General features: G+C 56.3%; 8 protein-coding genes across 8 annotated transcripts in view; 5 read left to right on the top strand and 3 right to left on the bottom strand.

Moving 5' to 3' along the window:
* The window catches only part of BESB_037290 (Sec1 family protein), a gene marked incomplete at both ends in the record, with an annotated part of 7,718 nt that extends 859 nt beyond the window's left edge, over window positions 1-6,859 (bottom strand). Inside the window, 11 exons of the mRNA XM_029362315.1 lie at window positions 1-27; window positions 781-847; window positions 1,537-1,723; window positions 2,188-2,392; window positions 2,969-3,050; window positions 3,484-3,552; window positions 4,290-4,412; window positions 4,696-4,811; window positions 5,076-5,373; window positions 5,801-6,103; window positions 6,704-6,859. The exon at window positions 1-27 is cut by the window's left edge and continues 74 nt beyond it. Coding sequence (XP_029221280.1) covers window positions 1-27; window positions 781-847; window positions 1,537-1,723; window positions 2,188-2,392; window positions 2,969-3,050; window positions 3,484-3,552; window positions 4,290-4,412; window positions 4,696-4,811; window positions 5,076-5,373; window positions 5,801-6,103; window positions 6,704-6,859 — 1,633 coding nt within the window. The remainder of the gene's footprint in view (window positions 28-780; window positions 848-1,536; window positions 1,724-2,187; window positions 2,393-2,968; window positions 3,051-3,483; window positions 3,553-4,289; window positions 4,413-4,695; window positions 4,812-5,075; window positions 5,374-5,800; window positions 6,104-6,703) is intronic.
* A 9,801-nt stretch (window positions 6,860-16,660) lies between these two features.
* Window positions 16,661-17,356, top strand: BESB_037280 (SAG-related sequence SRS34A; the record flags this gene model as incomplete). The annotated part of the gene is made up of 1 exon (XM_029362314.1): window positions 16,661-17,356. One exon carries the CDS (start codon window positions 16,661-16,663, stop codon window positions 17,354-17,356), a length of 696 nt encoding a protein of 231 aa, XP_029221279.1.
* Window positions 17,357-21,527: 4,171 nt separating this feature from the next.
* On the bottom strand, window positions 21,528-28,946 carry BESB_037270 (ATPase, AAA family protein; the record flags this gene model as incomplete). Its single annotated transcript, XM_029362313.1, has 11 exons — window positions 21,528-21,897; window positions 22,282-22,496; window positions 22,678-22,765; window positions 23,085-23,146; window positions 23,806-24,055; window positions 24,492-24,591; window positions 24,979-25,093; window positions 25,453-25,545; window positions 25,936-26,082; window positions 26,702-27,464; window positions 27,709-28,946. 11 exons carry the CDS (start codon window positions 28,944-28,946, stop codon window positions 21,528-21,530), a joined length of 3,441 nt encoding a protein of 1,146 aa, XP_029221278.1.
* Window positions 28,947-30,388: 1,442 nt separating this feature from the next.
* On the top strand, window positions 30,389-31,705 carry BESB_037260 (deoxyhypusine synthase; the record flags this gene model as incomplete). The annotated part of the gene is made up of 1 exon (XM_029362312.1): window positions 30,389-31,705. The coding sequence occupies one exon, from the start codon at window positions 30,389-30,391 to the stop codon at window positions 31,703-31,705; it is 1,317 nt and encodes a 438-aa protein (XP_029221277.1).
* Window positions 31,706-37,558: 5,853 nt separating this feature from the next.
* On the top strand, window positions 37,559-41,677 carry BESB_037250 (formyl transferase domain-containing protein; the record flags this gene model as incomplete). Its single annotated transcript, XM_029362311.1, has 5 exons — window positions 37,559-38,902; window positions 39,464-39,621; window positions 39,895-40,192; window positions 40,495-40,788; window positions 41,132-41,677. The coding sequence occupies 5 exons, from the start codon at window positions 37,559-37,561 to the stop codon at window positions 41,675-41,677; spliced, it is 2,640 nt and encodes an 879-aa protein (XP_029221276.1).
* Window positions 41,678-44,146: 2,469 nt separating this feature from the next.
* Window positions 44,147-49,855, top strand: BESB_037240 (carrier superfamily protein; the record flags this gene model as incomplete). The annotated part of the gene is made up of 10 exons (XM_029362310.1): window positions 44,147-44,535; window positions 45,063-45,253; window positions 45,859-45,946; window positions 46,182-46,269; window positions 46,424-46,519; window positions 47,126-47,220; window positions 47,873-48,365; window positions 48,730-48,774; window positions 49,095-49,181; window positions 49,622-49,855. The coding sequence occupies 10 exons, from the start codon at window positions 44,147-44,149 to the stop codon at window positions 49,853-49,855; spliced, it is 1,806 nt and encodes a 601-aa protein (XP_029221275.1).
* Window positions 49,856-51,915: 2,060 nt separating this feature from the next.
* On the bottom strand, window positions 51,916-57,747 carry BESB_037230 (uncharacterized protein; the record flags this gene model as incomplete). Its single annotated transcript, XM_029362309.1, has 11 exons — window positions 51,916-51,930; window positions 52,153-52,311; window positions 52,691-52,768; window positions 53,261-53,324; window positions 53,836-53,895; window positions 54,372-54,625; window positions 55,029-55,211; window positions 55,777-55,921; window positions 56,310-56,502; window positions 56,866-56,931; window positions 57,564-57,747. The coding sequence occupies 11 exons, from the start codon at window positions 57,745-57,747 to the stop codon at window positions 51,916-51,918; spliced, it is 1,401 nt and encodes a 466-aa protein (XP_029221274.1).
* Window positions 57,748-62,836: 5,089 nt separating this feature from the next.
* On the top strand, window positions 62,837-65,725 carry BESB_037220 (uncharacterized protein; the record flags this gene model as incomplete). The annotated part of the gene is made up of 3 exons (XM_029362308.1): window positions 62,837-63,258; window positions 63,921-64,262; window positions 64,696-65,725. 3 exons carry the CDS (start codon window positions 62,837-62,839, stop codon window positions 65,723-65,725), a joined length of 1,794 nt encoding a protein of 597 aa, XP_029221273.1.
* Between the last annotated feature and the right edge of the window lie 2,757 nt (window positions 65,726-68,482).

Here is a 68,482-nt window from a genome sequence, read left to right as displayed (position 1 = left end):
CGGGGTAGTGTTCGTTCGACAGCCGCCCTGAAGAAAGACGACAGAGACCGCAAAAGCGTCAAAATTTTCCCTGGATTTCTTCAACACCACACCCGCACCCTCTTCGGACGCGTGCGAATGCGATTGACCACAGAGAAGCGAGCGATGAAATAGCAGAACGAAGCAGGCCCATTCGGCAACAGTTTTCGAACGCGCCCCTTCTCTCAGAATAAATATTCAGACGCCTCTGGAGGTATAAAGACGGGTGGCGCAAGCGCCTCTGTTCCCCTACCTATTTGTCGAAGTACACAGGCACGCCCGGCACGGATAGGGGTGCACAGATATATACAAAGATACATATATACGTATATATATGTATGTTTTATGTATTTATGTATGTATATACTGGTGCAGAAGGACGCATCACAGTACAGACCAGAAAATTTGTGGTGACGCTTCCGTCTATCTGACTATCCACAGCTAATCTGCAACTACGTGCATTCATATATCTATAGACGGAGATCCGCAGCCGCATGGATGCCGCAAACGGGCTCGCGCCTGCAACGCAGCTTGATCAACGAATCACCACGCCCCTCCAAGCCCCCCCGCGCTGCAAAGCAGCTGCCGGCTATTTGCTGCAGACTGCTTCATATCGATGGACACGCAAGACTTGCAAATCGGCCGCTTGCGTCCAGACCGAAAGGAGATCCGTTTTCAGTGCCAGATAATTTTTAAAAAAAGTAGATTGGAAATCCTGGAATTCAATTTACCCGACGTCCCCCCTGGATCACTGCAGCCTACCTTTGATGAGGCTCTCCACAGTGGAAGACAGCAGCGACCTGTGCTGCGTGTAGACGTTCGAGGTGCCCTGCGGAGGAAACGGACGCGCGCGGAGAGCGGCGGAAAGAGACACACACGCGGGCGCGAGTCACCGCCGCGCGTCTACAGGCGAGAGAAGACGTGGGCACCCTCGCAGGCGCTGCTGGAGGGAAGACAGTCAATGCAGGTCAACTCGCAGAGAGCGCACGCTTTGGAGTGACAGGGATACGCTGAGGGCCTGTGTGCATCCCCCTCTCATGCATATTTACGCACATAAATCCACGCACATATACACAAACATACACACTTACGCACATACGTATATATATACATATATATTCATATGCATGGGTCGAGAGGATGACACTCGTGTAGATACATACACTTGTAAGCTGTGGCGCGGCCTCGCCAGGCCAAAGTGCGCCGGATGCCGCGCACGCAGAACGAGCCGCAGCCGAGAGAGGGGCAGCTGGAGTCCCGAGCGTGCGCCCGAAACGCAAAAATGCATGAACCGAAAAAAACCTGAAATCCACTGACGTCTAGCATGAGCAGAGAGAGAGTAAAAGATGGCGGAAAAAACGAGGATACGCTGCGGCGTGCGCCTGCCTCCGCCGGCGCGGCAGTTTCTCCGCCTTCTGAGTCTCTGCGCTGGTGTGCCAGGGCGGGACGCACAGGCCCGCTTGTGCGAGCTGAAAAAGGAATTAGGGTTTATGGTTTTCGCTCGCGTCTGCGCCTTACTTTCAAGCCGCGCTGCAAAGTGTTCCTGGCAACGGCCAAGAAGTTCCGATTCGAGAAGAGGTCGGCGCTGCGGACGTGTCTGCCGGCGTACTGCGTCATGGCGCTGACGAGAAGAATTTCCTCCTCGTCAATTCCAGCGCGTCTGAGCCCGTCAGTCAGCTCTTGGATGCGAGGATCGCCCTCGTATCTGGTTCACCGCGAACACCGCACGCACACAGAGACGCCGAATGAGAGAAAACTCAAAAGGCCCAACACAGCCTTCCCCCAGTGCCCTTGCGCCCAACTTGCGCGTTTGCTGTGCTTTCGTTTCTCAATGCCTGTTCACCGAGATCGAGGCCAGCACCGTCCTCGAGACCCTGCCGAGGCCCGGGCGATGCGGGAAGCGAGCGCCGGTCTTCGTGCGCCCGAGCTTTTTCCAGTGCTCACACATGAGCTGTACGCAGGGGCTGGCGGCAAAGCCAAACGGGGGAGATGCGCCGCGGCAAGTGCACACACGTCGCCGCACTCGATCAGCTGAGGCATCCCGGGCGCCTTCCGCGCAAGCAGGCGCGCCTGCACCCGCCTGACTTGCCCAGAAGTCAGGGAACGACGCGTCAAAAAGTTGTCGCTTCGCTCTGTGGCCCTGGAGTCTCGCGCGTGTTTTCTGTTTACCTGAGTGAGACGAGGAGAACGAGTCGCAGCTTGTCCATGTTGCTGATGCGGTCGTTCTGGACGAACTCGGCGACTTGAGAGAAGTGCTCGCTGCGCGCCTCCTTGCAGGCGATCTCTTGCTCCAGCGAAGACACGTCCAGCAGCTTCCGGTCGTTGACGATCTTGGAGAGCGCGTGGATGACGGTCACGTGCTTCGAGACGTTGCCTGGCTCAGGCGCAGACAGTGAGCCGCAGTGGGATGCGTGTACGCGCGGAGTTTGGATACCTGGTCCACTCGCGTGCTGCGCGAGAGGGACGCGAAGAGAAAACTTCTCTGGAGCGAGAAGACAGCGAGCCAAAGATAACGCGCGGCAAACCCGGCAACGAGCAAAAAGCACGCGATCTGTAAAGGCGAATCGAGAGAAGTAGATTCAGCGACACAGCGTCAGCGAAAGAACGCGAACAAAGGCAGAGCGTCAGCGACAGAACGCGAGCAGAGACAGAAGTGAGGAGAGCTGGCGTTTGCCTTTAAAGAAACACAGTGCCACGCAGAAAACACCGTCCGAATTACTCTAGTAAAGCAAAAGGAGTTCACAACCTTTATAGGCTTCCCTTCTTCACGCAATGGCACTCTGTCGAGCTTGCGCGTATTGCAGAGAACGAGCTGCGAAGCGCGGACAGAAGGGGGGAGGCGACAGGCAAACGGGCACACCTCAGGGACGAAGGACCCAAGTCGCGAGAGTGCGACTGCAGCTTGATTTGCCGCGAGAGTGCGACTGCAGCTTGATTTGCCTCCACACACCTGCGAGCTTCCGGATCTCAGGGTACGCATCGACAAAGCGCTGCATGTCTTCCACAGACTCCAGCTGCCCCGAAGACTCGGTCTGAAGAAACATAAGGCAGAAGTAACACGTAACTATAAATATATACATACACATGTATTTATAAACACAGATGTCTAGTAAGACACAGCGAAAGACCGTGACAGAGGGGCTTGTAGACTGCGAACCCAGACAGAGGGCGGTCGTGTGGTGCCCCAGAGAGAGAGCCAGACCACGACACTGTGGCGCCTGTCGGCGCGACTGACACTTCAAGCTGAACAGATTCTGAGACTCCCGTTCCAAGTCTCAGAATCGGTCTCACAAAACTCTTGCGCGCATTGACGAGGGCACGAGCAGGTAATTCCTTTGCGTACCTGCGGAAAGTCGACTCACAGGTGAGCTGTCACTCGCAATTGGGACAGGAGGCCTGTTTCCTCTCTCTCTCGCCTCGTGCCTTGTCTGTTTTGCTTCCAGTCGCCCGCATCTGTCGGCTTACCTTGGACTGATACTCGCGGACGTACTTCTGCACGTTCAAGCCCAGGTCTCCAAAGTTCGAATCGAGATTCTGAAACGAGAAAAAGACGCACACAGGTGCGCCCTCCCTTCTGACTCAGCCTGTCGTGATCCACCATTTTACCCAGAAACGCGCAGCTCTCTGCACGCGAACCGGCGCCGCGAGTCGCGAAGCATCAGTGGGCGAGGTGAGAAGAACAGAGAAGTGACTGAGGTCGCCGTAAACGACCATGGGGTGATACATTTGCAGCAGGCGCTCGAGGCAGAGGCGTGGGTTCGAAAGGCAGGCGAGTGTAGAAGAAACGCCAACAAAACGGCCGGCTTCAAATCCACTCAACGCCAGCTGAGCCCTGAGGTCTGCGCTGCCGTGTACGTACACCGCCAACCGCCATAGGCTGAAGGAGGCGCGCACATTTCATTTTCTGACTCATCGTGAAAAAACTGTGCCTATCACTGGAAGACGCGCTGGAGTGTGGAGAGGGCGCGTTGAAGGCAGTCGAACATGACACAGATCTCTTTCCCCGCGCGCGACCATCCGTACTCTATCCAGGTAGGTTAGAGATAGACGAAAGAAATCTTGCGCAAGCGCTGCGAATATGAAGCGTGGAGGGCACATTTTTGCGAGTTTAGCAAACCGAGATCCCTACAGAGGGTGACGCGAAACAAAAGCGAAAAAGAACGTTCTGCAGCAGCAGCACATCCGACGAGAGCCTCGTAATTATATAAAAGAACCCAGGCCGCAAGGCAGAGCGTTTCACGGCGTAATCACGAGACGCGTCCAAGACTTACTTCCCTAAAGAATTTGTCCTGCGCTGGATTCATGACAATATCAAGGAGATCTTCGTTTGTGCCTGGGATGCGCCGCATATCCACGCGGTTGTTTTGGATTCCAATCAGCTCGTGAAGCATTGCCTGAGGCACAGAGGACCCCAGGAGGCGAACAAACAATGTTGACTTCTGACCTCTTGGATGAAAAGACAGTATTAAAGCTGCATGCGCCGGCCTCTCCGGTTGGTTTCATACGGTCGCCTTGTCCAGATAAAGCTCGAGAGGCACTGAAGCATCTCCGAGATGGAACAGCTTAACTCAGCCGCGCGCCCAAACGGGAGAAGAGTCAGAAATCATAGTCGTGCATCACAGAAAAAGACGCAGAAATCTCAAATGGGATGCAGCAAGCGCTCGGGGGTGTACGTACTCGGTAAGTCCACTGATTCAGCAGCGGTGTCACCGGGTCCTCGCGCCGATCTACAATCAAAAGAACCAGTTTGCTTCCGCCGTTTGCCGAGCTTCCTCCCGATGCGTCCGCCGAACCTGGACAGAAAACCAAAAAACAGCTCAAACATACATTCGATCGTATGTGAGTCGCGGTGCAGTGTACATACACACTGCAAAGCGGGAGCGAGGACCGCAGGAAAACTGCGCCTCACTCAGTCTTCACACCGTTGAGGCACTTCTAAATTATTGCTCAAGAGGGTTCTCTCAGAAAGCAGGTTATAAATGAAAACGGACGCATACCCAACTCCCGAAGAACGATCCGAACTGAACGACTCCACTTTCTTTTCTCGTTCTCTTTACCTGCCTTTCCGGAGCCCTGCGGCCGCTTGTCAAGGAGATCTGCGTTCTCCGCCATCCGCATCTGAAGTGCTGCGGCGAGGCGCTTGCTGACGACGCTGTTGGACTGGAAGCGGACGAGAGGGAAGGTGCGGAGAAGGGCAACGCAGGAAAAAAGGCCGTCTGTCATGCGCTGGAAAAGCGATTCCTCGTAGGGCGTCCACAGAGAAAGGTCCTGGACATGCAGCGGCGCCACCGCCAAAATGTTCAGCGTGAACACGTCGCGGTCGAGTGCGTACAGGTCGACGTAGAACTCCTCCACCTGCGCATGCAGAGAAACGAAAAAAACTTACTCGGTATGGGCACCAATGAGTGTAATTTCATCCGCCCCATTCATCAGCTCCCGGTAAGAAGCACTGGGAAACAAGATAAGCTGGAGAGCAACGCGACGAGAGAGAAAGCCGCGCGGCGCGCGGCACGAGCTCGCCGCCTGCGCTCCCCTCCCCCTCCCCCCTGCGGAAAGAGACTGAGTGTCGACAGGCAGAAAAAGAGAAGGAATTCAACATCGGGAGAGAGGACGACATAACGCCGGATACGGCGACGAGGCCGCGCCGGCACACGCGGGCGGTTTCGCCGACGCCGCGACCAGCCACCCCTGCAGCCCCGATCTCTTTGACTGGGCAAGTCAGCGGAGAGACGCGCGCAGACAGCGGATGAGAGTGAGGCGCGCGGGGCGTCTCTCGGCGCACCTGCACGATTTTGTCGGCTTCATCCTGTTTCGCGAGACGCCGGAGGAGCTGCGGCTGCTGCTGCACCGAGGAGGTGAAGAACAAGTAAATGTCTTTGAAGCGCGCGACGGGGTCGGGGTGTCGAGAGGGGTCTTCCGTCAGAGGCACGCCGCCCGCGCTCTGGCTGTTTTGTCGGCGGCTCTGCTGGTGCAGGAGCTGCAGCAGCAGAAGGAGATTCTCGTTCGTCGGGCGAAGGAAACAGACGCCGCTGAGGTGCTCAAAGCGGCCGCGCGGGAGCGCGTCGAGTCTGTCCACGAGGAAGACCTGAAGAGCAGTGCAGCCAGGGGTGCGGTGGCAAGTCAAGCAGAACGGACTCGCGGAGGTCGCTGCCCTGCTCACGTGGCGCGCACAAAGGCGCCTCGCCGAGGCAGCGCTAGACCCCTGCGGATAGCCACGCCAAGCTCGGTGCTCTTCTATGCATATATATATATATATATATATACATATACGTGATATATGTATGTATTGGTACTAGGAAGTTAGCACAGCGGTCTGCGTACAAGAAAGCAGGCAGCAGGAACATAAATCAAGCGCTCTGAAGTCGCTCCGCAGGGATTTTTTAAAAACAGCTCGAGGCGCAAAAAGCGGAGGACAGCAGAAAGCGACGCCAGGCGTCTCCCTGCTGCGAACGCCTTCCCGAGGGCGCGGAGGCCTCACGCGGTCGCGGTCGACTCCATTCGCTTTGCCTGGCCCCTCGTGCGTCGCTGCGGAGTACCGGCTAAAAAAAACCGATACGGAGGCAGGCAGCCACCAAGAGGCGGAGGGACGCGAAGGCAGGAAAGAAGGCCGCTTTGGTCGCTCCCTTTCTCTTCTTCGGTCTTTCTACGGAGGCGATTGAGGCCGTGGAACGCCGCCAAGACGCACCTCTTTCTGTAGAATGTCTGACTGAGAGACAGCTGTGGAGACGATGCCTGTTGTCTCTTGATCCAGCAAGAGGACCTTCGCGCCGGGAACGCGCTCGAGAATCGCTCGAATGTGCTGACCAACGAGAACGACCAGATCTGTGCAGGGCCGCGCCATGGCGCCGAAGGATAGAGACAAGAGGAAAGAAAGAAGAGACAGAAGAAAGGAGAGAGGAAGAAGAGATGGAAAGAAGAAGAGGAGGGAGGGGAGAGGAGCGAGAGGGACGAACGCGAGCCGCGGCGGCAGCAGCGAAGAGCCAGAGTCAAGGCTGGTCAGGAAGGCAGGGAGAGCTGCGAGGTAACTCCGGAGGGAGCCAGCGTGAGATGACGGAGCAGGGAAGACACACAGCGAAATGGACACAGAGCAAGGTGGACGAAAAAGGCGGTCGCAATAATTCTCACAAGAACGGAATGAAACAGACAAGAAGCAAACGGCAAACGGCGGATAACGTTTCACACCGGGCTACGGAAGGGGGGGGGGGGGCGGGAGGGCATGTGAGCGCCGGAACAACTCAGCATTAGCAGGTTGAGCAACGAAGCATTCACGGGTCCGCGAGAGCTGAAAGATTCTGAAGACGATGAGGATTCGAAGGCATCCGACGGCCGCGCCAACAGCTCGTTGGACGCAGCCAGTGCATCGGGAGTTGCGAAGTCGGTCAAACGACTGGAAACAAGTAGAGAATGGGCATGAGGGAGATGGAGAAAGAAGCAAGACATTTCACGAACGCCAAGGGCGTCCGCCGCCTTCACTCCATTTCCTGCGTTCGCGTGTGAAATGCGAACGCAGCGTTAGGAGAGGGATATGAAGACACACGCGCCAAAAAACTGTCTTTCTGTCCGCTCGTTTGCCGCAGTACCAAAAAAAACCTCTAGCGCCTCAAGAGCTAGAAGTGGTCAAGAAAAGGAAAGTAAACGAGACATATGGGCCAGAGGGACGTAACCACCGTAGGTGGTGATGCAACAAGGTACGTCCTGTTTTGCGCGACGTGTGACATAGGAACATCTCTGCACCCGAAGAAACGCAAGCGACGATTCTATTCAACGATAAAGAGTCCCCGGAGATGAACTAGAACGGTTGTCATTTACGAGACAAGTCGGTACCTTTTGTTCGGGAGCGAGTAAATGCTTTCCGTAAGAAAGCTTCAGGTCTTCAACAAGACATGGGAGTCTTTTTGGCTTCCTCAGAGCGCGACCCGGCATGCATAGGCCACGATAGTGCGGAAACAAGGCACACCCGTCTGTAGCTTCGAACTGGTCGCGGAGTCCTAAGAACGGCATAGTTCGACACTTTTCGTTGAAGGGACAGGATCATAAAACAAGGCAACTGAGCTTTTTCAAGGCGTCAGCATGATGGGAGAAGGGACACAAGTCCTTCAATGAGGGGAGAGAGGGGGGAGGATCTCAACGTCGATTGTCAGTTGTCGGCTTCAGCTTTACAGGCCTGCAACCCGATTCGACCGAGCAGACACTCGGTGGGTCAACTCAGGAACAACTTTTCTCTACTTGCTTCAATACGTAGAGCAAAATAAAGGACCGCATCCTCTCGATACTTGCCAGACACCATCTAGTTTAGCTGGTAGCGCAGAGAACGGATTTAGCTTATGCTTGAGCTCTATCTCCAGCGGGGCTTGCGCGAAACGTCTGGGGCGCAGGTGCTGTTTCTCAAGGGGCAGGTAGTTTGTAAAGGAAAATGGAGTTGTATGGAGAAGTGGTCGTCTCACAGGCTTCCGTGAACTACCGGAGAGTTGCGGGACAGCCGTCAGCTGGCGTGCGTCACTTTGAGACTCGCACGGGCCAAAGCACAAATCTGATGTCCTGTTTGTACAGAGGCTCATTTTCACAATCGTCGAGATTCCAACTTGAGGGCTCTCTGGAAGTGGCAGTCTTTTTATCGAGATTGCCCGCCGGCTTACGTTACGGCCCGCAGATCTGGAACTCAATTGATTGGCCGCAGAGAGCACATGCGCGTCTGCGGTATCGAAAGGAACTCCTCCTGCGTAGACCATGAAACAGCTAGCCCTCGGAAACTAAAGCAGGAGCATCAGTTGAGTCGTCATGTAAATACGGGAGACGGATATTTCGACTGGTGAGGGTTTATTAGTTGAAGCGGTACGTTGTCGGACTGCCCTGCTATGCCACTCATACAAGTTACCCCGCGATATTCGTTTGTCTTAGTGTTGCGCCTGAATCGCGGCGGTTTCAAGCAGTCCAGCTGGGAAGTGGTGTTCCGCAGTTATGAAGAACTTGCTGGTGTCCACCGAGAACCAAGGTGCTAAATACGGTTTTGGGGAAGGGAGATTTGCAATGGCCCAGAAACTCTTCTGTACCTATGGTACTGCGTTGGCCTTGCACATTGCTCAGTAACTGGATGAACGCATTTTGCGCCTGATATCCATGGATAATTCTTGACTCTTTCTTTAACCTCGCCGGTCACCAACTCATAGGTATGTGGCGTGTTCTCGAAACCATGCTAGCACAAAAAAACTTCTTTAATATCTACAAACTAACATCTACAGTTCAGGTTCCAAGCGAACTGAGTACCCCTCTTTTTGAAATCGAACGATTTCAGCTATCTTACGTAGTATCGCAGACAAACCTGGCTGCATTCAAAGAGGTTCCCGCTCTGGCGGCGTCTTAAAAGGCAGTGTGGCGAAATAGCAAGCGGCGCCAATCGCATCATCTCCAGCGAGATATCTGTTCGACCCAACAGCCCAAAGCATGCTCTTGGATTTGGTGCTGTCTTGCGAGGGAAGCCCGACTGAATCTTTACCGTTAGGAGGAGCGGGGCAGGTGCGTACCCCCACACGCGTGCTTTTCACGCCTCCGAGGGATCTCGTCGTAACTATTTGTCCGGACGCCTGAATTTAAAGCCAACGTCCCGTGTTACCGCTGTCGACCCCGCGCATTACAACCTCCTTTCAAGGCAGTATGTGGGGGGCAGATCGCCGCGGGTCGGACAGGCACGTTACCTCTGTGCATAGAGTGATCTGCAGCAAAACGGAATTGTTGCGAACATTGGTGGCAGAAACAGCGAATCTTTCTTGCAAGCGACTGCGCGTCTGTCTTTGCTCTCTTGCCTCTCCTGCTTCAGACCGGCGGCTCCGCAGGACGGCGCAGACGACACTCGGGAAAAAGCGCCGGTTCGTCGCAATTCGTGGGCCTCTACAAGTTTTCGCCATCTTTCCTTAGAGGGACGTTTGCGCCGCGGTGAAGACTACCAACCCACATCAGAGAGTCTACGAACTTCCCTCTGTTCTTTGTCCCTTCTCGCATATTTCGGTCCGTCACACTGGGCAAGCCGAGTTTGGGGTCGGCCCGCTACTGCTGCCGTTGGCCTCCTGATGGACGTGGCAGTAGATGGAATAGCCCGTGGACTCACGCGCGCGACGGTCTACTGAAGGAGAATATTTCAACGAGAGACACCCGTGGACTTCAGGAGGAAGTAAGTCAGATCGTAGGCCGGCCTTACCGTGGAGAACGCACCTGTCGACGACTGGCAGCCGCAGCCGAATGCGCCCTGCCGCTACTGTGACCCATTTGTGAGCATCTGTAAGCCGTTTAACAGAAAGCAAACAAGCGAGAACTCCGTTTGCCTTCTCTTTTGCCTGCATGGCGTGTTGTTCTCTAAGCGTCCAGGAACCCCAGCCGGAGATGTGGCGCGAGGCCCGCTCCCGACAAAGCGGAGTGGTTCATGTTAGCCGACGATGCCACGAGAAGTCATCGTTTGGGTGCAAGTCGGGCATCATGTCAACACACCGCCGCAAATTCATTTACGAACCCTCTCCTGTCTCGCGGTGTCACTGCCCCACGGGTGACTCGCACTATCAACTTGTTGGGCAGGAGATGTCTTTTGAAAGGGAGCTCTCGGGCGAGATGCACGCAGGGACGAGACATAGGCCGTAACCCGGAAGTTAAGAGGGGGAGCGAGGGACGCACAGCGCCTGGGAAGGCGCGCCCGCGTGCGCCAGCCGTGCGCTGCCGAGGGCGCCGTGCTGGCGTCAGCGGGAAAGGCCGGCAGTTGCATCATGTCTCTCCACACCTCCTCACCCCGTATCGTTCACAGACAGGTGTCCGTCAGGTATTGCAGAGGAGGAGCTGGTGTTTCGCCCTTAAGCACGGTCACGAGTTAGGCTCTCTGCGGTCCGCGCTACCACCAGCCGCGCGTTGCATCGAACACCGTCTGTTGCCCCACCCCCTTCCCCACTTTGCACGCCTCTTTCCCAAAGGTTCCATATGTGGAAATGAAAATGCTGTTCCCAGCCCTTCTCCGACTTTTCCAGCCTTCATTCTCCTCTCCGTCTTGAGTGCTTTTTATTCTGCGTTCCGGAGCACACTTGCCAGTCCGTTGCCCCTGTGGGCTGCGAGTGCGACGTCATATCTTCACTTGTCTCGAGAAGCCAAGATGGGAAAGGGAGCGCGCCGGTCTGTGCGGGCCCTCGTGGCCATCGTACGCGCACTTGCGTTGCTCACCTGCTCTGTCCTCGAGGGCGCCCCCGCAGAAGAGCCCTACAAAGCGCCGCCGGGCAAGTAAAAGAGGTGCACTTGACCGCAGAGGAGACGATCACTTTTCAATGCGTCAACCTGGTACGGGGGCCGGCGAACCCCGAACAGATGTCGTAAGGACCCTCATGCATGGAAAAGAAGGCCCTGAATACTCTCGTGCCTGGTGTGAAATTCAACAAGAAGGCCACGGCGCAACAACAGAAACAGGAAGCCGCCGAAAACGCCGTCTACCCTCTGGCTATAGGCGAAGTCCCCGAGGAGGAGCAGACACTTTGCTACAGGTGCATCCCCAAAACGGCCACCAGCACGCAAACGAGAACGGAAACACAGGGGCTAACTCATAATCTGCGTGGCAGGGCGAGACAGTGCCGTCACGTGAAGCAATGCTCCATCGACGTTTCTCCCCCTCACGCTGATGGTTGGCGTGCTAGCCGCGTCTTGCACTGTGTCAGCCTAGCTGCAGTGAACGCGGGGTGATACCGGCGAACGCGAACGCACGACCGTTTCCCGTCGACACAAGCAGGGCTCATTAACGTACTGAAGAAGATCTACGGCATCTGTGAGATGTTTCCACCCGAGATTAAGCGGGCAGCGCTCGCTATATTGTCGAAGAACAACCTTCTTGAGGTGACTTAAGTTCGGCCTGGAAATGCGTATGAGAAACGACAAAAGCGGCACCGTGCTAATTATTGCGGCGAATCAGTCGTGATGCCTGAAAGCTGATCGAGCGGACAGATAGCATGCGGCTTTTTGCCGCGTGCTGCTTGGTTTACGCGAAGTTCCCCGATGAAGGGAAAACGCTCGTCCAGTCCCGTCCAACTGTTTTCCGATGTCCCTGCACCGCTGCTGAAGCGGCTGCGGGAAGAGCAGTCCCTGGTTTTGTATGAGCAACTCTTTCTTTTACCCTGGTAAAGGAATGCACGATGATATAAGTCTGGAAGGAGGGAGGTGCCGCCGGTCGTTGCTTCGCCTTCTGGATCAAGCAGTGGGCGCTACGCAGTACGTCGCTCGATGCTCCTTGAGGAGAATTTGCCACGCGGAAGCCGCGTAGTTGAACAGACGGTGAACTCCGCAGGTATGATTGCTGCGTCGACGCTGGTAGCCCTCGGACACCCCAGTTACAGTTGACTGAGGCACCAGCGAGACCGGAGAAGTACTTTCGAGACTATGTGCTGTCCGTGGACTTGGAATTTGCCGCTCGTGGAAGCGATTCTGGTAACGGCATTCCTAAGGGAGACATCCGTCTTTGACACTTTACGTGATGTGATGTACAGTGGGCATCAGAGAGAAAGATGGTCAGGAAGGACACACTCGAAGACTGCAGGCCGTATACGGTAACCGCATATATTTGCGCTTGGGATACTTGAATAAAGTCCCCTTTGCTTTAACATCGATCCCGCGGTATGTTTTTCAAAGGGAAACGGACAGCCTTGAAGAAACGTTCGGAGGCGGGCCGCGTGCTGTTGCCTCGATCTTTGTTAAAGCGGTGGAATCCGAGTTTATTCCGCTTAAAGTGCAATTGCTGTACGTGAGTCACAGCGGTATGCAAGGCAGTACAGTGAAAAACTCAGAGACAGTCCGGAATGCGGCTGCGACAGCCAAGAAAATGGAAATCGGCACTCCAGATCCAGAGTGTTCATGTGTGGCCACATCGTGTCAACCTCACGAAGGAATCAGGTGTCGCATTCTGTGGAGAATCGATGCGCCAATTTGTTCATTATGGCACAATGAAAGCGCGCATGTCCTCTAGAGAACAGGAAACATACATCCGTATGGGAGAATAACTACTACCAGCACACCGGGGGCTCAAAGGCTACTGGCTGACAATACGTTGAGGGATTCAGAAAAAGGTGCGTGTCCGTGCATCACTGGTCTGGACAGCACCGCGCGCCACAGAGGAGACGCTCTCCCACGCAGGGCAGCATGGCAATTGATTGAGGGTGGCGCCGTGGCACTAGAGCCTGTCTGCGTGCGAGTCCCCTGTGCATGAGGAATATGCTACCATACTTATGATGGGGGCAGCGCGTTTAATGACTTAGGAGGAACACACCCCAAAATAACCCGACGGGTGGGCCTATCTACACTTCTCGGCACCTCTGGCTCGGCTCACGCCGGAACTTTTGTCGAGATGAGGTACGTGTGGATCTTCTAACACATTCCAAAAACCTTTTATGGTAGATTCGTTGCTTCAGGTATCATCTCTGTCTCCTCCGGCTGTATTACGGCACCCGCGAACGCAGAGCTCGAATACTGCTCCTTGGGACATTCGCGACAATCCGAGCAGTGCGACTATCAGCCAACCAAAGGAGTAACCACGAGGTAATGACGGACACGCTGAGCGATGTGTGGTTTGAGCCCGTTGGCATCATCATCCTGGAGCAGCTGACGCAAACCGCGCAAGCTGTCGATCCTATATTGCAACATAAGTGCTAGTGAGTGATTCTCCTGCACAAAACGGGTGCTCCCGTTGGTCGCACGTTTTGTTCGGGTGCAGCCCCATAACGATCAAACCTCACACGCGCATGCGGTCACTGTTTTTTTTAAACCATGCATGGGGTGGTAGCTTCTACCTGCTACCATCAGCATCAAACAGTCAGTCGCATTGACAATTCTCGTTTGATCTACCCTCTGCCGCCGAAATCTTTTTTTCAAGAAGAGATACCAGCGTGCGGGCGGCGGACCTGGACCTTTTGTCGTGCACTCGGCCTCCCGCTTTGCCTTCCCTCGCCAACTATCGAGATCACCTCCCCATAACCTTCACATGTAGCAGACCCTTCCCAAAATGCGTTTTTGGGGGTATGGTGGAGCGCAGCCCATTAAAGTGGCTGCGACAGCTTTCCTGGTCATATCCTGGTGCTGCTTCACGTTCATTCAAAAAACGGTTTCACAAACAGAGTACGTTCACGTGTGTGACGCGGGCAGCGAGGAAATTCGCGGGGCCGCAAATAGCACGATCAGTTTCCAGTGTGGTCCTGCGCTAACCTTGGCCCCAGAACCTTCATCGAATATGGTGTACAGAGGAGCTAGCTGCACTGAGAAAGCAGAACTTGCCAGGCTGATCCCTGGAGTGCAGCTGTTATCAGACACAGAGTACATCAGGAAGGGCTCACGGAGGGGTAAGCAGTCTCCAGTGCACCACTTGAAGATCGACCAAGGTCCTACAGAAGACACGGAGCTTTGCTACAGGTGTCTGACACCGTCACGCATCGCAAAACGCGAAAAAGCGCAGGACGAGTACCTCAGCGATCGAGGACAAAGAACTGTTGAGATACGCTGCAAAATTGTCATTCGGGTTGCGGCCGCCCCAAAGCCACCGCTCCCTACGCTCGCTGCTAACCTGGGACGATCATTGAGTTTAGGGGTAGCCTTTCTGACAGGCCTCTGCTTTTGATGACTTCATGTCGACAAAATCTCTGTGCGGATGCAAATGCATTTGTTCAGTGTGAAACAATCGTGCTGAACGTAGAGAAGGGATATATGTCATATACCTACGAGGCTCTTGATTGATCCATGGACGCATTTTATCGACCTAAAACTTAGCAGCGATCGTCGTGCTTCATCGGTCGTTTTGAAGACTTTGAGCGACACAGTGCTTCCACTGCCTCGTTGAAGGCGGGCCACGTTCGCTAAGGCCTTCGGTGGGCACGGTATTCGGTGAATGTATATTGATGCATTCCTCGAAGAAAACCTTTATCCGTTGAGCAGAGGAGCCAACACAAAGTGCTGAGGACTGGTACTGCAGGGCTCTTTGCAACAATGCGACCCATTCCGCAGCCGGCTACTATGTCTGAGGCAAGACTTGCGAAGTCGAAGGCAGCTCGTCTAGCTCTTCTTCGGGGTAAGAGGGAGTTTGCTGCGTCAGCCGCGCTGGAGTACAGTGCTCCGCCTGTAGTTCTACGAGTGCCCAGTTAATCGGAAACGGTACGGTTCCACGTATGTATCACTCCTTTTTTAACTTCCTGTTCGAAACAGCGTCTGCCTAAAAAGAAAGGCATGGGTTGCACAGAATCGACAGGGGCGACTCGAGCAGCGGGAAACGAAAACTCCTGATCCCTCACGAGCGGCCATCAAAACCGGGCAAGACGCTTCACCGCGGGCCCACGCTCGCTTGATTCGATGCCGCATGAGTTCCACCACAACTTAATGGCAGCCCGCCTATACAAGGTTGCATTTGTATATATGCACAGGCATACATACATACGTACATACATACATACATACATACATACATACATACATACATACATACATACATACATACATACATACATACATACATACATACATACATACATACATACATACATACATACATACATACATACATACATACATACATACATACATACATACATACATACATACATACATACATACATACATACATACATACATACATACACACATACATACATACATACATACATACATACATACATACATACATACATACATACATACATACATACATACATACATACATACATACATACATACATACATACATATATACAAGCACATGCTTGGCCAATGTATCAGTCACGTGCAGTGTGTGAGTGTCAACTGTGGTTCTGGAAAGACCCAGCGGTTGATTTGAGAGTGTTGTTCTGCCCACAGCAGGCAGAGAGGGGCACCCACTCTCAGGAGAGCGTGCTCACACCATGCTGCATTACTCAAGCTGGAATTATCACTTTTGGCCAAGGAATCTTGGACACAGCACCCGACCTCATGTGCGTGTTGCCGCCACACGAATAAACCTCTTTCGAAGCCGTGAGACACTGTCACACGACTCGTGCTAAGTCGCCTCTAGTGGAGGCGTGACTGTCACTGTAATTTCACCTGAAAATACAGCACCTCCCGGTAGAAGTGTTCCTGTGTCATGATCCAGTTTTGGCAGTGGAAGAACTAAACACAAAGCTGCTTGCTTTGTCCAAAAAGGGTGGTGCAGGAAAATATTCTGCTATTACCTGTGTGATTTTGTCAATATTAGTCCGTACCCAGGCAACTTCAGTGCGACGACAGGTTCGTCTACTACCTCATGGACTTGTCGGAGTGAGGCATCTATTCGTGCCTCACCAGCCGCGATAAAGGGCTGTGCCATGCTGAGCCCAACGATCTATCAAACCTTGTAGTTGCAGAGGTCGGAAAAGCAAATCACGTTACTTGGGATCGTTAACATGACTGCGTAGTCTTTCAAGCGCATGGGGCGGCCGTCCGCCTATTCGTGCGTGCGTGGGGCCCCAATGGTGGTAAGCTGCCCCCTTACCTTGGCACCTCCAGTGGAATCAGAGAGGTGCATCCCTCGGATGACTGTTTCTGAGGGTTGATGTATCCGGCTACAGATATAACTTTGCAGACAATGGTGGGTTGTCGAGTTGTCAAATATTGCAGCATCCATTATTTCATGACGTCAAAGATGAGGCATACAACGTTCACATTCAGGGCTGTCGCCCTGTTTGGAGTCACATTTGCCATTCCATGCCTCAATGCATTTGCTGTCTTGAGCACTGGCAGCCTCGGAACAGGTCCGCTTTTATGTGGCGACGGAGTAAAAACAGGCGAAGCAGCCCCTGGGAAGTCGTTTACTTTCCAGTGCGGCAGCAACTTCGTCCTGGACCCTGAAAACACAGACTATGTTTACGAGGGGAGTGAATGCAGCAATCCGCGATCTCTGAAACAACTTATCGAGACCGCCGAACTCACAGGTCCGACCAGGACAGGACGCACAACTCATAGAGAGGCGCCAGTGGGTGTGTACACACTGGCGATGGAAAGGGCACCCGATGACTTGCGTGTACTCTGCTACAAATGCATTGAGCAGGATATAGAGCCGGTAGCCCTTTCTGCCGCTCTCATGCGCGGGACATCCAGCCTTGCACAAGCAAAGAAGGAGTGCAGAGTTGTTATTACTGTAAAAGGGACTTTGAATACGACGAAAGAACCTCCACCCACAGACTTTACTGCAAGCGGTGCAACGGACTCTACAGCAACGGAATCCGACTCGCAGATCACAACTGAGGCTCCTCCACCAACAACGTCGGGGGCGATCGCATCTCAAGTGGCAATGACAGCTGTCTTTGCTGTCGTCATCGTGCCACCTTTCCCTAGCTGATCCTTCTGGGTTTAAGAAGACGTGCGGCAATCACATGGGGATTCGACTAAATACAGGAGGTGCGAGGACTGCCTCTACGGGATGCGAAAAACGGGCACTTGCCAACATTTTCGCTGCGACGATTGGCCGTCACGACTGTCGTATCACCGCATATTCTTCGTTATTGGGTTTTGCAAATGTAACGCGACTGGTTCCTCGCAGTATATGAGGGGGCGTGTTATATTGATTTCTGAACCTGCCAGAGTATACGCTGCCACTGAAGGAGAACGCCATTACTCCATATACTTCCGCAAGATTAAGGTTCTGCGGGATCGTCGCCTGTGCTATACCGTGTGCACAACTGTAGAACGTAGATCAAAACCGCTAAAAGCATGGCGAACGCATTTGAAACAAATTAAATCCGAACAGGCGGGGGCCGCTATGGTTTGCTAATCGGAGGCCGATTAACGAGAGTTTATTTTCAATTAGACGTGTACATTTCATATACAGCTGAGGAGAAAAAGGATACGGCTGGCCAACACTAGTAGCACTACGTGTTCATCTGAGCGTTCCACGTTCCTCCTTTAAGAGTGAAAATCCAGGTACACTGTTTGAGTAGGAAGAGCTTCCTTTTTCTTGGGGAGCCTCAAGCCATTATGTTGTTTTGTCGCCACCCGTACAACGGAAAAGTGCAGCTGCAATAGGCTGCTCGAGCTGGAAAAGACAAGACTCCTGCGGCGAAGAGCCCTTCCTAGAATGGTCTGCTCGTTCATATTCTCATTCCATTCTTGAGTGCATGGATAGCAGTTATAAAAAAACTACAATTCAGTAGGAGCCCAGCAACTTTAGCATTCGATAAAATACACACGTCTCCAGCGTGGGGACGACGCGCTGGATACGGGGATTCCTCCGGTACGCTTTCGTGTGGCACTCGTATCCTGCGCTTCACGCACATTTTGTCGAAGCAGTACCGATATCGTAATGTATTGGGCCCCACACAGGAGCGTGACTCCCGTGCAACTCTCTACCGGTGGACCTGGTCTCCGTGGTGAAATAAGGCGCTTGAACAGCCGGTGGCGGGCGAAGCGAGTCCTTGTAAACGGCCGTTTTCAGCAGCACACTTGGCTCGTGCTGCGGACCACTGGACTGTAATTACTGGTTCTCCCCTTTCTGGAAACGAAGCAACTGATGGCTTGCATGGTTTACGCGAACAGCACCTTCGTACTCACTTGGTGCTTTTCCAACGCGGTGAACACCCTGACGCTGATCAAGATAACTTTCGCACGATTGGTGCCTGAGCGACGGAAACGAATGCAAAAGCGGCTCTTTCACTTCTTCGGCCCTTCTTTCCCTTACTGAAACAAGAGTACGGTCTTGTAACGGATGCCATTACCAAGAATATATGCTATATTCCCTCCCCTACTTTAAATTCTGTGGCATTGTCTCCAGCTGCACCTCCTTCTAAAGCTTCCAGGGGCATAATGAAAATATTAATAAAGTCACAGATACAAACAGGTAAGGTAGCACTAATAGAGGGATTTAATCCGACATCTCACGACAGGAGCTGCCGACAGCCGTCCACCTCCTGCAATGTTTTATAATTAATATTGGTGTACATTCAATTTAGGTCAGTTCTAGTAAGGTTTATCGCGGGTGAGCTTTGGCACCATTCACCATTATATGAAGCTAAGGCTCTACCGCTCCTCAAACGGCTCTGGAGATAAAGAGGATTCTTGCCCGTCCGTCTGAAGACTACAAGTATCAGGGCCATTATATAAGCTCAACAGCATGCTCTATGTGTGCCGCAGGACTCAGGCACTCTTCGAAGTGTCCAACTGACTGTTCTGTGTGAATGAGCACCTCTCCTATGATCGTGATGCCACGTGAGGACGGGAACGCAAATACATCAATCCTACTGCAGCTCCTATACTCCTGCCTCTACACGCGAGATGTGCACGCATGCACGCGAATAGCATCAGAGGACATGGTGCCCGGGACTTAATTATTCTGGGTCGGCTGACAAAAGCCCCTGAAGGCGCCGCAAATGAGGTTCTCCGCAACTCAGTCAATACCACTATGCAGATCTCTTCCCAGTCACAGTCATTGAATGCGCGTCCCGCCAGCTTCGCGCTGCACCCCATACGATCTCCCCTTCATAAGCGTGTGACTGCCTCACGACCACAGCCCTCTCCGTCCTCTACATCCTTTGGCGCACACTGCTGGCGAACCGGCTGCCGTTATATTTGGGATTCTTGTGCTGGAACTCGGTACAATCTTATTCAGGGTAGGTACCGCCTTATCAAGAATCCCGTCCCAGGCCTGATAAGATTCGAAACCCATCACACAAACATGCGGATAATGGCGCGTTCGTGCTCTGTTCCTATCAGCAAGCGCCATGGTCTGTCACTGCCTCAAGCCTCACGGTTACGCAAGAACTGGAAGCCTCTCCAACAGAATGTATATCCGAAGACCAAAGAGTTCCAGCGGTTCCTGAAACACCGCTAAAGTTCAGATGCGGTGAACAGCTCGTTTTAGCTCCAAATGACTCCAACCGAGTTTACAATGCGGAATCGTGCACAGCTGATACTGCACTAATACAACCCAATCCCGGCGCAAAACTGCACGGGCCATCCGATACCGGTGTGAAAGTGAGTAGCGCAGCGGGTGGAGTTTACTCGCTGGAGTTTGATAAAGCGCCTGACGAGCCTCAGATGCTCTGCTACAAATGCGTCACACAATCACCAGGCCAGGAATTACTGCACGTTCGTTGGGGGAATCGCAGACAGGTCAGGGGCACAGAGGGGTGCAAGATTATCATCAGCGTGGAAGGAATTGTAACAGCTGCAACCACTACTCCAACCTCTACGCGTACGACAACGCCTACGGCAACTGGAACAACTAATCCGTCAGACTCGGGGACTGTAACTGGCACGACGCCTCCTCGAACTCGGAGTCCGGAACGGGCCCAACAAGCGAGCCACGAGCACTACCGAGGCACCGCCCGCCACATCCGGCGTTGATAATATCAGTCACCCGACAGCAACGGCTTTTCTCACCTTCGGCACCGCTCGCATTCTCCTTGCGTGTTGAAGCCCTACTGGAGATTCGTTACTGAAGCATTGACGGTTCCTCCTTACCCCCGAAGACCTCTGCTCCCCGGCGGATGTCGCATACCGTCTTGGCCGCTTCGTGTTGTTGGTGGGATAGTCATTGGTAGCGCTGGTATAGAGATTGCCATACGTGGGAACCACTTTGCTGTAGCTCCTCTGCAGTTCGTAAAGTCGAGCACTGGCTCGGCGGTTAGACCTTCTACGCTGCTATCTGGCGCGCCGGATCTCCGGGGCCATCCACTGCTAGTTCGAACAGAAGTGCATAAGATCCCGACGCACGGTTTTTTGGTGACGCGGGCAGCGCTGACTTGCTTTTTTGTGCTCAGGCACGGATGTGCACTGGCATCAGCATCGAGAGCTTCCACTCTCACATGGGGAATTGTGAGCGCTAACGTGCACAGCCAGAGCGAGAATATCTCCAGCACCTCAGAGAAACGCATCGTCCTGTCCCTGCAGGCCCGGAGACTGCTGTGGCTGTCAAGGGTTGTCATTGGGTCGAGTTCGTTTTATAGAAGGCAACGTCAGTGTGTCGCTGGCGCGCTGCGGGCTGGTGTATCATGGATGTAGTATCCTCTCTTGCGGCTGCAGTCAGTACTGTACCGTGTGCCGAACTACCAAAGCTGAGGTGCTCAATCCTCCCTACGCGTGGAGCAGATTTGGTATAATCGTGTCTTCCGTGACCCTACGCGCGTTCGGGGCATGAAGTTGGGTCGCATCCATCTTGTAGATAGTAAACCACCGCTGACCACAGCGCTGCATGAGGATGAGCTGCACCCGTAAAAAAACGACAACGCTACGCTGACGGCTACACTCGTGGTCAGGGAGGACACACAGGGGCCGTCTGTAATGCATTGAGGACGCCCGCCTCGAGTTAGCTTTGAGAGGGGACCTGTTGAGAGAATAGTCAGGTTCACGGTTGGCATTTGCCAGAGCCAACAGAAGGGCCTGCCCTGAGGACTTTGCGCGTCGCCGCTAGCCACAGGGCGCCAAGCAATAACGTGCACAAGTTGCACTGCGAACGCAGCGACTCCCGTTCACTCGCTTCGATTTCCACCAACGCAAAACAGCCGTCCCTGTTCATGTTAGCGACCCCCGCCGCCCCGACGGCATGAGTCAGCATGGTACGCTTCGTAAAACTCCAGGAGGCTCTTCGGTGTCCTTGGCTGCACTCTGGAGAGCGCAAGCATTAAATGGCGCTCATCTACGAACACGTCGCCCTCGCCGCTCCCATTCGCTTCGCCTCGCTTTGCACACGTCGCACCCACGACTCGCTCCCGTGCATTCCTCGAGGAATCGGAGGCGCTGGCGGGCTGCAGCTGCTTGTTTGACCAGCGTGCCACAGCCTCCCGAACCGCCACCATGCTCGCTTCGCGGCAAACCATGACAAGCTCTGCCCCGCTGTACCCTTCGGTCGCACTGGCAAGGCAATCTGCACACGCCGCCAGTGGACTTCTGCCGCCCATGTCACTGTTTTGAGACGGACAACTGCCTTCAACTGCGCCGCCAGCTGCTCGTAGGGAATTACCCATCCGCGTAACTTCACGCCGTTCCTCGTCACCTACCGCCGTGGCGCTGCCGTCCACATCTCTGCATGCTTGCGCCTCAGTGTCCTCTCTCTTGACGTCTCGAGGAGAACTGTCTACGGGAGCGGCGGAGCGTGGACTCTCGCACCGGACGGCTTCCCCCTGTCGGGCAGCGCCGACGTGCTTAGACAAATCGCCCCGCTTCCCCACAGGCTCACACGTTTCTTTTAGAAAACCTGGAGATCTACGCTCCTCACGGCGGGCTCCTTCTTTGCCCGTGCCGTGCGGGTCACTGCGCACATCTCCAGAAAACTTCACAGGCATAGTCTTTAGCATTTTCAACGCGATCTCCCGCCGGGCTTCCCAGTCAGGTAGGGGCACATACACGAGGCGATCCAGGCGGCCGGGCCGCAGGAGGGCGGCGTCGAGGAGGTCCGGGCGGTTTGTGGCGGCGATCACAACGACCTCGCGGACAGGCCCGATTCCATCCATCTCATTCAACATCTGGCTCAGCACGCGACTATCCACCTGTGAAGAGGATCACCGACGCACAGACGCACACGCCGCCGAACGGAAGAAACTAGCACCACCACATGTCGCCCGTAAACGAAAATAACTGACTTAATCCACGCCCGCGAAAAATCGCTACAGTTCCTTGACACTCTCTCGCCCTGACTTGGACGTGCACTGCCTTTCGCAGTGAGCTTACCCCTCCCGCTTCTCCTGCCTCGCGATCGCCGCCCATGGCATCAACCTCATCAAAGAAAACCACACACGGTGCGTTCTGGCGCGCTTTCCTAACGGCAAACGCACAAACAGACGTGAAAGGCATTCAGCAGGGCGCCGCACCGGGAACCCAAGAATGTGCGGGAATTCGCAGAAGGACCGTCGGGCGGAGGAGGCTGCAGACAGACACGTGTGGGTGTTTTTTACTGGCTGAGGACGCTCCTCACGGTGCGTGTAGGAACACCACTTTGAGGCACGCTAAGCAGCAAAACATGACCTGTTTTGTCCCCGCTCATAGATACCACAAACAGGCAATCCCCCGAGATCTCTCTGACTGACATCTACAGCGAAGACGAGTCTGCCGCCTCGCAGATAAATCGTCAGCTTTACCTGAAGACCTCTCGCACGGCGCGCTCAGATTCGCCCACCCACTTGGAGAACAACTCCGGTCCCTGTCCACAACAACGCGACAACCAAAATCAGCCCGAAGACGTTTTGCGCGCGCAGGAGGATAGCCTCGCGACTCAGACAAAGTTCAGCATCCGACTAACCATGCGGATAATACCATAACACACCACTCAGCACTCCGCAACAGCACGCCAAGGAACCCGCGCGCTCGAGACAGCGACATGCGTGTGCTGCGGCGCACGTTGGGCGTCGACCACGGCTGAAGGCGAAACGGATGAGTTATCTACAGCCGCTGGGAGCGCGCCTGGGGTTCTGCTGCTTGCGAATTATCCACATCGACCCAACGTAACCTCATGCACTCACCATCACGCCGTCTCTGTGCGTCCTGTGAAGTCACACAGCCCGCAAGTCGCCCTGGACGCGTTTCTGCCCCCCCCCCCCCCCCCCAGTCCCCTCTGTGCTGCTACCCCGGCAGTTTGGGTCGAGTTCGCCACCTTCGAGCCTTGGAATCGCTCGAGATTTTCCACGCTCGACTCTCGAAACGCCCTGTGACGTGCTTCAAGCGCAAGCGCACTGTTTCATCACGCACGGAGAGACGGGCTCCTGGGCACTCTAGGGCGGGAACGCGAGACTGTCTGTCTGGGCTCGTCGAAAGCGCCCGCCCTGCAGAGCGGCCCCCGAGCGTGGGTTCGCTGCGTCCTACCTTGACGGAAATGAAGTTCATTTTTGACTCGGTCGCGACCGCCTTGGCCATCATGGTCTTCGAGCAGCCCGGCGGCCCGTAGAGCAGCACGCCGCGGGGAGGCGCGACCTTGAGCTGCTTGAAGAGATCGGCAAACTTGAGAGGCCACTCCACGCACTCCTGAAGAGTCTGCTTCACCGTTGCGTAGCCGCCTATCTCGTCCCACCTCACGTGCGGAACCTCAATCGCGACGGACTTAAGCGCAGACGGCCTGCGGCAGGCGTCGGGAGATACGGGGACCAGGCGCGACACTCCAGGGAAAGACAAGAAGAGAAGGCGACTCGGAATCTGCCGCGCGCGGCACAGGGCTCACCCCGACAGAGGAGCCCAGTGAGCTCTGCGCCAATCGCGGCTCCTACCCGCGACGACCAAAGCCCGCCCAATATACGCAGATGTAGACAGAGAAGGGCTCGTCGTTTCGTCCGCGCGGAGGATCGCGCACGCAGGCGTGTGCTTCCGATGCACGCGCCCGCTGAGCGATTTCAAGGGAGACGCCAGGGCTGAAGGCGTGCGCGAGAGTCCGTGCATCGTCCCCTGGGGGTGACGTGCCGAAGAGCGACACGCTCGAAGAGGACGCTAGTACAGAGCACGGAGGGGCTTGCAACGCCAACAGCGCATCCCCGGAGAGCGAGAAATCCCTTCCTCACCTCACGTCCCGCAGTGCCCGGCGAAAGTGCTTCATCGTGACGGGCTGTCTCGCCTCTGGCCCTGCCTGCATCGTTAAGACCGCGTCGTTCTTCTCCGCGCCTGCGTCGCCAGGCGCCGCTGGAAATTCAGCGCAGAAAAGAACCCACTCGCCGGAAGCGCTCATGCGTGAGACACGCACACTCGCCAACGCGGACGGCAACAGCACTACCGACGACCCAGCGCAACACGTGTTTCTGAAACACCACGACACAGGGCGGACGGATACACAAAACGCGCGCGGAAGTAGCGCGCAAGCCCAGAGGCCCCCTGCGAGGGAGCCGCGGAGCGACAGCAACAATCCGAAAGAAGCGAAAGAAAAGGGAAAAAAGGACGTAATGACGTAAAGGCTCTTTGCTACTAACTAGAGAAGGTATCAAAAGAGACGAGAAAAAACCAGCCAGATGTGCATCAAAATTGGAGTTTTTTTAGCAAAGTTCATCTGTGTACCTTCACTCGAAGTCGCGGCATCGACGGCGAGCATCCATCTCAGCGCCTGTGTCGCGGCGCTCGTGACGAGAAGACGCAAGTCCGCAGGCACGAAGGCCTGACAGAGACCCGATAGCTGCGCGCATAAAACGCAACAAACACAGATATACGTGGGCAGTCGTCTCTAGAACTGGTGCGATTCACTGCACCACGAGGGTTCCGGCCGCTGGCAAAGCCAAGGTAGCTCGACAAGATACGAGACTCAGTTTCGCATGCCACCGGCGGTTCCTCCCTAAACTGCTGCATGCTGTGGTTCCACCGCTTCCCCGCTTCCCCTGCGCATCAGGCTGCCCAAGAGCAGCCTGAGGCGCGGGACACAGCTGATAAATAAGTGTTTAAGAAAAAACGCCTCTCTCTTGTTCCAGTAGTTGGGGATTTCGGATAGACGAGGCCTCGTACGCGCTGGGACGCATACACTCGGCTCGGGTTCCTCACCTCTTCGATGTCACCCGTCTGTAGGTTGTGCGGCACCGTCTGCAGCAGTTTCAGCAGGACCTCGTGGCGCTCCTCTGCCGTCGGCACACCGACCTGCACATCCAGCGCACACGCGCAAAGAACAGGGGGACGCTGACGCACACGGGGAAGCAGCCGAGACGGCAGGCGCAGAAGAAACGCCACGCCAGCTGCATCGCGAGCAGATTCCCTGGTCGCGAGCCAGCAGACATCACCACCGGCTTCACGACAAAGCTATACGCACAGCACCCCTGAAAAGGCTGAGACAGAAGTGGCAGACGGCCTTCCAGGGACGAGTGCGGTTCGGTGCACTTTCGAAGGACACACACACGCCAGCCACGTCGGCGCGCCGAAACGTCACAGCACGCCCGGTCGAGGCCGTGGCGGTGGCCTTTGCTCTCCGCCCAGAGCCCAGCCGCGTCTCGCGGACTTGACACAGCTCGCACATGCGCAAGGATTCGGTACCTCGAGGTCGCGCTCCAGTCTGCCCGCTCTGCGGATGGCGTCGTCGAGGAGGTAGGGGTAGTTGGTAGCCGCGAGAACGAAAAGCGACCCGTCGGCGGCGACGCCGTCTAGACATGCCAGCAGCGCGCACACTGCGCGGCGCCCAACCTGCAGTAGTCGAGCAAGCAGAGGCAACGAAGCCATGCCGAAAAGAGAGCGCCTTCGCGCGGAAAGTCAGCTCACACGAGGAAACAGACCCACGCGAGCCAGAATGAGGGCGGCCAAACTCAGGAGACGCAGCAGCGACAAACGAAGTGCACCAAAAATGAGCAGCAGCGAAGGTTCACGAAAGGCTAGGAGGAAAGAAACTGGTTCTTGAGTGTGGATTCAGAGCAAAGACTCCAAGGGCCCCCTAAAACGGATGACAGAGACGACGCCGACGAGGGACGCATGCAGAGGCAACTGCTTTACGCGTGGAGCTCGTCGTGCATGACGACTCGACTCTTCACGGACACCAGCACAGGTTTGGCAGCAAAACAGAAAACCAGGCTTCTGCAGTGTATCGTTTTTATGGAATGTGCTTACTTTAGCCCTGATAAACTACAGTTCTGCTTACACTGACGAGTCAAGCAGGTACACACCGTACGAGGATCGATTGTGCCCACATGTGCATCTCAGTTCAGACAGATATATCAACCACACGTGAGCTCCGCCGAAGGCCGCTTCGTCCGCCCGCGGTACCAGGAGGCCCTCCGACCCTTGCATTCGAGCGCAGTGCATGACGCACCTCCGTCGCGTCTTCGCGCCTGGGGCATATCGCATCGATCTCGTCGATGAAAAGAAGAGTTCCGCCCCCGACGAGTTGCCTCGCCGGCGCGTCTCCGGCTGCGGGCGCCAGTCCGCCTTCGCAGGCGTTCAACTTGGAGACAGGGGTCTCGCGACTCGCGGCTGTCGCCTCTCTGCCGCGCTCCCGTCTCGCGCGCTCTGCGCAGGCTGCGGCCTCCGCCTGCGCTTCTTCGATGCGCCTCCGCTGCTCCCTGCGGCAGCGTTCGAAGAGGGCGTGGATGTTCCTTTCCGTCTGCCCCATGACTGGACTGATGAGGTCAGTCGCGTTCACGAGCTCGAGGTGCGGCGGCACCACCCAGGGCGAGGCCGAGGGCGACGCCGCCGCCGACGCGGCGGAGGCCACAAGGACAGTCGGGTCGTCAGCGTCCGCGGACGGAAGGGCGCGCGGGCGACTCTGAAGCGCCGCGGCGCCAGGGAGGCGGACGAGCGAGCGGAGAACCGCAGAAACCGGCGAGCTCGCGTCGGGCGCCGCCGAGGCGCGCGCCGCCGCCCGCGCGCCTTCGCCGTGGTTTACTTCGTCCGCGATGAGTTGGATCTCCTCGGCGATCGCACGCGCCAGGAAAGTCTTGCCAGACCCTGGTGGGCCCTGCAGCAGCACGCCCTTGGGGGGCGAGACGCCGTACGCGCCGTAGAGGTCGGGGCGAAGCAGCGGGAGGACGAGGCACCAGAGCAACTCGCTCAGCACGCGGTGAAGACCGCCCACGCTGACCGAAAGACAGGAGACAGAAAAGCACAACGCCGCCAGGTGACACATGCCGAAAAAGAGCCGAGAAGCAGGGACAGCGAGGCGGCAGAACCGCGGCTCATACAGAGCGCCGCTGACGCCCAACGACCTCAAGCGAGCGCGGCCAGCAGCCAACACTTTCAGACACTCACTTACGCGCACGCCGACGCCATAAAAACGAAAACGCGGAAGAAACCAGAAAAAGAGGCACAGTCTACCCTTACCGAGCCAAGCCGCCTCGAGGCTTCTCCGCTGTAGCCAGTGAATCGCCTGCGGCAGGCGACGCTCTCGCGCCTTTCGCTGGGTCGTCCTCTCCTTCCACTCTCTCTGCGCTCTCGCCGGCCTGCACAGGCTGGAGGCTGAAGCGGATCTGAGTGCTGCGCGTCACGCGGAAGCAACTGGAAAAACGCGCCGAGGAGTTCGCCTCGCACTCAGCCTGCGCGGCTGCCGCGTCTACAGTGACAGAGCCGGGAGAGGCGAAGAGCTGAAGCGTTACGGGGTGCCCCTGGAGCGTCAGCGACCGGAACTGCGCGCTGACGCCCGCCACGCCGTGGAGCGCCACGCTCAGAAACCGCAGGAGCCCTCGAGAGGCCTGCAGCGACGCAGCGACAGACGACGAACTCCCCGAAGAGCCAGAGGAAGAAGAGGAAGAAGAGGATGGGGAGGAGGACGATGGCGAAGGAGAAGGAGACGAAGAGGAGGAGGCGGGGGTTTCGGCGCAGGATTTCTTCTTATGTCTGCCTTTTTTCCCGCCGCCTTTGTCGCTGTCCGCCGGTCCCGCGCTTAGGCTCGCCGCTTGCGAAGCGCCCGGAGACAGCGCCTGGCTCTTCGCACTCGACGCCCGCGACTCAGCCGCCGCGCGAATCAGCTCCTCCCACCAGGCTGCCGGCGGCCCCTGCAGAGCTGCCCGCGAGCGCGCAGTGGACGCCGCTCGCGCCGATCCGTCTGAAGCGCCCTCGTCGCCAGGCGCGTGCGCCAGAGAGACTGTGACTTCCGGCGCGGCAGGGATCGCCAGCGGAAGAGGCTGGAAGTCGAGCGACGCGCGCGAATCCGCAGGGAATGAGGCGGCCGAAGGCGCGAGCAGGCCAAGAGAGAACAACACGTCGGCGGTAGCCAGGAACTTGTTCAGCGGCAGCTTCACGGGATTCGGCAGATCCTCCTCCGCGCAGAAAAGCTGCACCACGCAGGCCCCCGGCGCTGAAGAGGGAACGGCGCAGGCCGCCGCGCGAGAGAGGAAGGAAGGCGGTGATGCAGACGCCGCGGAGTGACTGGACTGGGCGGCGGCGCGCCGCGCACGACCCTCAGCGTCGGAGGAGGCGCCGCGCGCGCGGCGAAGGAGACGAAACGAAGAGGAGAAGGCGCCGAACTGCGCGAGCGTCGCGGAGGACGCGCATACCGCGCAGGCGGTCGACGGTGGGGCCGAAGCCCACACGCTTAGAGACGCGTCGATTCGGCACTGCATGGTGCTGGGAAGAATGAAAAAAAGAGTTTAAAATTCGGAAAAATCCCGCGTGGACACGACGAGAAGCGGACAGCCTCTGGCCCTGAGAGAAACGCCTCCGTGAAGGGAAGAAAAAGAGCTCAGCGCAGGCAGCAGAAGAAAAGGCCGACGGAGAACGGCGAAAGCGACGAAAGCAACGAAAGCGGCAGCGACAGAAAACGGCCTTTGGTGGAAATCGACGCGCGGAAACAAGCGCTGATTCACGCGATCGAGCGTCCCTCCTGTTGCAGCGACCCTTCGCAGATCCGCAAGCTCTCTTTGCTCTGCGCCGACAGCATGTGCGCTGTCTGTCTCTGTCAGGTGCATTTAAACGCCTCAGGGGCTCAGCCGTCAACTGGATGTCGATGCTCGTCGAGTGTGAGGACGTCTGGGCACCATCGGGAGAGAGGCGCGCTACGGAGACGCAAAAAGAAGCGAAAAAAAAGTGACAAAGGACGAAGGATAATTCGGTGAGGGGAGAAGAAAAGAAGAGGAGGTACACTAGGAGAAGGCGGCGAACGAGGGCCTGAATGGTAGAACGCAGACGACGCATAAGGGGCTAGAAGACATCCAGATCACGGTAGAGAGGCAGGGAGAGGCGCCAAGCCGCAGCTGATTGAGAGAGTAGAGTCGCTGAAAGCGAGAAAGGAGAAGGAGGAAGATGGGAGTGACAGAAAGGAACGGGGGAACGCGCCTGCGCCGCCTGGCGGGCCGCGAACCCAGCGCTGCGGTTGCGTGAGCGACAAACGCGCGAGAGAAATGAACTACACATCCCTCCTGTTGTTCGCTTTCTCCACGGAGGGTGAACAGGGCAGGAGGAGGCATTCCTACAGTGCGGAGTGCCTCAAAAGCGATACACGATGGCATTGAAGGCGCCCGCGAAGAGACCCCGGACCAGCCGAGCAGCGCCGCCACCGAGTGTCGAGTCCGAGCTAGATGTATACACGGATTCTGCTTAAGTCGCGGCATCGAGAGATCTCTTCGAGCCCATTCCTCGCGCGAGCGCCGTCCTCCATTGACGAGGCCTTTTCTCACTCTCTCCTTCCGTGGCCTTCTGCGGCGGAGGCGCTTTTTTTATCGCTGTGTCTTGTCGCCTCGCGGCTTCCACAACGGGAAGGTCTTGGACTTGCATGTGGGGTCGTGTCGGCATGCGCGCTGGTAGCAGACCGCATGCGAGGCGCCTCGCGCCGAGATGAAAAGTCAACACGGTGCTTGTCTCTCTGGAACGGTGTGGTGAGGAGATTCTCGTTTCAGTTTTCTTTTTTAACTGTCGCTCGCCTCGCGGCGCCACCCCCTGTCTTTGCCCGCTCTCCCCTTGGCGTGCGTTTCGGGCATCGACGTGCAGCTCGTGGGATTGCATGTGGTAAGCAAACTGCACAGATACTGCACCGTATCCTCTTTTTCTCCCCTGGTTGTTTCCGACCATGCCACTGTCGCAATCCTCGGCCGCTGAGTGCGGCGTGAAGGCGCAGTCCTCATGCGAATGCCGCGCTGCGGCTGCATGCGACTCCGGCGTGTGTTGCCAGACGACAGGAAACACCTCCTCTGTCTCCTCGACTGCCGCGTCTTCCAATGTACCCAAGGTTTTCGGGTCCACATACACCACAGAGTCGAGCCGCCCGCCGGCGCTGGCGACGGATGCCGTGTTGGTGGTGTCGGCACCGCCCCCGGACGACGCGCTCGTGGCGAAGGGCGTGGATTTCGAGAAATGCCGGGACCTCGACTCGCTGCTGGACAGCTTTGAACATAGCGGCTTTCAGGCGACTCAGCTCGGCCGCGCGATCCGCGAAGTGAAGCGCATGCTGGCCTGGAGGCTCTCCGACGAACCGATCGCGGAAGACGACATTGGCACGGAATGGGAGGACATGGAGAAGCGGAAAAACACCAAATGCACTATTTGGATGTCTTTCACCTCCAACATGATCTCTTCTGGCCTGCGCGAGGTCTTCCGGTTCCTGTGCAAGCACAAACTGATCGACGTCCTGGTCACCTCGGCGGGCGGCGTTGAAGAGGACTTCGTGAAGTGCCTCGCGCCGACGCTCGTGGGCGACTTTCATCTGAAGGGCCACGACCTCAGGGAGAAGGGCTGGAACCGCGTTGGAAACCTCCTCGTCCCGAACTCGAACTACTGCCTCTTTGAGGACTGGATCCAGCCGATCCTTGATAAAATGGTGCAGGAGCAGAACGCGAAGATCCGGCAAAACATGGGCTCCCCCGACTTCTGCACGAGTGACGCCGTATGGACACCATCTGCCATGATCAAGCGCTTCGGAGAAGAGATCAACAATGAGGATAGCGTCTTCTACTGGTGTGCGAAGAACAACATCCCGGTCTTCTGCCCTGGTCTCACCGACGGCTCGCTGGGCGACAACCTGTACTTCCACAGCTACCGCAAAAGAGGGCTGATCGTCGATATTGTTAAAGATATCCGAAGCATCAACGACATTGCGACAAAATGCAGGAAATCAGGCATGATCATTCTCGGTGGCGGACTGCCGAAGCACCACACGTGCAACGCCAACCTCATGAGAAACGGCGCAGACTTCGCTGTCTACATCAACACTGGATCCGAGTTCGACGGCAGCGACTCTGGCGCCCGCCCCGACGAGGCCGTCAGCTGGGGCAAAATCACGACCGAAGCCAAGCCCGTGAAAGTTCACGGTGACGCCACGGTCTTCTTCCCCCTCGTCGTCGGCGCCACCTTCGCGAAGGAGTTCCACGAGCAGAAGAAAAAGAACTGACGCGCACGCCTTTTGGACAGTGGAGCAGTGTATATACAGTTAGGAAGTGAGACGCGAGTGATCTACCGCGAAGTTTAGCGCAGACGCGCACAGCCCCAAGGGAGCCGCTGCTGGCAGGAATCAAATAACAGACGCCAGTGGTGGGAAGAGTCGCTAGGTGGAGTAACAGAGAACTCGTTTGCCGCAGATTTGCTGCAGGCTGTGAACGGATGAGCAAGAGGGACCGTTACACTCGCAATGTGCATGCATTTGCCATTTTCTGTTGCCCAGACCTGGTCGACTCCACCTGCGTCAGTGAATGAAGTTTTTCTGTACTGGATGACAACACAGTCTTGTGTGTGTTCATAACGCCGTTGGCCACACGTGATGATCGCCACGGCGTAGTCGCACTGTGCCAAAATCCCCACTCCCTCCGGCCAAGCAGTTCTTTCGCTTCACCTGGATGGGCCCGATAGACAGCCGATGCTTTGCAGCACGCGACCGGCACATGTCCTCAAGCGTGATGAGAAGGCGAGCATACTTTGTAGGATAACTCGTCGAGGCGTTTTCACTGTGACACACGTATGCCTTCTCGACAAAGGCAGTAGCCTCAGCGAGCACGGCATAACGGGCGTTGGACGCGCACAGCAGATTAGCGGAAGCGGCACTCCCATTGAGTGGATGGGGCTGTACGCGACGCAAGCAGCACGGGACGCCTAACGCATTCCGTGTTTATTCTAGTGGGCAGTGATTAGCTGCGCAGGATGCAGCAGCGCCGACCCCACTTGGCAGCGGCGCTGCGGTTTGCACACGCAGAACCTCCTAGTCGTGCTATGTCGCTTTTTGTGCTTCGCAAAGGCTGGCAGATTGACCCTGCCGTCGCTATTCAGAACCCACCGCACAATCACGCTGCTTGTTTCGTACAGCTCTGCACCTTCCTCGAGGAGAGGTTGATTGGCTGTGGTTGCCGGCTGTCGTAAGTATTGTCGGAGGGAAGGCGAACGCCGCTTCGCCGCGTCAGCCCACACGGTGCTCTTCTGCGCCGTGCGTCGCACCATTCGTCGGTTTTACAATCAAGAACAGCCCCGAACCCCCTACGCGCTTCTCTCACGCCTACTGCAGATTTCTGGAAAGGGAAACGGGAGACAACAAATGCATATAGGAAAAAACGCCGCTCTTCTCTCTTTCTGCAGCAGGACTGCACGCAGTGACGACACTTCCGAGTTCCGACCGGCTCGTGTCTCTCCCTCGTGGCGGGGTACCATCGCACCGACCAGACTCAAGCGGGTCTACTCATGGGCCAGAGCTACGTGCTTTTGGGCGCCCATGAAGTCCCGCTTCAGTCACTGGGAGGCAGCGCACCAAGTACTACTTGCCTTGCGTAAGCGTGGCGCTTTGTTCGAGGTACGCCGACGGATGCAGACAGCAGTAGGCGCAGCGGTGAATCTAGGAACGCTGCCATGCGCGTAGGGTAGACGGAATCTGCTAGCCGTCTACAGAGAACTCGCCTAGAAAGGCCTCGCTCGTGGCGCTCCACTCACCCGTCCTCTCAGCTTCTTGTAGCTGGCGATTGAAAAGGGCGAACGCTACAGAGCGGTCCACCGAGTTGAAAACTTGGTGGACACTCGGTAGCGGGTCTTTTCTAAAATATATTTCCGGGAGTCGTACGGTCGGACAGTGCCGAAGAGACAGTCCTCACCGAAGCATGGTTATTTGGGGCCGCATGCCGCGTCGGCGCTCTTGCGCTCGGCTTCCGTCGTTGACAGGTCTCTCCGCACCGTGTAGCACTGGCTGGCATGCTAGTCGGTGTGCTCGGAGGCTACTCGCCTACGAAATGGTGTGCGGTGCCAGCAGCCCAGCGGCCCGTGTGCAAAGGCTAAAAAGAAGAATGCGTCTATTATCAGTCAAGAAACTACGTCGTCAATCTGTCCTCCGGCCACGGACGCACGCTGGCCTGACAGTAGCGACCAGCATAAACGCACCCTTCACCGTGTATTCCGCTAGTTGTGCAACAACTGTGTGAGGAGTGGGCGATCGTTTTCGCATGCCCAAAATGAAGGAGAAAGCAATAGGCCTGCTCAGAGCTCTTGGCCCGCGTCCGCATTGCCACGAAGGGAACCTTTAGGAGACAGACTGAGGATGACCTTTCCGGTAGTCCAGAAAGTACATGGCCCTTCCCACCCTACGTCCCCCGTCGGGCACTTACTGTATCTAGAAACAAGTGGTTAACGACGAAGCCGGGATAGCCGCCGCCGCAGACTTCAAGAGGGGGTCTCCTACCCCACATCCGTTGAAGGAGTGCAAGTTTTTACCCGCCGAACGGTCAAGGGCTGAGGACTACAAACCGCAGGCTGCATGTGTTTCCTCGCATTTGTAAGCCGCTAGGTCGCGCCTGACCCAGGGTCTTCCCAGGATGTGAAGCAGGACGAAACGCACCGACGTTCCGCGGCCCGTTAAGAGGAGCTATGACCCTGCAAGATGCAGTCGAAGTTGTGTCTTTGGTCGTGTGGACCAGTGCTCATTGCTCTCGTGTTCGGCTGGGCAACCTCTCGTCCCTGCGCGCCTTTTGAAGTGCCATGCAGGTACGGAGAACTGTCTTTTCCAGTTAGACTAGGTGGGGTTCGGGGTGAGCGACAGCGGGATTTAGCGGCGCCTGGCTACGCCTTTCCGAGCGAGTCCACGCGATAGAGCGCTCCAAAGCCTCGGAGCGGCATCTGCGCCATGCACTGAGAATTCGTATCCTGTCATACCACAGAGTGCGCAAGGCTCAAAGCACGAATGCTGACATGCCTGTGGCTCTCGCTTACGAATCGCAGCACTCGTGTATTATCGACGTGTTCAGCGCGAGCGTGCCTTTGTTAAACTTGTGTTGAACTGTCAGATCGAGGGCGACAGTCACGTCTTCTGACAGTGGCGGAGCGCTTCGACCGGCTGGAGGTGACCTTGCCTGGGCACGACAGCGAACACTGCCGGGTGGTCGACGACAGCCACACCAAGGTGGTGCCAGTGGTGGTGGGGTGCCATCAAAAGCCTCGGCGAGACAGCACCAGGAGGCGCGCTCTGACTGGAAAACCACTTCTTCCGATACGGTTCATGAAGCGTCGGGCGAAGCTGTTATACCAGAACAGAGGGGGGTGCGGCTCCTCTCCGGGTTGGTACCGCGGCGGCATCGTTGCCCCGCCACAGCATGCCACGCCTGTCGACGACAAAACCAACGGGTACAGACGTTGTATGATTCGTATCTCTCCACACTCAGTAGGGAGGCGGAAGCCGCTTCCGTCGTATTGCGGCTGAGCTCGCAGTACTTAAACTGCCTACCTGATCAGGGCACGCGTGGGGAGTCACGGACATCCCACGCAGGTTATTCGCAGTTAGCCCGGGCTCAAGCACAACTCGACCGGGTGCGGCTACAGAGAATGGCGTTGTGGGAAGAAAGAAGACGTCTGCTCCGTTACGTAGACCAGTCGATTTTGCGAGCACTGGAAGAAGACGCAAAAACCCTCTTACACGTGCGAGTGGTACTCAATGCGATACTACCCCCTCTGCCCGGCCTGAATCGGTTCGGACCTGCTGGCCAACAGGAATACGCTGGCAGGGTTCAGCGGGGTCCACCCGGCATCGACCAACTTTGGCGAACCCCGCGTCGCGGTGGAGCCCATAGGTGATGCGGGTGAAAGTTTCAATTCAGGGAGAGGTCACCGCAGCGCAGGTGCGGGCGCACGGTGATTGGCAACATCCAACGGCAAGGCGTGGCATGCAGCAGAAGACGCCGGCGAGTCCCTGAGATACTGCAGTGCGGGTATAACGGGGACAGAGAATCGAAGGAGAGAAATGCGCGTCTGCGCGAAGCACAGCCGCGGTAGGCGCAGTGTGAAGCGCTGCGGTACTGTTAGAGTTTTTCTCGGCTGAGGGCGATATATGCGCCTTGCGTAGCGACAGATGCGAAACTCCTTTCAGCTGTATATCATTCCTGGCCAGCCGACTCAACGAAGCCACCAGCGTTTTCTGTCGTCCAGGTCCAGGGAACATGGTGCTTGTGCAGTGCTACCGCAACACAGCAGCCGTCCCAGCCAGGGCCTGTGGGCGCGCCTGCTGTTTTTTGTTGGAACGTTACGCGCTGAGCCGTCGGAGGTAGCATAGAGGACGTCGTGGCAGCTGAGCTGGACAGACTTCCACTGATTTTGCGTATCAAACACTTCCTTCGTTGCTCGTTCGACTGAAGTGGTGCGTGCCACTCGCCACCGCACTTCTTCGGTCTCCGTCGGCTCCTCCCGCAGGACGCGACGCTCATTTCGCGACCGATGTACCGGAGGTGCGGAGTCTCTGTTTTCGCGCTGCTGCCTCGTCGTGGACAGGTTGAGGAGAAGCGCTGACTTTCAGCTGTGGATACGCGGTAAATCGAAGTGTAGGCATCCATGGGGGATTAGCCGCCAGAAGTGCCCAACCCGATGATACGCAGTGACGTCACCACTGGAGTACGTCCGCAACTCGGCTGGACTGCGAAGGGTTGGCAACCGTCTGCTGGATGCGTGTTGTTATTCCCGAATGGTAGTGGCTCGTTTCGAAAACGCGAAACGTTCATATCCAGTTGTGGCAAAGCGCGTCGTCGTCACTGTTCCCCTGTCAACTGCCCCGCCCGCGATTAGGTGATGCTTATAAAGCAGCATGAATCGCTTGTGGGTGCATACGTGTAAGACAAGCACTGGGTCATACCGCGTGTGCGCCAGTCGGTCTTCGAGAGGCCAGCGAAGAACTCCAGAGGGTGACCGCCACTCGAACACCACAACGAAAAAGGGACGTGGATACACCGGCTACCGCTTATCTTCATATGCTGGCCGCTGTGGCCTCGCGACGCAAACCTGTCTCTGGCCTCCACCGCGCAGTGCGGACTCCTACTCTCGCAAACTTCTTCTGTCCTGCCTCTGGAGGCGAGACGTTACACACCAACGCCGCTCGCCACTAGGCTTGACGCAATGCGTTGTCGCAGTTGCAGAGCATATTTTCATATTTTAGCGAAAAGCATCTCTCGGTGAACTCGCTAACTCCAGATCGTTGGATAATACACTGTTTGCCGATCGTCGCCTTCAAACGGCACACCTGAACACTGGTCCGCCATGTCCTGCGAAGTGACGACAAACACTGCGAAAGCAGGGAGACATCGCGCATACAACGCATGCACGCGTGTAGCGTTTCTAGCTGATTGTTTCGCGGACAAACAAGAGAAAATATCACAAATTCCAGTTTCCATTGCTTAACTGTTTTTACTCGTGTCTCCTGCGCCAATGTTGGGATGCGCAGAGCCCAGGCGACACAGATACCACCTGCATCTCGTGATGCGGGGTCTCAGGCCTGCAGCCAGGAGCTTTTCGATTGGAGAGCGTTTCCAGCGCTAGCAGACCTCTCGTCCGTGCCCTCACTTTGAGACCACGGAAACGAGAAGCGGCCAGGATTTCTCTCTCATTCAAGTGCACATCGTGCTGTAGTCTGTGGTGTGTGGGCTCTGCGCGGCGCGTGCGCCGTGTCTTTGAGGTGATAGGAGACACGCGCGTCGTGCCTCACCACTTGTGACTTCTGGATGCGCGAGATCCCCCTCCTCACAGTCTCCTGCATGCTCCACAGACGACAAAATGCCTTTCATAGTGCGGCATTCGCGCAGAAGGCGAGAACACGTTGACGCGGTCGACTGGGCTCGACTCCCCGACGGTCCGGCTGTCTGCGGCAGGCAGCTGGGAAACCAAAGAAACGATGTGGCCCGCCGCATCTCCGCTCGAAGCAAGTTCTCCCGCTCGTAAAGCGCGACGTTTCGGAGCAGGACACTCGAACTGCATGCAGTGCCTCGGCCGCTCTGCTCTTCTTCCGGGGTTTGCGTCCTGTATGGCGTCACCGCTGCGGCGGAGAAACAAGCGGGAAGGCGACTTGCCTCATTCTTCCTTCCTGTCCCTCCCTCTCCGCCGCTACACCGGAAACCGCACCTTCGCCCTGCTCTGCCGCCTCTTGACTCGTCCTTTCAGTCCACGGCGCGCTTCTTTGGGGAGTCTTTTGCCCTGTCTCCTCGCTATTCTTGCAGCCTCGAGCCCCTGCCTCTCTTCACTTCTCTCTCCCTTGCCGCCTGCCTTCCTGGCACCCCGGCAGCCTTCCTTTGTCTCCTCTGTCGGCCCTTTGCTCTCTTCACGTCCAGACTTCGCTTTGCTTTCTTCTCCCGGCGCGGTCGCAGGCCGTATTCTTCCGTCCCACGCCTCCTGGTCGCCCGCCGCTCCTCGCCGTTCCCGGCTCTCCTTCGGGGGCTCTAGCCTTTCCTCTTCGTCGAGGCCGTGTGCAGCCGCGCGGGCGAATTCGACCGCACGCGCTTGCCGCCCACTCCCCTCGTCCTTCCTCGCTCTGGCTCGCTCGGGAGAGCCGGCGGCAGCCTGTCTCTTGCTCTCCCCTCGCACCAGAGTTTCCGCTCTGACGTGTCAGACCGGCTGCATTTGCCTGAAAGGCCCCGATCATCATCTGCCTGCTCGCGCTTGCTCTCCTTCCCGCCGCCTTGAGGGGCTCTGCGCCCCTTCGTTGCTTCCAGACGCCCGCAGTCGACAACCTCCCCCCTCGACAGCCCGTCGCACTTCCCCTCCCTCCGCCTCCTCCCAGCCTTCATCTGTCTCCCTCGCTCCCCACAGCCCTTTTCGCCATACGGACCGCTCTCCTCGCGTGCCGCCGTCTCTGCGTTTCTCTCCGTGGACTGCTACCTCTCTGACCGTGGCGTCGTCGAGCTTAGATTGTCTGCAGGTATCTTCTGAGGGTTCGCCCTCGGGCTCCGCCCCGTCCTTGTCCTCGCCACCGCCGGAGGCCTTGCGGGGAGAGCGGAGGTCTCCTGTGCGAGTGCTTTTCATCGGCAGTCCCGCGGTTGCGTTGTCTGCCTTGAAAGTCCTTCTGGCTTCCTCGCGCGACGCTTCTTCTGCGCTCTCGTCTGGGCTATCTTCTTTCGCGTCGGTCGACATCACGTCATCGCGTCCAGCGCCTGCGGGGGAAAGCGAGGCCCTCGAGCTTCCCGCAGACGCTGTGTTCGGTGCAGAGTCGCCTCAGCCTGCACTAAGGCCTCTTCGGACACCGAAAGAAGACAAAAGAGGAGAAACCCGCATCCTCGGTCTTCCCGGGGGATTCGTCGTCTCGGCAGTGCTCTGTCGAGCCCCCTCTCGGCGCGGACGCGGGCGCCGCACTCTCGTCCCTTGCCCAGTCCAGGTAAGGGTGGGCAGAAAATCCTGGAAAGACAACTTTTAAACACCTGACTCGTCCTTGTTCGCGCGGCTGTCCAACACAAAAAGCGAGAGGCAGCTGAGGAGAGATACATCTTTGTGCGGTATCTGCCTTTCCTTCTTCCTCTGCACGCGCTCGTGCATCTCTGAACTCAGTTTTTAAAACCAAGCTTTTCGCAGACCTTCGCCGTCGCTGCTCAGGTATTCGCTTCTGCTTGGTTCCCTTTCGCTAGAGGCAGTGTGAGCGTGGGGATTCCGTGTCTTTTTAAGCTCGCGATTCTTTTTTCGATGTCGTCTTACCGCCTTCCTGTCCTCGAGCGTTTCCCCGTTTCGCTCGTGCTATGCCTCTCCGGTTTCTGGATCGTTCAATCTGCTTTTTAAGGGGGCGGCCGGTTCCTTTCTTTTCGGATAACTGCCTTTGCCTTTCTTCTGGAGTCTCGTGTCTTCTCTTCGCGAAGTTTCTTCATTTGTCCGGGTCTCTCATCTGTGTTTGGTTGCTCGACCGCGAAACCCAGCATTCACCGTTCCTTGCGCGTGTCGATTTCAGAGTTTCACCGAGGCGCTCTCTCCTCCTGTCCCGCTTTTCTCTCCCGCGGATCTCTCCTCTCCGACGCTCCTTTCCTCGCTGCAAGCGCTCTCGCTCGACCTCGCAGTCTGCGCGGCTTTCGGCCAGAAGCTCCCCGAGTCCATCCTCCGTCTTCCTCGGTACGTTCACACACGTGGAAATCGGGCTTGAGCTTATCTGTATGAAGAGAGAACGGATGCTGTACTCCTATCTTGCTCCACCTGTGCGCGGAATATATGAGATATCCCGACACACCGCACGGAAAGCAACTATATATATATATATATATATATATGTGCACATAGATGCGTGTTGGAGTCACGATGCTGGCGCGTGTACGGGCCTGCAGGTCGAGTGCACAGGCGTGCCTTCTAGACGCGTGTTTTTTGTGTCTTCTGTCTGCTTCTTTTCAGACATGGATCTGTCCTTCTGCATCCCTCTTTGCTGCCACGCTACCGCGGGGCGGCCCCTGTGCGACGGGCGCTGCTGAACGGCGAGCGCCACGTCGGAGTGTCTCTTCTGCGGCCCTCTCCGCGGTTCGACGAGGGCCCGCTCTTGCACCAGCTGCCGCTGAGGCTGGCGGGGCATGAGCATGCAGAAGAGATCGAAGAGAAGCTTTTCCAGCGCGGTGCGCAGGCGCTCCTGAGCTCCGCCCTGTGGACGGGCTCGCGCGCAGGTGGCGGGACCGGAGTCCCGCAAGACGCCAGCAAGGTGAGGAAGCAGGACGCGCGCCTCCTCTGTATCGACGCGTTGCGTCTCCGAGGCGCCCCGAATCTCGCAGCGAGAGGCGCTGGCTGTCGCATGTCTGCCGGCACTTTGACGGTTTCGCTCGCGCGCATCTGCTGCGCGCCGTCGTCCTTGTAACACCAGACGACAGCCCGCTGCTAGGCTCCAGGGAACCTGAGAGGGCCTTAGAAAACTGTCGACGACGCACTGCGAGTGGAAAGCTTGTCTCGCTTTGCTTTGCACCGCGTATGTTTGGGTTGCCGCGGCTATTCGATTGTTCGTTTTAGGCCTCGTCGGCGCGGAAGATCCGACCGGAGGACCGGCGCATTTCCTTCTCGGGGATGTCTGCGTCCGAAATTCACAACGTCATCCGCGCGGTCGCCTCTCACGGAAGCGGCGTGTGGACGAACCTCGAGATTTTTTATTTTCTCTCGGAGCTTGCCGCATCTCCCGACGAAGGTGGTGGGGCAGGGGGGGCCGGCGCCGCGACAGAGAGTCAGGCAGGGCGCGGCGGTTTTGAGCGAGAAGACGTGGCTCCAGGAGAAGATGGCCGCGAGAACATAAAACGCGCAACAATAAAGGTAGGCGAGCCACGAGGCCGAAAACCGAAGAGCACAAGATCCAGTAAGGGTGAGTAGAGACCGTACTCGACACCTAGGGAGGCCCTTCACGGGCGCCGCCGCAGAGTGGAATCCTTTATGCGAGAGGAAGTAAATCGGTACCTCTCCTGCATACAGCTCAAGTGGCTGAGGAGGCGGTACCGGCCTCTTGTCTCAGTTGGGCGTGTAACGGACACACGACGCGCGGTGCGCAGGAGATCTGAAATGTGGAAGCTAACGGCTAACTCTGCATGCGTGCCTTCTCGTCCTTTCCGCCTAGGTTCTGTTTAAACCCGTTTTCTCTTTTATTTCCCCGCTCGTGCAGGTGAAGCTCCTCCGCACGCGTCTCGGTTTTGTGCCTGCCAAAGAGAGTGACGCGGAGAGGCGCACAACCCAGGAAGAGCTTGGGCTGTTTCTTCCCTCTCGAGAAAACTCGCTCGAATCCGCTGGCTTACAGGCTTCGCATGCACTCTCTCGGCCGGCAAGTCGTTCGGCCGAAAAAGGTGCAACGCACTCCACAGCAGAGAAGAGGAAACCTTGGTCAGCTGCGGCTTCAACGTGCGCGTATCGACTTTCGAGGGAAATCTGTTTAGACGTCTCTGGGGCGCTTCGGTTCGTGTGCGGCGATGGAAGCGTGTTGCTCGTAGACAAGCTGCAACGGGAAAGCCGCGCGGCGATGAGCGGCCGCGAATTCTGGAATGGCCTGATGGGCTTCGGTCAGGAGCGAAGACAGACAAAACGCGGAGGCGCGGGGGCGCCCCTGGAGCGCATGTGCATTGCAGAGGAGCGAAACGAAATCGAGGGGACAAGCCAAACGAGCTGCTTCCCGCAGAAAAGGCCGCGGGCCGTATGCCTTCGGTGGACACTCTGAGCAGCGTGTTCCAACCCGAAAGAATGCCCTTTTTTCTTGCGCCCTCATCGCTCCTCTACCGTGTCCGTGTTGTAGGACTACATGCAGACGGAAGCGTCCTATGTTTTTTCTTGTGAATACAGATTTTAGCCTACCTTGACAAACGCAGTGTGGGAGGTTGAAAGTCTATGAGGTTCGTTTGCCAACTTGTGCGAGCCTCTCAAGCAGCGTGGCGGCGTGTGTGTCTCTGAGCGCCGAAAAGGAGTGCATTAAGGTTCCTTGTTGCGTGACAGTACAGCTTCATATCAGGGAGAACATTCTATTGAGCCCTCATTGGGAGGCACCGTTCGCGGAAGGCTTTCCAGTGTGTTTGAGGTAAGCTGCCGAGAAACGACACGGCCTATCACGTGCTGCCCTAAAAACCGTGGCTTGACTGTTAGACAGCATAGTCGAGCACTAGCATGCCAAACGGTTCTACTTGTTTGATACACATGCATATGTCTACATGTCTGCTACACAGGTATATGTCTGTGCAAGCACTCAATGCACTTAGCCGACTCGGACAGTTCTAAGTAGCTGTAGCGGGCAGGCTGGTGCATACTCGAACACAGAGAGGGCACATGGATGTCCTGGTGTGGTGCAAGACGGCAGAGGAAGGCACGACAAAGCCGTCTCCTGTATGCAGCAGTCTTCGTTGCAATCGATTATCACTACCTCTTACCGAGCACATCAGAATTGTAGAACTCAGTTTTCAAGAGGCAACTACGCCTAACCCCTCACATGCAGCAACACCGAAACCGAATGAAGATCTTAAAACGGCCAGCAGAGCTTGTGCTCTCCGAGTGTCCTCTTCAGGGCTGAATTCCGTGCAGTATAGACAGAGTCTGACGTACTATATTTGACGCTTATAGCAGAGGATTCAATTGCGTTTACCCTGAACCGCACTCGACAGATCGAATTGCTGTAGAGAGTCCAATGGCCTGCTGTAGCAATCCCGTGCATGGGACGCCGCATAGTGCGGAACCGAGTCTGCACCGAATGTTTTAAGAGCGTCCAGGCGCCTTTCCGAGACAACCAACGAATATTTGAGCAGGAGACAGGTTTTTCAGACAAAAACACGTTAATGTGAAGCGATGGCTTGTCCAGGCGAAAGAGTGTTGTCGACTTCAGGATGCTATAACACTGCGCGAAGCTCGACTCAGAATGTTTTCACGTGGTGCAGACAGGTCATTCCCTACAGGCGCCGGAGGATAAACTTCGGAAATGAGGCTTCAGGGAAAGAGTCACAGCAGCATTTTCTTCTGACGAGCTGTTTCTCATTCAAGATCTGCTTTGCTGTTAATTCTTGGAAGTCGGTGACGTCCAAAAGCGCGTCGGGAAGATGTGCGGGCTTTTTTTGAGAGCCAGCAAGACTTTGAACACATGCAGCGGGAAACGGGTGAGCACATTGAGGGCAAGCCGAACGCCTGTCCTCAACTCTTGTTTTACGGCCTTGAAAAAGGCGAGAATGAACTGGTTGCGGAGCTTTGGTGGCACGTTCGGACTCTTCCCGCCGGGACGAAAGTGTGTGTCATCCTGCAGATCCGCACGTGCAGCTTTCCTTTTCTTCGTAATTGCTTTGACTCCCTTGATTTCTGAAATACTCGTTTCTTCTGTGGTTGCCTCCGTCAGTGAGGGTACATTTTCGTGATGTATCGGTGCATATATGCATCGTGTTCTGTCAGCAGTGTGCCCTGCCGGTAGCGACCCCCGAGTAAATAGCGGGCGCAGAACGCCACGTTCGCAAGTCTCGCTCACTTTGAAGCCGCAGCGCTCCTACTGGGGAAGGCCTTGGTTGAGTAATTCTCAGAGTCTTGTTGTATCGAGCGCCCCTTCGGGCCTTCCTCTCACTAGATAGCTCTAGAGGAAAAACCTCGTACACTCGAGGTTCGCAAGAGAACTAACTGCGGGCATTTCGTCTGCGCTCTCAAACAAGACCCCCCGGTCATTTCGGCAAGTGCCCTAGGTCTGCCGTGCTCCGCTTGGCGAGAGGACTCTTTGTTTGCAGTTCGCTTTCGCTTCCTAACTTTGAAAAATTCACGCTCCCAGTCTGTGCCACCGTATCCGTGAGATTCTGCGGCCCAACGGCCCTCCGACAAGGGTGCGTGACTCTCCATCTTCCCCTCTGAAGCACAGCCATCCAAGTTTAGTGCCACTAACCTCCTGCTGAACTAGGCTATCCCACCATGTAGCCTCGTAGCTCGACTGCGGGCCTCTTCTGGACAAGTGGAGATCGTCTACGGCACTCTGACGGGAAGCTGGTCTTTCCTGTCAGTGCGAAACGATATCGACTGAGCGTGGCAGAGGCAGAGGACTTCGGCGCGCCACCGTGCGGAGCGCAGAGAGGGGAGAGCTCGAGGGTCGGCGGCCGCCAGGCACGGAGGGGGAAAGCGGGAGTGAAGGCGCGCACGTGGATGCTTTTCGTCTCGGTGATTGGAACGCAAACACGCGATGGAGGTGGCAACGGAAGCGACCTCTGCAGCGATTGCTGCCGCTGCGTCGGCTATTGTGGTGTACCCTCTAGACACGATTCTCGTGCGCTATCAGGCGTCTAGCCGCCGGAAACTGACTGACCCGTACACGGCTGCCGCGCATCTCCAAAGCGGCCACAAAGAGCTGGTCAACATCATCTGGGAACTCATCCGCGAAAGGCCCGCCGACGACGCTCGCGACCTCTCGCCACACAAAAAGCTTTCGCTGTCCGCGCAGAAAGCCGCTGACGCCTACGCAGCTCCGGAGGACGTGATCGTCGACCTCCTCGACACGCTGCGGAAGCTTTACAAAGGCGTCGGCGTCAAGGTCTTCGAAGCCGTTGTCAGGAATGTCGTGTACTTCATCTGGTACGCCGGCCTGAATCAGAAGCGAAGGAGGAAAACTGCCGCCAGAATATACAGAAAGCACGCTACCGAGTCGTGAGATGTTGTCACACGCTTGTCGGCGCAATCTGAGCACGGCAACCGGCAGTGCGTTCCTCTACTTCAGCTCGTGCATGCTGAACACAACGGGGACTGGAACAAATTCCCAAACCACCGCCGCAATCCGCTGGGGTCTCTCTGTCGGCTCTGCGACCAGGTTTTCGCTCACTAAGGTCAAAGAAGCAAATCTTACAAAGGCTGCCATTTCAGATGCATGTAGCCGCGCGTGCCCAACGATGAAGCCACACTGCAATACACAGCTCTATATCTATCCACCACTCTAGCCACACACTCATTCCTTCCCCTATCTGTACCTACCTAAACATATATACCCCTGCACATCCGCTTTTGAGTCGAGCATTGCTTCGGATTCTCAGTGCCTCATAGAAGGGCCTCTGGCTTCCACATCGCACCTTTTCGCACACCGTCTGCGTACGCGTGGGGGTGAGTAGGTACAAGCTCTTGAAGGAGGCCTACGACCGTCGCGGAACCAAGCAGACCGTCGCCTCACGGCTGATGCTCGCGACGGCGGCCGCGGTGATCAATCAGTGCTGCACGGCGCCCCTGGAAGTCGTCTCGACCAACGTGCAGACGACCGGCCTCAACTACAGATACGTCATCAGGAAGATCTTCCGCAGAGAAGGTCAGCGCACAGAAGACAGCCAGGCAAGGCTGAAAGACTATCGTCTGATACTCACACGCTGGAGGCCACAGTGCGAACTCAAGTATGCAACGACCCGCAGCCCATGCCAAGACAGCCTCACGCTTCCCCTTACCGATCCCATTCGACCGGCGTAGACGTACACCGCACGCATATGTATATATATATATATATATATATATATATATATATATATATATATATAGCATTCAGTTATGTGCTCAGGTGCACATGCATGTACCGAGATGGAGTAAACGCGAAGGGATCGGCTAGCTCGAGCTATCCAAACGACTCCCAGGAGCTTTCGAGATACTCACGCCATGCGCGCACATCCGTGGGAAAAGTTCCACTGAATACACTGTGAGGGACTATGGATCACACGCTCATATTTCCATATATATATATATATATATATATATATATATATATATTTATATATGTATTTACATACATGGACACGTGTATATATGTGCATCTAGACGCAGGAGCCTGTATCACTGCCGTAGGTTTCCGAATGTCGTGTGTGAAGGGGAAAACGAGTCGAGTGAACTTCCGTTTCCTAACACTCTCTTTTGGTTTTTCGGCAGGCCTCCGCGGGTTTTACCGTGGGTTCGCTGCCTCTCTGATCCTCTGCTCCAATCCGGCCATCACCAATGCCTGCTTCGACCGGCTCAAGTCAGTCGTCGACGGCAAGGATTCGACACGCATGTATATATTCATATATTCCAATACGTTTATGTTCACACATATGGATGGATGTATGTCTTCTTTCGACTTGCATGTAATGCCTGTCCGTCACACATACTTGCATGTCTGATGATATAGACAAATGCGGACTTCCGCGAATACTCTCCCGTGTTCGCTGCTTGCTGTCCAGTCAACTGAGTTTCCCTTTATTTCGGTATTTCAGACTGTTGCTGCAGGTCGTCGTGGAGAAACAGGCTCGTAGGAACATCGATCCGATCTTAGACGAGGAAACGCCGCTCGACACAAGTCGCGTAAGCCTGGACCGTCAGGGGGCGTCAGGGGAGGGGGGGGGGGGTTGCCGGGGTGTGCGACGCCAAAAGGGCCATTTTCCCTGCGTTCCCTGCGCAGAAGCCCTCTCCAGTTTGGTTTCCACCATTCGTCTCAGAGTTCTCGTTTGCTTTTCAGCGCCTCCTGCCGCTCACGTCTACGCAAGCGTTTCTGTTGGGAGCGCTTTCCAAGGCGCTTGCAACGGTCGTCACATATCCTTACATCCGCTCGAAAGTGAGTCGCCAACGATTTCTTTCTCGACGCCTCTCCCGACGAAGTGGCCTTCGCATGCACAGGAGTCTTCCAAGAGGCATGCCGTCCTTTGGACCAAACTGAGCATTTAACAAAATTCTCGATGAACCCTGAGGCGAGCCATGCGCAAGCTTAAGTCACTGCTCCGTCTGTGTGCGCTCCCACCTGTTTGTATATCTGTCGGTATGTTCGTCTTTCTTTTGTATGTGAGTCGAGTCCTCCCTCTGTCCTTCTGTTGTCCTCTGCCGCTCTATGCGTGTTTCTTTCTTCAAAGATTCCGCCCCCCAACTCGAACACATCCCTTCCCATGCGCATCTGGCTAGTGAATGCCTTCAGTTTCTAAGTCGGATAGACCTGAGAGAGGCATCCTTTATCTTCCTCGTCCCCTGACGTGGCGCTTCAGCTCAAAGTGCCGTCTCTCCCGGAGGAGCTTTGATTTGCTGTCGTCGGCCGGTCGTCGCCTCTCAGCAGGCGCCGCAGTCGACAAGGCGGGGGGTCCTCCGAATGCCAGAATTTACACAGCCGCACGCAGCTCCTCGACCTGTTTCTTGAATTGCTCCCTTCTTTTTTCTTGGCCTACTTTTTCAGGTTCTCTTGCATGTTCAGTGCACAGGCGCTTCAAGTCATCACGAGGCGAGTAGCCCGGAGTCCTCTCGCAGCCCGACGCCAGAAGGCCTACTCAGGTAGCTCTAGCCTTTCTGAGTACTTTCTCTCTTTTTTCCTCTCTCTCACCTTCATAGGCTCTTTCCTTCTTGAACCTCGGCTTGAAAGCAGACACATGCGAAAAACAGCGCGGGGTCCAGCAGACGACATACAACACGTGATTGGACTGTGCACTTGGGGGGCGCTCTGCTTCGCAGTGGCTTCTCGCCGTCCCTTCTTTGACACTCTACCTTCATGCCCTGTGGCAACAGTGCCTATCAAAGCGTATGCAATGTCTAATTTCTTCGAATGCTGAAACTTCACGACCTCCTCCCGCTCGACTCTGTGCATGACGGTTGTCTCTTCTCTGTCTCTGGAGCGGCGTCCCGAGCTTCTCTCTCTCCATGTATGCATGCATGTATACATACGTTACTATGTATAGGCTTGAATATGTGTAAATACCGGCGTATCTTGTTCCTCAAAGTCCGCAAATGCGCAGGAAGATTCCGAGACGGGTGAGGCCCCGCGTTGGCGGAGTCTCTTACATGCGTCTTCATGCCTTGCTGCCGAGCTGGCCAGGCACTGACGCTTCATTCACTGCTGGACGTACCGCGGGATTCTCCGCCTAGTGAGGTAGCGTATCGCTTCGTTTCTGTCGGTGTCTCTTTTGTTGCGCTCTCTCTGGTGGCTCAGCGTCACCCCTCCGGCCGCAGGCGAGAATCAGAGCACCGTCAGTCCGGCGCTCAGTCCGCTCGCGGGCAGTCCGCTGGGGACACGGTGCGAGAGCGAGGGAGGAGAAGACTCTGTTTCGTCGCTGCGCTATTCGCCTTCCTCCCCCCTGTACCCCCCACCCCCTGTCCACCGCACACCGCTGCGCAAGGCACCGTCCTCTTCCTGCCTGTCTTCTTGCTCTTCTTTCTTGCATACGGGCACTTTGGGCTCTGCCGCAGGGCTCTCAGGTTCCTCCTCGTCGGGCGCCGCGGCCTCGCCGCGGCTGGGCCTTTCTGCCTCGTGTGGGGCGATCTCCAGGCTGCCGGCACGAGCGCAGCCGGGGGAGCAGAGTCCTGGACGCCCACAGAGCCACGACGCCGTCGCAGGCGCCGCCCGCGCAGGTCGCGCCGCAGACAAACGCGCCAAGCGCCAGCCGACCCCCGAGATGCTTCCTGGGATCTTCGTCGACCCCAATGTAAGACGCACACAGTCTCGCAGGAGGTTTTCGTGCATAGGCAGAGACAGACGCACGCTGTGAGGGGAGCGAGCGAAGCACGAACCTCAAGCCCGGCTGGGCACGCTCCACGGCTCGCCTGAGTGATTTTCCGTTCTTGCCAAGATCTCGGGTCTTCAGAGGAGCCTCCAGGCAACTCGCGTTGAAGGACGCAGGCTTCACCTCAGTCGCTTGACTGTTGGTGCATGCGGGCGGTACGTGGCCTTCTCACGAGGATTAGAGACAGCGAATCTCTTTTTTCGATTCAACCCCCTCGCCGGCCTCGAATTTCCGAAATGGAAGACGTGAAGCTCGAGAGTGTCTGCTTTTCTCTGCTCTCGGTCAGGACATGCTGAAAGCTGCTTCGTTCTGCCTCTCAGACAAGGTCGAAGTGAGCGCAAAAGAGAGGGGAGTCCACGCGACGAGGAATCGACACAACAACATTTCTGTGTCGAGTTCTGTGGCATCCCTGCCGTGTGTTGTATTCACGTTCATTGAGCGCTATCGGCCTTTTGACGGAGCCCATGCCGTCATTCCGCTATGCTCCTTTTGTGTAGGCATTGGCCTGTCTCGGTGCAGTCTGCCTCTCGGCGTTTTTTTTTTTCTCTCCTCACATACGTATCCACATGTTTGCACGCCACGAATATCGAAGTCTCCGCATGGTCCTTTCTTTCTCTCTTTCTTCTTTCTTCCTTTCTTTCTCTGCAACAGTCTCCAGGCGTCGTCGGTGACGGCAAGTATCATGCGTTCGACCTGCGGACGGGCGACGAAGTCATCGCGCCGCGTTCCCACGCAGAGGTCAGCATAATTTCTGAGAGTCCACAGAGTCACAACTCCGCCAACCCGCGGAAGCCGGGACAGCCGCCCGCAGGGCCTTGCGTGACCGTGGAACGAAACCGTAAACCTACAGCGCTCCTTGGTTGTGAGGTTGTGTGCGGCCGCGTTCATGTCTGAGCGGGGGAGAAGGGGGGGAGGGGAAGAGAGGCTCTAGAAGTATCGAGCTCGTGAGCGTGCGTGAGCGCGATGTCAGCGCCATTCTTCGACCGGCTTTCACCTCCAAATGAGAGTTGGACATGCCCACTCTCTCTTCCTCTTCGCTTTTCACTCATGAGGGAAGTCTGAAAGAGTTGAGAAGCTGAAGCTCTCCTCTGCAGCTGTGTGTTTTTGGGGGGCCAACGGTCGAGGCGTCGCGGGCTCGAGCTTCGCCGTTGCTTCCGCCCGCTGCCGTGTCTCTTCAGCGCGAAACGGGGATTGTCGCCTTCATGATTTCGACTCTGGCGCAAGAGGGCCTTCTGGGGCTGTACCGCGGCCTCGGGCTGCAGCTCTGCAAGACTTTGATCGCCTCCGCCATCCTCTACATGATCAAGGAACGCGTGACAAACAGCACCTACCACGTAGGGCTCCTCGGACTGCCGCCCCCAGCGCGGCGAAACGAACGCCGGACTGAGGGGCGCATGTCCCTATACCTGTGAAAATCGATTTAGATCTACACTGTCATACATGTATATATGTATCTATCTACATATATATATGTATATATATTGGGGTCACTTGGGAGGTACTCGTTGCTTTGTGGAGGTTCCTGGACGCGTGCAAAGAAGCATATACGCGTTTGCCTGGGCCGCTAATCTATCGTATGAGGTACAAGTCGCATGTGGAATAGCGCTACCGATAATAATCCAGAGGAAAAACTTTTGGAGACGCTGTCGGGCGCGTCCACAAACATGCGCAAATACGACAACCGGGGGTTGGCCTCTACGCGGTTCCGCAGAAAGCATTCGCGCGGGCACACGCCCCTGAAACGCCTCTTTCAGACCCATCTCGATGGAGAGGCGTTTCCATCGGCCTACAGGAAGTTTAGGGTAATGTTGGATGAGACATGTTGAATTTAATGGGGCTACGCGGCTGTTGCTGTCTGTCGCTCCTCTGTGCAGACGCTCGAGCGCGCCTGGCGCTTGCTTCGCAAAAAGAATTGAATTCCGCTCTCGAGGACAAAGTGAAAAAAACGAATGCCGCGAGCGCTCCGCGCTTACTACGAATCAGTCGCTGAGTCCGGAACAACTGGAGGAAATGAAAGTGTGGAAGCATCACTCGGCGACTAAGCGCACGCTTAGCATGTTTTCGTCTTCTGGCATGCCGCTCCCCAACTCTCCAAAAACTCGTGTGCATGCCCTCTCGTTGTGCGTCAGCACATACTGCTAAAGATACTCGAGATGAAATCCAAATGACGGGCATAAATATCTATCTATCTATCTATATATATATATATATATATATAAATTAATAAATACCTGAAACGCTTGGCTTCGTGCCCGTCTTAGAAATCCTCGCCCGACGCGAAGGTACGCGAAAAAGCAGCGCTGCATATGAAAAATCTACAAATGAGCGACGGAAATTCCCGCGCCTGTGCCGCGGCTCTCGACGCGTGTGCGTGGCAGAAGAGCCCGCGCGTCTTCCTCGAAGTTCTTTCACAAAGCGCGCCGAGACTCGCCCGCGACACGCGCTTGAGAGAGCCTGTCCGCGAAGCGAAGGAGGCCTGTCAACTCTGCAGGTCGCGCGCCTCGTGAATCTTTCGCAGCAGTGTCGCATCTGGTACTTTGAGTTCATGCTAACAGCGAAAAGGAAAGTGTGTTGCAAAGAAAAGGGATGTTGAGCCGCCCGCAGATGATGCCTGAGGTACACAGACCGCAGGGATGCCCCATGCGAGTGAAACGCTCGAACGGCTCTTGTAGCGAAGGTACAGCGGCACCCCCAAGCGGAGAGTCCGCGTACAGACCGCCGCAGACGCCTCAAAGTTTCTGCCGGCCACAGAGGGCAAGCGTGCCTCTTTTCTCCGACTCTCTTGAGTCGCGCGGAATGTCGGCGAGTCTAGGCGTCTCAGGCGCGCGAAAAACAAAGGAAATCACACGGTGGCGCAAGAAACGACTCAGACAGAGACCTCTCAGAACAAAGAGGTCTTATGCATCCCCCAGTCAACTCAGCCCACCAACGGTCGCTTCTGCGGACGGCCTGCATGCGGAGACTTCCGCATTTGTGTTTCCACTCGTCAACGCCGCGGAGGACTCTCGCGGCGTCTTCCTGTCCTCTTTTGCTTCGCTAACCCTGCCTCTCTCTCTCTCGCTTCTGCGACACTCGACTCTCCACCTCTCCACTGCGAGGCTGCGCCATAGCAGTGGCAGCGAGCGACAGGAAATGGAAAACGCGCGCCGTAAGCCGCCGAGATTAAGTCTGGGTCCGGCGCCGCTTCACAGCGACAGGTCGAGGCATGCGGAATACACGCCTGGGCGAGAGAGGACCGACGTGTGCGCACTCCTTCAAACGCGGAATATGGCTTTCTCACGGCGCGCGGGGTCTCCAGAGACCTCTCCCGCAAAGAGAGTCGTCGCCCTCTCGTACCGGTGGGAGCTTCGCGAAACGCCGAGTTGCTTCGAAGGAAAAACCGCCTCTTTCGCAGAGAGAGGCGTCATCCCCCTGAGGCACTTCCTTCTTTCGAAAAACAAAATACGAAAGAAAACGTGTCTTCCCGCGGCGTTTAGATCTTAAGGACCTGGAGAGACACACATGCCAAAGAGCCAATTGCGAGATGCAGGAGCCAGGGACGGCGTCAACCAGAGTCGCAACGACAAACGAAAAAAATACGATTCGATACCAACATGCAGACAGCGCGGGAGGAGTTCGTGGGAAAGGGCACACAGCGCCGCAACCAGCTCGGAAGAAAGAAAAGAAAAAAAGAAGAACGATGAAATCTCCTCCCCATCCCATCGAGGACCGCGAGAGTTGGCAGAGACCGTACCTTGAAGCGTCCCTTCTTCTGCTTGAGCGACTTCTTGTACTCCTTCTCCTCGTACTTTCTCTGCTGCTCGGGAGTCATATTTTGGTATTTCTCCTCGTCCAGACGCTTCCTCTCCGAGCGCTTCTTCTCCAGTTGCTGAAAAAAGAAAAAGCAAAGAACGTAGCATCTACAAGCCACGCTGCACCGTGCCTCTCGATTTAAAAAATGTCCACAGACGTTTCTAGCCGGTAGAACGTATATACATAAACATTTATATACACTACACATATACATATGTATATATATATATATATAGGCTAATGTCGTAAGATATCGTTCGCCGATACAGATCTACTCACCTTTGCATAGAGGCCTTGAACTGGCACAATAAATAAATACAGGAAATGAACACGCACCTGTTTCGACACGAGTGGGCATGAATGCAGGCGTCTACTCCTCTTTGTCGCCCATTACGGCGCCGCGAAAGTCCATGTCTGCTGCGCGTGTATTTCAGTTTCCACTTGCCGGTCTTTACCTCCTGTCTCTGCTCTTCTTGCTCCTTCAGCATCTCCTTCTGGTATTGCAGGCGCATCTTCTTCGCGACCTCCACGCTCTGAAAAATTCGTTCGCATGCGCACGCTGGCACGCGCATATGAGCTTCGCACGCAAAAGCAAAGACTTCAAACAGACATATTCATATGCACATAAATACAGATATACATATACATATACGTATACATACATGTATGTATATATTTTTGTAGATGTAGATATGCATATTTGCCTAGACGCACAGATCCGCGCATGGCTACGCGCCGACGTCTTCGCAGCGCGGCTCTCGACCCGTAGATTCGAAACAACAAACGTGTCCACGTGCAGACGAGTCCTGGCGCCTGCAAGATTGACCCAGCCTCGAAAGTCGCTAGAACGCTCCTCTCAGGCCTCCCCTGTTTTCCCTTCTCTGCAGAGGCGGAAGAAAGGCCTTCACACAAGCGACGCACACGGCGCACCCAGAGATATACAAAACAGAGTCGACAGAGAAGACCCTGAAGCAACGCGAGAGCGCAAGAGGCGAGGAGCCGAAAAGCAGCCGCAGATGTCTCACCTTGTCGCTCAAACCGAGGTGGCGAGCTTGGTCAGCGAGGAAGAGCGCGAGACGGAGAAGCGGCCTTTGGAAAAAAAAAAAAACGAACTAGCGAACTGCTGCGACTGTGGGATCTAGCAGCTTAAACTCGAGACAGTCACTTTCTCACATGCGTATCTATGCACAGCTGTAAGAGCCGAAAAAGACGCTGGTCTGCGCCTATGGCGTTGCCCGCTACAGATGTTTGAAGTCGTGAAACCGCATCGTCGCACGTCTCCGTATGCGTGCAGCCGCACACTGAGGGGCCGCAATACAAAACAATCTTGCAACGAAAGATTCTCGACAAGTGATCCCAGGCAGCAACGCACACGGCTGCATGAAAAAAATGTCTCTCTATGGACACGTCTTGCAATAAGCCGGATTTGAGAGTCGTTCTCAAGAGAAAAGCGCCGTGATCCAAATCGCGGAGAGAACTTTTAACGACAGGATGGCTCGAAAAAAAGTGAAAACTACACATATCCCGAGCGTCTGCATCGGACACTTGGAGCGATTGCAGACGCCAGCGGACGCGAGCGTGAATCGTCAAAGATTCTTACTCGACTTCTTCCATGCGGTCGTTAGGAGGGAGGAAGAAGCTCATGCGCAGCACGCGGAATCTGAAACAGGACAGGAAAAAGGACGCGGGGTTTTTCATTCGAGAATTCGCTTTCGTTTGCTCCCGTCGTCATTTTTAGCTATTTTCTCGTGGTAGAATAGTCTATGAAGCTCAGGTAGCCAGTGCATACATTTATGTGGCAGCATCCCAAACCTGAAGAGTAAAATTGCCTTTCTAAGCTTTCAAAAGTTTTCTCATCCCGTGGCGAGTCTACCACCGCCTCCGCGCTGCGCCCTCGCGCAAGTAAGAAAACGCGCGTTGAGGCCAGGCTGAGACTTGTTCGTTTTCCGCGGGGCCTCCGTTTGTGCGGCGCCCGCCGCCTCTCGAGTCGCCGTCCACCTCGAAAGCGGCGCTTTGAAGGCAGAGACGGCGCCACCCGCCCTTCACTCTCCAAGCATTCTTCTCTTCTTCAGCTGCCTCTCGCGTGTCTTGGGCTTTCGCGCGCGTGATCTGTGTCTTTCAGTTTCCGTTGCTCACGTTCGCGTGTTCGCTGAGGCGCCTGGGCAGGTCGCGGCGGTGGGGACCAGCGACGGATGAATCGACGAGCAGACATCCGAGAAGTAGAGGAAGCGGAAGAACTCTGCGCACGCGGCGAGCGTCTTGGTCGCAGTTTTGTTGCCCAGTACGAGGGAGTCCAGCGCGTCGCTCGTGTCGCTGAACGCGACGAGGTTCGAACCCAGCTGCGCCAGCTTCGGGTTGCTCGCCGCCGTCCGCGCCTTGGCAAACTCTCTCTGGAAGTCGCGAGAAACAAAGACAAAGAAACCACGCCGCATCATCGCCGAGGGCCCCCCTTCAAGTGCGCGGGAAAAGAGGACACACGCGCCCAACTGCCCTACACCCCATCTTGACAAAAAAAACTCCAGCGAGCTGTGAAGAACGCGAAACTGCGGGTCTACTCGCTGCCATCAAACACACGCGCTCCTCCCTCGTCCCCAACGTCCTCGAGTGCGCTTCTCAAGAAGAAGAAACGAGCGCTCAAAGCCGCGCTGGTGAGCAAGAGTGTCCGCTCGCCCCTTGAAGCCTCGACGTCCCCCGCCCCCCCTTGCAGCCCGAAGACGCTGTCGAGGCGGCGTCTCGGGTCCAGACGATCCGACTGAGAAACGAGAGCTTGCTTCTCGCTCGCCGCCTCCGTACCAAGTCCCAGTTGCTGCTCATCAGCTGCTTCTGCTCAGTGCGCTTGCAGACTGCGACGACGCCCGGCTCGGCGGAGGGCGTAAGGAGAAGCTCCAGCGTGACGCTGTTGGCAGAGTCTTCCGCTTGCGAGCGGAAGAGTGGCCCCACGAAGAAGTGACGCCACAGGCACTGGCGCGGCAGGCACTGAAAAAACGGAAAAGTCGAGGCAAACGCAGAAACGAGCGGATGTGCGACGATCGAAAAGGAAGCGGCGGCGCGGGCGAGGAGCTTTCGGAGAGGCGGAACGTTATGCGTCGAACGGCGACCAGACACATGCGCGAAGAGCGGTGAGGGCTCGCCCCCCCCAAAAAAATCCAGCAAAATGCAGAAAAATCGGGAAAAACGAAAAACAACTCGAAGCTCCGCAGGACGGCAAACGAGAGCCAAGGCGTGCACGCCAGGCAAAAAGTGCCTTTCTGCCTAGTGTGCGGTGGACACAACACACGGCACATAGTCGCACACGAAATAAGAGAAAATATAGCTGTGTTTGCGTTCAATTCTGCTCTCAAACAAGCCCATGGGCCTACGCGAAGGCCCAAGATGTTATGAACGTGCAACAAATCCAAAGACGCGTCTACGCATACGAATATACATACGCATGAAAAACCATACGCATGCACATATATATACACATATCCACATACATACATATACATATACGTATCCATACGCATATGCATACATGTATATCATATGTTTTCGTGTTCACCTGGAGGACACCGTGGAGACAGAAGCAGTTTCTGCGGCCGGTGCAGTAGAGTTCGAAGACGTTGTAGGACTTCATCACGAGGTAGGAGTTTTCGTAGCCGACGACGGCGAAATTTGCCTTGAGGAGCGACGAGACCGAGCCGATCCTGCAGAGACCTCAGTGACAGTCGCGCCCGGTGATGCCCCTCCACCCCGCATGCGATCCTTGGACTCACACGCGCGAGAGAATCCGTACTTTTTTTACATATAAAATTGAGCCCGGACTATCGAATGAAGCAATGTTCTGGCCCCATAGAAGGACGACGCAACTGAGGAGCGAGAAGGATGCGCACGCATCCCCCAGCCCCCCTCACTTATGAGGCGCCTTCGAGAAGAGTAAAGCAATCGCCGCAGCAAGAGAGACAAAGACGACGCGTCCGCCCGCGAGCGCGACAAAGACGACCCAACCCCCCCCCTCCCCCGCGCGCGGATTTCGACAGGCAATCAACAAGCCAGTCCAGAAAAAAAAGAAAGAAGCGCCTCTCTTTAGCTCACCATGCGTCAGCGACGTGAATATTCTTTTTGCGTCCCCAAACCGCCACGGCAATCACTACAGCGACGGTGACTGCGAAGAGGATCTCAGGCAGGTAGGACTTGGGCGGTGGAGGCACTGACGCGCGCGGCGACGACCCAAATGCAAGCGGGGGCGAGTCCTTTGCCGCGCCGGCAGGCTGCGAACTCACGGCCGCTGCACGCAGAGAGCAGGCGGCAGAGCTCAAAACGTGGGAAACAACAAGAAAGGCGAGCGAATATGCCCAAGGAACGCGAAGGAAGCATACCGCGTGGAAGGGAGAAAGAGAATGAAGGCGAAACTGAAAAACGACGCAGTGTGGCTCGGTGCAGGCGGTGGGATAAAGGCAAACAGAGAAGAGAGCGAAGGAAAGAGAGACGAGGCGGAGTTTCCTTTCACACGCTGAGTCAGGCGCGCCGCCATGCAGCATGTGATATGTCGGGCAACAAGTATTCAAAGACCAGTTCAGAGATTTGTCATCGAGATTCAAGAGCTAGACAAAATGACCTCCTTCGATATTCCAGCATTTTTCTGCTTCACCTGTCGAGGCCGCAGTCGCCGGCGCGGTTGCCGGCTCGGGGGCGTCCTGATAAATGAACTCATCTTCTGTGAAAAAAAAACAGAGACCGGTCTACGACGCAACTCATTACACATCCCTGTGTATCAATATAGTGTATACACTAATATAAATATGTATACTAGTATACATTTCTGACAAAAGATGTCCTTGACGCGAGCACAAAGAACACATTGATACCTGAAGGCACGCTTTCGCGAGAGAAAGCGGAAGAGAAAGAGGAAGCGGCAAATGAGCACGAGACTCCGGTGCCTCAGGCTCACCTTAAAACCCTTGTATTGTCAAAACACATGTTTTTCAATAACGTACACATTTGCAGAGACGCATGCTTTGCACTCGTACCCCTGTAGAGGAGGGCACATATAAATGCATGCATATATACACATATAAACATATACATATGCTTGTATGTAGTGTGAATCAAAGTATCTATTCGGCAATCTACGACCAGGGAACGGAAAGAACGATCGCCTTCACACTCTACTTTTTCACGTTTCGCCTGTCTGGAGGGGGAACTGCGCCTCCTGTGTGAGCGGAGACTGTTTTCGCCTGCGACAGATGCATTGTTGTAAGGCATCGAGTTGTATTCGCATTCCGCTGCCCACAGAAAGGAACAAGAAAAGCCATAATTATCAAAGAGCTCGGCACTTAGTGCATTTACCATCGTCGTCATCTTCACTCGCGGCGTTCGCTGAGCCGCTCGCAGGTGCAGCCTCTGCGGAGGCTCCGACGACGGGGGAGGCAGCGAGCGGCGCAGAGTTGAATGCTTCTTTAGAGAGGCACAGCGACGACAGCGCAACGAGAGCGAGAAGCACAAAGAGGGCGCGAAGACGCGGCGCTGCCATTGTGGGCAACGGAAGGCGAACAGACTCATATACCGGAGAGAAAGAGGCAGCAGAAGAGCGAAGGAAACAACGGAGAAGAAATCAGTAAACAAAAAGAGCAGCGAGCAAGCGAGATCCGGAGCGGGAGAGCTACTTGGAGTCCCCTCGGCGTGACTGCGGCGTGCAATCAGAGGCGGGGGGTGTCCTCCGCAGAAGCGGAGAAGGCAGGCGCCACGCGGCGGACAAGATTATCAGACGCAGAGAAGAGGAAACAACTCGCAGAAAGAGTGCGCGAGACGAGAGGAAGACGAGACGACGCTGGAAAGGTCGTTTTGTCGGCGAGTGTCTGCAAGCGAGGGCGGGCGCATGCAGCGGCGGAACAAGGCCAAAGCGGAGAGGCGGAGTCTCGGAACGAAAGCTCGGCACAGACAGTTCTTCTGCTCCCCCAGAAGGACAAAGAAGAGAAACAGAAGAGAGAGGAAGACCTGAAGCAGGAAAGACAATCGGTGTCGCGCTGCGAAGGAGGAGAAGCAGAGCCGACACACGGAGCCCGCGCGACAACGGGAGCAGAGGAGAAAGGAGACAACGTCTGCAGAGGAGAGGGGCTCTCTCCAGCGTAGACAGAGAAGAAGGCACGAAAGACAGAGAGACGCCGCGAAAAAACAGAAATAAAACTCACGAGGAAGACGCACACTCGAACGCCAGAGGCCCAGACTTCACATGTCGCGCACATGCAACGGGGCAAACTATCTTCTCCGCTGTCTCACCCCCGCGATTCGCGAAGCGCCCTTCCAGCAGGGGCTTTGATCGGGGGTTCGCTCCTCAGTTCCTTTCTCGGCAGACTCGACAGTTTCGACATCTAAGCGCCTGGTGGGAGGACAAGCGTCGTTCCGATGCAGTCTTCTGGAGAACCGCGCCTTCCTGCGCTGCTGTGTCGCCGCAGGCCTGTCGGGCGGCGCGACTCCTATCAAGGGGTATGTGGTTGGCGCTGTCTGCGGGCTCGAGGCCTCAACTGCGCATACTCTTACCCTCAATAGTATTAATGTAAACGAGAAGTTGAACCGCTGATTGTCGGGTCAAGAATCTCGCGAGTGCAAGCGGTCCTGGGGCGTCTGCGGAGCTCAGAGGCTTTTCAATGATAGAGAAGCGCGGGCTTTGAGCTTTGTCTTAAACGAGCAGAGAATCGGGGCCTTTCCTCGGATCTTTGCCGTCTTCAGGAAGAGGGCTGGAAAACACTAGTGGCGGCTGCTTGGAGATGCGCTCTTCGTGAGAGCCCAACACAAAAACCACCTCAGAGTCTGGGCAGCGCTCTCCCTCTCCAAAACAAAAAAAAGTTCGAGTTTCAGGCGAAAAGAAGCGAAACGCCTGTTTTTGGATACCGAACAAGTCTCCACATATGTATTTATATGTCGCGGGAAACAGCTGCTGGTAGCCTGCAGCGGGCTCCGCGAGAGCGATTCTGTCTTCACTGTAGAAAGCTTTCTGGGTAGAACGTCTCACTTCAGCTTGGTTCGCCAGCACGAGTGAGCAGCGAAGCATGAGGTTTACCTCTCCACGACTGCGCGCTGCAGCGTTATGAGATCGCATCTGAATTGGTTGTCGTGGGTTTGCTGCGGGCGCGCCTGCCGCTCGTGCGCTTTCTGTGTATGGGGCCTGTGGTTGTTTCTCATGTGACGTGCTGCGAGAACGACTCCGTGTGCATCTTTATACTTGCCCCGCGGTTACGCCCTCCCCCGTGCATTCACTCCAGCACCCACCCAACGGGGCCTAGGTTGGCCCTGGGTATTTTACGAGGCCTCGCTATGGATGCTCTTGGGCGAATCTCACAGCTGCAAGTCGCCTTGAGCACTTGTCTGAAACTTTCGACATGTTCTGCGCCTCGCGAGTCGTTTGGGGTGTACGCAAGTCTTTTCGGCGACGAGAGCGACCCGACTTGTGCTCAACAGGTGCTGAACATGATGGAAAAGAGCAAGGTGTGTGCCGCTCGCCCTGAAGCTGACTTCCGCGGCGCTAGCAAAACGCAAGCGCACAACCGCACGCGTGGAAATCCTGCGGCGTGTCTGTGTGAAACCGGCAGAAGCATATCTGATTTTTCCGCCGCTCGGATCCCCAGTAGTATGCTGAGGAGAAGGGTGTCGGTGAGAGCTTTCCCGTCTCTCGCTAGCCTACAGGCGCCCAGCGGGGGGAGACCGCGTATACCATACATGCGAACTGCGTTCGGGCGCCTACCTATGTAGATGAGCCTCGATGCATATCTACATGTTGGCACATTCACCAATGAAGCTTATCGCCTGCGCGGTGCAACAAGGCAGACAACGGCACTGCAGAGAGCACTGGGCCGCAGAGGACGCGGACATTAGCGCGGCGGAAACAGTCTCGGTCGTCGCTGGGGTCAAGTCTGGCTACTCTCGCGTGGATTTCCGTCCTTCCCGCCGTATTTTCGAGTCTCCTCAACAAGCAGAAGCTGCAGATAACCCTCTATGCTCTGAAGCGGGCAGCATTCCATTCAAGGGCTCGTAAAGGTGCAGCATTTGACTCTTGACGCGGCCTTCGGCGCGGGCTGTAACTGACACTCTCACTCGCCAGGAACGTGGGGGTACGCCCCGCCGCAGTGGCATCTGCCTGTCCGGCTACAAGACCCGCGTGTTTCCTCACGCAACCCAGTCCCTCCCGTATGCTTCTTAAAGATACAAAAACTCGCTTGTTTCGCGGCGGACTGCTGAGCAGGAGAAGAGACGATGTCCGTCGTCTCGTGCGCCGGCCCGCGAAGGCGGCGCCTCGGACTTAGTAGATGTGCGTCGAGAGCGCGTCGAAGCTCCGTCCCCCAGCATCTTTTGACATCGTCGATATTATGATCTCGCCACGGCCGAAACGAACATTTCTTTCAGGTGCTTGGCCTCTGCGCTCTGAAGGAGCGCTTTGCACCGCGCACAGACAAACCCCGAATATCGGGCGTTCTCCAAGTGCCGCGTAAGGTCACTTCCCGTTCCTCGCTCGGGGCGCCGCGGACACCGAGAGAGCAGGAGAGCGAAGGACTCGCAAACGCCGCTCGTCGAGAGTTTCACGTGACCTGTAAGGCCGCGTCTGTAGGTTTTTCCGTCCGCGGTTGCGATCACTTTTCCCGCAGTTTTGCGCGTTCCCGGCGCGGACGCTGGGAGTAGGGAGAGAGGCGGAGACGGGGATGTGCACGAGCCGCCCACGGCGTCTGGTCGATTTTTCGCTGGAAATTTGCGGCGTTCGTGGCGGGTGCGAGCGACCGCACCGGGATGGAGGGCTGAATGTGAAGAAAAACCAAAGGTGCGTGGAAAAACGAGCTGTGGACTGCCGTTATCGCCTTCTGTCGTCACACACGTGCGGCCGGCCCCCGCGCGCGGATCTTCACTGTGTTTACCTCTTCGTCTCTCACGCTGTGCACTTCTATGTCCCGTAGCTCCCTGCGTTCGTCGTCCGCCGTGTCTTCTGCTTTTACCCGTTTTTCTCCCTATAGCAGAGGCACATTCGTCTGCTTCCCCTCTTGTCAACACAGTTTACCGGACTCTGGGCCCCGATTATAGCGGTAAGTCCCGCTTCTTGTTCCTCGCGGCTCTCTCTGCCAGCGGCAGTTGAACTGCGCGAGTGCCCTTTTGCACGCGCACTCGCTCGCATCGTTCCCCCCTTTTACTGAAGCAGATTTTCTCTTAAAACCAATCACTTGTTATTCTTTGGGCTGGATCGTACTCTCGAACGCTGTGCGTGAAGCCCCGAGCCAAGACATCGCACTTCCTAGCGAGTCAACGGACTTCGCGATTGGTGCAGCCTTTCTTCGTTTAATTGAGTGCACCTTTACTGCGGGCTGTACATACACCTCGTTTTCTCAGACACGAGGCTTGGCACAAGGGCACTTTTCCTGCACAAGCGTTACTCTTGTATGTCCCGCCCTTCTTTCGCTTTTTTTCTGCCAACGCCAGTTCACACGGCCGTTTTTGCGCTGGCCGCGCAGCGCCCTCTGGAACTATGTAATAAGCATTCATTCGACTTTGATTTTCAAGCACCTTCCCTCTCTTGCTGCTCAAAGAGACTTCCCGCGCGCAGCATCACACCCTCTTGCTATTGTTTGATGCTTGTTTCCTCCCGGAAGAGCGAACTACGTCTTTCCCTTGTCTCTTCGTCTTGCTGCCTCCAGCCCTTCCCTCGCGCTTTGGTGCTTCTTCCCCCTAGACGAGGCTTCCTCAGGAGAGAAACCGGGTTGCAATGCGAAGATGGTGCTTGCACGTTTCTCTGTCGTGCAACCCAACTACGCAGCTCCGGCGTCCTGAAGGGCTGCCGCCTGACTCGGGGGAAAAAGGCTCGCTCAAATTGCGCACAGAAATCGAGAGTCTTTGAGAAGGCCACGCCGATACCTCAAGTGCCCGTGCACTGGAAGCGTCTTTTGGAATGATCGCGTGTCCGCGCCGTCATTTCGTTGCCGGAGAAGGGAGCTGCAGAACGTCTTGTTTCCTCGCCTCGATGCTTTCTCTGTTCCTACACATCGCTTACGGACCTTTTCAGTCGCCCGTTTAGTTGTTTTAACCGTCTAATGCCTGCGTCTCCTTTCCGTCGTCATCACCTCTTCTTTCCTGGTCTTTCTCTTTTGAGGCCCGTTTTACCGGCCCCAAAGTCGACCTTCCTCTGCCTCGCTGTTGTCTTTCTCCTCACCCTAGTCCGAGCTTCTTCTCCTTCCAAAGTCACGCGCAGTCATCCACCTAGTCTGCTCCCTCGTCTCCTTCTGTTGTGCGCTGCGCTGAATTTTGTGCTTCATTGCGAAACCTAAATCGTGTCGATTTCGGCGAGGGAGGGCGACGCCTCGTTGCGGCCTCAGTCCTGTTTTCGCTCGTTACAACCGTTTCTTTTTTGTTTCGCGTCAGCATCTCGCCGCGGCCATTCCTGCATCCGCCGCCTCGCTCGCCCTGGGTCTGGAAGAGCGTTTCGTCCTTCGCGGATCTCTTTGTCACTCGCGCCTTCATCTTCTCTCCCCGTCTCGGCCGACGGCGTCAAGCGCGCTGTTGGGTTTTCGCGTCTCGATTCGCGCGTCTGGTCTCCTCGCAGCTGGGCGGCCCTCTTCTTTCCGTCTGTCGATCTGTCGCCTGCCAAAATGTCGCTCTCTTCGTCTTCGTACCTTGTTCAGCAGGAGCTGATCAACAGTCGGACAGAGGCCATCTTCGCGGCGCTGCACCTGCGTTCGTTCGTGCTGCGGCTGCCCATCGTGAACGTTGCAGATGCGGAGAAGACTCGCCAGGGGATCTTTGAGAAGATTCTGAAGAATCGTTCCTACTCGTGCACGCGTTCGAACCCGAAGGACGCCTTTACGCGGCAGCCGAACCCCGAACTTGCCGCCGCGCAGACCGAGGAGATCGTCGAGATGCTCTCCGCGCCCTCATCAGTGGGATTCGTCCTTGTTGTCGTTGAAGAAGCGGTCCAAACCAAGGGCGGCAGCGGGCAGGCCGAGTACTGCCCCGTCGGCGGCGGCATCGTCGAGGTCGTGGACGAGCACGAACGGTCTATTCGCGGCCTCTGGTACGCTAGCCCGGCGGACGTCCAACGATACGCGAAAATCTCGCTCGAAATGCGCACGCACAGAACTCTCTGATGTAGAGAAATGGAAAGCTGCGCGTGCATCTGCAGCGATGCTCGGCGGCACGCCTGCGGCTCTCCAGCGCGCCGCACGGCTGGCTTTGCTCCGTAGGGAGTTAGGCAGCGAGCCAACCGAGAGCGCATTGCTGCATAGAGATACGCAGATACGCACATAGACGTGAGTATGTGTGCTGCTGCGTGCTTATACGTGAATACCAACCTATGTATTCATAGATATGGGATAGGAATTCACATGCGTGCACAGGGGCGCTGTGAAGATATTTGCTCCCGTGTATGCTTCCTGTGTGTTTTTCGCGGTCATCCAACTGGCTGGTAGTGCGATGCGCTAGGATGGTATTTGCCAAGGAACATGTCGCCCATTTCGGGTTTTTTTCGTGTATTCGCACCTGCGTTTACTCTCTCCGTGGCGTACGTGGCGACTCCGTGGACACAGACGTCCTGTTTTCGCGGGTCAGCTCCAATGTGAGTTTTGCGGCGAGAGGGCGGCGTGCCCCGTGACTGTGTCTGTATTGGAGTGTACGATTCCTCCGCTGCATGGAAAGTTTTTCGCTTTTTTCACGTGATTTGTCGTGGCGTTTTTGCAGGTGCCGTCGCTCGCTTCCGCCCGACTTCTCCTCGCTGTTGATGAAGGCGCTGTGCCTCCGAATCTTTGCGCAGGCCTTCGAATGGCCCGACGAGCCTGCGGGCGCGGTCGGAGTCTCGCCAGGAGGCGCGGGGACGCCGGGGACAGGTGTCTCCTCGGGGGGGGGGACGAGCCGTGGAGGCTCCAGCTCAAAGAATCCGTACCGCCTGGTCAGCTGCACAGAGAAGGCGCTTCTTCTCTTCCCGAGAGACGCCGTCACGTTCCTAACCGAGACTCTGATGCTCTCGAAACACTGGGAGACGGAGCTCGACGGCGGCAGTCACAATGATCATCCGACAGTCAAGTGAGAAAAACTCGGCAGCTTCCCGACCCCTCCGAGCATGCATTGGGGTCTGCAGACGTGACGCGCAGAGAGGAGCGAACGAGCCACAGGCGCCGTCGTTTTACATCTTGCAGCGAGCTGCAGTTAAAATTAAAAACAAAAGACATGTGTTGCATGCGGAGGTTGGTGCAGGGCGCCCTCTCTCCTTTTATTCGCCGCTCGTGTGCATCTCAGGGTGTTCTTACGCGTATCCTGAACCAGACAGCGAGCAAAGGAATCGATCGGGGCAGCACCCTATTCACATATACAGACCTGTAGGATGGCGCATAGAATGCCTTCCAGAGCTACGCAAGGCTACGCAAGCGTGTGTGTCTTTGGATGGAGATCCGTATATAGAGGGATTTGCGAGTGTCGACAGAGACAGTTGTGTGGCTACCTGTTGTCTGGTGTTTAGGTGCAAGTGTCAGAAGCTGAGCAAGCTTCCCGGAGCCTGGCAATTTTACGGGATTTGCGAGTCGCGCTTTTTGAACTACTGGCGGCCGGGCTTGCAGTTCCGCAACTTCCTCCCTGACGCACCGCCGCCCGCCCTCTGCGACTTCCTCCTGCTCTGTCGCCAGCAGGGCACCTCGCGCCCGTCAAAGTACGCCTCTCCGCATATAGGGCGAAGAGTGGCCGCGGGGCTCCCAGGGGAGGAGGGCGACTTCAACAAAGAGAACCTCGATGGGTCTGACGACGGCCGCAAGGGAGGCGGGGCCGGCGCGGGCGAGCGGAAGAACGGCACGTCGCCCTGCGAGGGGAGCAGTTCGTCCTTTCCAGACTTCAACGGGGCTGGCGGCGAGGGCGGCTTGGGCGCGGACGCGAAGGCCTTCCAGCCCTCCGGCCCCGGGACCCGCCAGAGCAGCCGCCGCCAGCAACAGCAGCTGATTCAGAGGTACCATGCCACCTCTTCCTCGTACGCGTACGCCTCGACTTACGCGACCTCCTACGCCTCCTCGTCGCTCGCCGACGGCGCAGCCCCTCCCGCCCGCAAGCGCACGAACGGAGAAAGCCGAAACACCGGGCGCGGCACCGCCGCGCACGCGCCCGAGCGAGGCGCTGCACACGCTGAAGGAGCCGGCGGCGACGGTGCGGCGAAGAAGAAGCGAGCAGAATCTCCCGCGGCGTCTCAGCCTGGAGTCCCTGCAGAGGCTGCGGTGTGCGCGGAGCCCGCGGGCCGTGGGAGTCGAGGCGACGAGCGAGAAGGCGAGGCGCAGGCAGACGCCGCGGCCTCCGGTCCTGCCCCGCGCCCTGAGACGGAGGAGACGAGTTCCGCAGAGGCCGACGCGACGGCAACCGGCGCGGACGAGCCAGGCGGCGGCGCAGAGAGAGACGAAGGGCGAGAAAGCGGGCAAGAGGAGAGGCGCTCAGGGGAGTCCACGCAGGGGGTGGGCGATCTTGAGGAGGCGGACGCGTCCGCCGCGAAAAGGTTGCGCGTCGAGGCGTAGGGGGCGGCGCCAGAGGAAGAAAACGAGTCAATTCGCAACGAAAAGGCGTGCATCCGAGCGGATCTGGAGCGCTCACAGAGCGAGAGCTCGAAAGAGGCTCAGCGGCTTTTTAAGAGACGTGCGACAGAGGCACATATATCGGTCTCTTCTACTAGGTGAAGGACGAGCTTCAGGCTCGCGTCTTTCTTCAATGCTGCTCGTTGTGTCGCTCTACAGTTTGCTATGAACATCCTGCCGGCCGCGTAACTCCATTTTCTTGTACAGATGCTTGTGAACGGCTGTGTCTGCGCATGTAGGCTTACGCATACATACGCATGCGCATGCATGGGAGAGAAGAGAGGGGATCTGACTTTCGCCCGCTCTCGAGGAATTTGCGCGCATGGGGCACACGAAACGAGAGCCGTGACTTTCGGGCCTTCGAGGCCGGCGGAGGGGCGTGTGCCTGTTCCCCAGGCAGCATGCGCCGTCCCCCCCCTCTCCCATCGCCTCCGCTGGACGCGTGAGTGCCGCGCGCTGCAGGGGGTGGTTTCTTTGACAGAGCTCTACTCTGTGTGTCGCCAGGCTCGCGGGATGTACAGCGCCGCGGCCGGCTGAATGGAGCCGCATTTTGCAGTACGAGCGCATGGGAAGCTGCCGTCTTTCTTGGTGCTGTCCCTGCTTCATTGGTCTTGTCTAAAACGCAGTGTGTTCGGGTGTCTTTTTCGCCTCGCAACCTCGAAGGCCGCGCCGAGAAGGAATCCCCCTCCGCCCGCCTCGCGTCCTCTGGCGGGGTACGCGTCTGGAGTCCGCGCCATTCTTTTTGTATGCACGCCGATGAAAGGGCGTATGTGTAAGCGGATAACAAACCGCCGGCCTCCGTGAGCGCGTATACATATATAAAAATAAATACATATGTAATATACATGTATCTGCATGTGCGTGTCGTTGCGTATTTTCATCCAAGGCGTTCCCACTAGTGCTGGGACGCAGGCAGAGGAGGCGGGCAGACTGGAAATGAAGATGGTTTCGGAATGAAGTTTTCGTTTTCGGCGGGGGGGGTGCATCCGGAGGAGGAGAGGGGAGGACGCAGGGCAACGGCGCGGGGCGGAAAGGCTGTTGAGATCCTCTCGCGGGTCGCCAGTCTCGTGGCGTAGAGGACCCGAAGCGTGCGCAGGCCGGCGGTTGTTCATTTTTTGAGATCGCTCCCGCTCCTGCTCGTGGGCGGCTTGATCTGCGCCGACAGACGCCGAGGGAGAGGAGGCCTACAAGCGCGCCGCGTCGCTACTTCAGCATCTCCGCTCGCGTGCGTTTACGTAACTCCGACGCGTGCAGCGGGAAACGGTTGGTGCAGACTTGAAGGGCACACAGGAGGGCCTCGAACGCTGTCGCCCCCCTTTTGTTGTTTGAGCGGCGTCTCGCGATGCAGCGAACGGAAGAGCAGATCACCTCACACAGCCCCGTGCCAACGACAAGCAGACAGCGTCGCAGCTAACGGAGGGGTCTGCCAGCCAGGGCGGCTACCCGCAGTTCGACTTGCACACGAGAGAGCAGTGATTGCCCGCAGTACGCCATGGTGATAAGGCGCACGTAGCTCGGTCTCGGAATGCAAGCAGGCCCGTTTGTGCGTATACTTTTGTTGCCTCACGCATGAGCGCCTCGTCGCTTCGCTTTCGCCCAGCGCCTCGCACGTACCCGCAAACTGGCGCGTGTGTAGCAGCACGTGGAAAACGCCCTCGTGCACCGATCTTGCGCCTTCCCGTTTGCCTGACCTCCGCGCCAAACACGGCGAGAGCTGCGTGATATGAGGCGACCCGAAGAGTAGACAGCTGCGAAGCGTCTAGAGAATCGCCCCAGGGGTTGCGTACCTCCTCCTGCCTCAGCAAAACGGTAGATTCAGGGTACCACGCGTTCTCCAACTCGCGCTGCGCACAGAGGCAGAGTCCACGCCCAGAACATTGAATACGGGGGGGGGGGGGGGGGGGGGGGGGGGGGGGGGGGGGGGGGGGGATGAACGTAGCCGATGCGGACTGAATTCAGAACGTAAATACATCTGTAGAGATATATATTGTTATGTAGGTGTATGTGCTGGAGCAATACGTACTCGTCTTCAGCTGCGCCCACTCTATCTTGTGCTAACCAGCGAATCTCCTCCTGCCCAGAAGCGATAGCTCGCTCTAGGCGCAGAGGCAGGTCGACACTCACAACACTTCTTATACGCCGGGTGAAGGCCAACGAAGCTGAAGAAATCACACGTAAATACATAAATATATATAGTATAAGCATACATGCTGGAGCAGTATGTATACGTCTTAAGCTGCGGCGCTCGCACCCTCTCTCTCTCGTGTTACCCGGCAAGTTGAAAGGACGGTTTAGACGCAAGTCAGAACCGAGCGAGGGGCGACAGGACAGAATGATTGCTTTTGCGTCTCTCACATCCACGCATGCTTATGTGTACTCAGTGTTGCACCGATGGGTGTCCAGGGGATGATATATATATATATATATATATATTTGAGTATTGATGTAGGAGTTTGTGAAGGAAGACTGGTAGGCGTGTGCCTTAATACTGAGAAAGGCAGAATGTGTTGTCTACTCTAACGTGTTTGCGAGGACAGTCGTTCTCTTTAGACTGTTTCTTCGTCCGCAGGCAGGCCCTGGAGAGAGGATGCTTCTGATGTAAAATGAGAGCTGCAGACATCCAAAAGCGACATTTTTGCCGCCAAGGCGCGTAAACATCTTGGTACTTATATATAGCGTTGAGGCATCACGGAGGCCGGA

This window comes from Besnoitia besnoiti, chromosome II (genome assembly GCF_002563875.1).
Source record: "Besnoitia besnoiti strain Bb-Ger1 chromosome II, whole genome shotgun sequence".
Lineage (NCBI taxonomy): Eukaryota > Apicomplexa > Conoidasida > Eucoccidiorida > Sarcocystidae > Besnoitia > Besnoitia besnoiti.
The sequence above is the reverse complement of the archived record's forward strand: the minus strand, read 5'-3'. Positions and strand labels throughout refer to the sequence as shown.